At 36.3% G+C, this 70,133-nt stretch overlaps 10 protein-coding genes and 2 long non-coding RNA genes across 16 annotated transcripts in view; 6 read left to right on the top strand and 6 right to left on the bottom strand.

Moving 5' to 3' along the window:
* Positions 1–1,458, bottom strand: part of LOC103940690 (zinc finger CCCH domain-containing protein 28-like) — a 2,163-nt gene extending 705 nt beyond the window's left edge. The window contains 2 exon segments of the mRNA XM_009350848.3: positions 475–684; positions 687–1,458. Coding sequence (XP_009349123.2) covers positions 475–684; positions 687–1,023 — 547 coding nt within the window. The 5' untranslated portion in view covers positions 1,024–1,458.
* Positions 1,459–2,527: 1,069 nt separating this feature from the next.
* Positions 2,528–6,877, bottom strand: LOC103940691 (biotin carboxyl carrier protein of acetyl-CoA carboxylase). 2 transcript variants are annotated; one of them, XM_048584124.1, is made up of 9 exons: positions 6,687–6,877; positions 5,930–6,118; positions 4,901–4,980; positions 3,803–3,862; positions 3,379–3,597; positions 3,247–3,309; positions 3,001–3,069; positions 2,849–2,894; positions 2,528–2,755 (listed from the first exon to the last, which is right to left on the bottom strand). In XM_048584124.1, the coding sequence occupies exons 1-9, from the start codon at positions 6,694–6,696 to the stop codon at positions 2,685–2,687; spliced, it is 807 nt and encodes a 268-aa protein (XP_048440081.1). In that variant the 5' UTR covers positions 6,697–6,877; the 3' UTR covers positions 2,528–2,684. The 2 variants fall into 2 exon arrangements, with proteins under 2 accessions (XP_048440081.1, XP_009349124.2); XM_009350849.3 differs by having other exon boundaries at positions 3,379–3,612; positions 6,687–6,873.
* A 4,012-nt stretch (positions 6,878–10,889) lies between these two features.
* Positions 10,890–13,284, bottom strand: LOC103940689 (RNA-binding protein cabeza). Its single transcript, XM_009350846.2, is given in 5 exon segments — positions 10,890–11,145; positions 11,244–11,349; positions 12,156–12,299; positions 12,301–12,571; positions 13,131–13,284. Coding segments are annotated over 3 exon segments (483 nt in total). The 5' UTR covers positions 12,564–12,571; positions 13,131–13,284; the 3' UTR covers positions 10,890–11,145; positions 11,244–11,273.
* Positions 13,285–17,892: 4,608 nt separating this feature from the next.
* LOC103926561 lies at positions 17,893–25,632 on the bottom strand. Of its 4 annotated transcripts, XM_048584104.1 has the most exons (11): positions 25,387–25,512; positions 23,806–23,878; positions 23,253–23,378; positions 22,409–22,496; positions 21,408–21,493; positions 21,121–21,336; positions 20,275–20,453; positions 19,027–19,185; positions 18,872–18,952; positions 18,728–18,782; positions 17,893–18,377 (listed from the first exon to the last, which is right to left on the bottom strand). In XM_048584104.1, exons 2-11 carry the CDS (start codon positions 23,818–23,820, stop codon positions 18,171–18,173), a joined length of 1,212 nt encoding a protein of 403 aa, XP_048440061.1. In that variant the 5' UTR covers positions 23,821–23,878; positions 25,387–25,512; the 3' UTR covers positions 17,893–18,170. The 4 variants fall into 4 exon arrangements, with proteins under 4 accessions (XP_048440061.1, XP_048440060.1, XP_048440062.1 ...); XM_048584103.1 differs by lacking the exon at positions 23,806–23,878 and having other exon boundaries at positions 25,387–25,632; XM_048584105.1 differs by lacking the exons at positions 23,806–23,878; positions 25,387–25,512 and adding an exon at positions 23,481–23,498 and having other exon boundaries at positions 22,409–22,494.
* A 5,259-nt stretch (positions 25,633–30,891) lies between these two features.
* Positions 30,892–32,216, bottom strand: LOC103926572 (late embryogenesis abundant protein 7-like). The gene is made up of 3 exons (XM_018642365.2): positions 32,094–32,216; positions 31,674–31,856; positions 30,892–31,257 (listed from the first exon to the last, which is right to left on the bottom strand). The coding sequence occupies exons 1-3, from the start codon at positions 32,154–32,156 to the stop codon at positions 31,129–31,131; spliced, it is 375 nt and encodes a 124-aa protein (XP_018497881.2). The 5' UTR covers positions 32,157–32,216; the 3' UTR covers positions 30,892–31,128.
* A 3,261-nt stretch (positions 32,217–35,477) lies between these two features.
* On the top strand, positions 35,478–37,449 carry LOC125477046 (late embryogenesis abundant protein 2). The gene is given in 3 exon segments (XM_048583798.1): positions 35,478–35,537; positions 36,987–37,322; positions 37,324–37,449. Coding segments are annotated over 3 exon segments (522 nt in total).
* Positions 37,450–42,153: 4,704 nt separating this feature from the next.
* Positions 42,154–44,357, top strand: LOC125477034 (late embryogenesis abundant protein 76-like). The gene is made up of 3 exons (XM_048583781.1): positions 42,154–42,332; positions 43,423–43,512; positions 43,962–44,357. Exons 1-3 carry the CDS (start codon positions 42,261–42,263, stop codon positions 44,151–44,153), a joined length of 354 nt encoding a protein of 117 aa, XP_048439738.1. The 5' UTR covers positions 42,154–42,260; the 3' UTR covers positions 44,154–44,357.
* A 1,723-nt stretch (positions 44,358–46,080) lies between these two features.
* LOC125477084 lies at positions 46,081–47,529 on the top strand. Its single transcript, XR_007258297.1, has 2 exons — positions 46,081–46,228; positions 47,329–47,529. It is a non-coding gene; the product is annotated as an uncharacterized LOC125477084 (long non-coding RNA).
* Positions 47,530–47,667: 138 nt separating this feature from the next.
* On the top strand, positions 47,668–48,566 carry LOC125477008. The gene is made up of 2 exons (XM_048583742.1): positions 47,668–48,397; positions 48,547–48,566. The coding sequence occupies exons 1-2, from the start codon at positions 47,668–47,670 to the stop codon at positions 48,564–48,566; spliced, it is 750 nt and encodes a 249-aa protein (XP_048439699.1).
* Positions 48,567–48,595: 29 nt separating this feature from the next.
* LOC125477083 lies at positions 48,596–49,370 on the top strand. Its single transcript, XR_007258296.1, has 2 exons — positions 48,596–48,812; positions 48,992–49,370. It is a non-coding gene; the product is annotated as an uncharacterized LOC125477083 (long non-coding RNA).
* Positions 49,371–51,096: 1,726 nt separating this feature from the next.
* LOC125477031 (monothiol glutaredoxin-S15, mitochondrial) lies at positions 51,097–53,952 on the top strand. Its single transcript, XM_048583779.1, has 7 exons — positions 51,097–51,258; positions 51,406–51,490; positions 52,179–52,313; positions 52,427–52,526; positions 53,090–53,156; positions 53,558–53,636; positions 53,730–53,952. Exons 2-7 carry the CDS (start codon positions 51,416–51,418, stop codon positions 53,790–53,792), a joined length of 519 nt encoding a protein of 172 aa, XP_048439736.1. The 5' UTR covers positions 51,097–51,258; positions 51,406–51,415; the 3' UTR covers positions 53,793–53,952.
* Positions 53,953–54,903: 951 nt separating this feature from the next.
* On the bottom strand, positions 54,904–61,919 carry LOC125477077 (periodic tryptophan protein 2). The gene is given in 8 exon segments (XM_048583850.1): positions 54,904–55,606; positions 55,720–55,947; positions 56,457–56,543; positions 56,545–56,802; positions 58,208–58,579; positions 58,834–58,926; positions 59,015–59,266; positions 60,583–61,919. Coding segments are annotated over 8 exon segments (2,682 nt in total). The 5' UTR covers positions 61,804–61,919; the 3' UTR covers positions 54,904–55,435.
* Positions 61,920–70,133: the final 8,214 nt, after the last annotated feature.

The following is a 70,133-nucleotide window of genomic DNA, read 5'->3' as shown; positions in this document are numbered from 1 at the left end:
TTTTTGCTTTCTTTCATACTTGGAGAAGCCTGGCCCCTTTCAAAATAGTAACTGAGGAAATTGCAATCAGTGATTTAGCATTATGCAATCTAAATACCTAGTTCAGTAGATGAATGTCCCGGGTGCCTCTTCTAACGTTCAAGTCCTTCACCAGTCCAACCTATTGGCATGATTCAATACCTTCCTAACAGAAAAAGCTCTAAAGGTCGAGTGTGGTTTCTGAATTTCTGATACTGAACCATTGGGTTTTACTTATGACAACTTTTACGAGTCTAGAGCACATGAGAAATCAACCGATACTCTAACAAAGAGTAGACCATCTAAACATTCATACGATCAACACACACATACACGCAAAAGGAAAAATTAGCAAAGCTATGCAATGCAGGTATCCTATCGAAAATTGTAATCTACATTGAACCCGACAAAATCATCATTTGAACATATTAAACTAAGTATTGTCAAAATCCATACCCATAGACTTCTTGCAGTCAAATTGAGCAGAACCACCAGCAGTTGAAATGCTTATGAACGAACTATCTCTGATATTTTCAGGACTGACATGACGAAAGCGGCATTTGTCTCCGTAACTGCATGTTCCCCATCTAAAGAACGACCTGCATATTCTCACTCCATTAGAACTTCCATGATCACCATTCCAAGTCCTCCTGACCAAGTTTCCTTCTCAGGTTCCATTCCTTGCGCATCACGCAAAGTCCTGCGGAGATCACTGGTGCCATGAGCAAAGGAACATCTCTGCCCAGAAAAGCAACAGCCCATTTGGAATTTACGGCACAGTTGGGTCTTGTAATAGCTAGGCAACATTTTGTTCTGTCCTGAGGCCGCATTCGAGTTCGATACAGCTTCAGATGTTCTGGGTTTCTTGAAAGCTTGGGACTTGATGTCAGATTGAGCTTTGATTTCTTTCTCCTCAGTAGGAACTTGATGTTTCATGTGATGCCCGCTGTCACCGGATTCAAGATATTGAGCAAAAAATTGGGGAGTAGGTAATGGAGTACTCATGTTGGTATGCAACTTGACCAAGCTGCACTCCAACTGTTTGATGAAACGCCAAAGAACTCAGAAGAAAATTATGATGGGGAAATGGTTGGAGCTGAAATTTACGAAAAACCCAGATGCTGTATCAGAAGAAATTTGTGAGTGTCGGCGAAGAAATGAGACGCATTGTGATTGAACATTGAAAAAAAATTGCAATGAATGCATCAGAATCCAGACGAACAAGAAAACCCAGATGTAAATTTGAGAATTTAGTGAGATGGGGAGGTGCCAGATTGAATATTTTAAGTAAAATCTCGGATTATGATTCGAGTGAGGAACATTTCGCGCATCAGCTCAGGCTAGTTTCTACACTCTGAAGAGTAGGTGGGTGGTTGGTTACAGTTTTTACGTTACTATGGTAACCATTAGAGAGAGATTTTTTAACTCCAAGTGAGTACCATTAATTAAGCCTTCTATACTTTACTTCTTGTAATGAATGAGAATATTTTTAATTCCCACTAATTTCAGTGTTTATATATGGTGCTTGAAATGATTAGAATGTTGGAGACTTAAAAATTAGAATAGTGGTTTTATTATTGTTTCGTAAGAGCTTTAAAGAGTTAAGATCGTTAAGTGAATGATATTTTAACCAAATTTAGTAAAATAAGGACTGGCTATAACATTTATATGTATTTAATATAATTATTATTTTGACGGTTTGATCCAATAAGATAATATGATAATATGATCATAAATAATTGATAAATTTGTTTAACGACTATAAGATTGTTGTGATGACTTAATATTTTTTGTGTTTCATTTCATGACTTAAATGATTTGAAAAATGTGTTTGAGCATGTTCCCATTTTTCAAATTACTAACATAACATACAAGGTGTGCAAATCTCGAGATGGTGGGCACCTAGTACGATGCTAGTTAAAGACACTATGACCCTCAAGTTAGTAATATTAAGGAGATAGAGCGATGTACAAGGCTATCATGCGTAGCTTAGGCTTTCTTACTAATCATTTTTTTTTTTTAACATTTAGATAGAGAAATGATCAAGTATTGTTATGTCATCATTATGTTGTTGCTATATATAAATATGTCGTCGTTATTAAAACTTTATTATTTCTAAAACCAAATGTAGATTATTCCAGCTAATTGCCAAAAAAATTTGTTGCAATTTTGCTTCCTTCAAGTGTGCATCGCAAAACTCAACCTAGTAGTCCACCCATACTAAGCCTAGTAGTACCAAGTCACATATATTACTCTACTAAAAGACTCTAAGCCAAAATCTAGTAGAAGAAAAGAAATGAATTTCACAATAAGTCTTTGATAACGTTACAATTTAGAGAAATATGAACTCAAAACGTTTGAAAAATATCCTCTCGCCTTTGAGAAAATTCTGGCAGAGAGGGGACTTGATCGGTCACGGTGGAATAAATGGTAGGTAAAGCTGCACCACGTCACCAATACCTAAGCCCTTACTTGGGACCTACGGCACGAATCAGTTGCACGTTAAAAATACTAAGCTGATTGTTTCATGTATAGCTTGGATAAATATGTTACGAAAGGCTAACTCTGTAACAACCATTCTCTAAAAGAAAATCAGAATTTTACCAACAAAGAAAAAGAGAACAAATTTACTCTATTTTTCAGTACACTGGTAATCAACCAATCGTCTACTGAAGTTTCTCAATCCCAGGAAACGAGGGGAGAACCGCAACGAGAGCATCACCATATCCAACGGGATCTGTTAAGAAAAAGAGATGATTACATGATAACGTGATACCAGTAGCATCAACAGAACCCGGCATGAAAAGAACTGAAGTGTATACAAACTTACCACCATCTTCTCGTAGTATCCTGATGACCTCCCCAGCTACATCAGACTTCAAAAGAAAAAACGAATAACTCAAAACTACGTTAGAGATAAAGGACAACAGCTGGGAGGGGAAGAGAAGATCGAACACCCTGCGTCTCTCATCTGACACATACCTCAATTGGGAGCTCCCCGCCAAGCTGTTCTATGTAGCAAATCACTTGTCCCTCCTTCACTATTTGCTTCTGTTGTGTAAAAATGAAAGATAAGTCGCTTAAAATACGACGCATTTTGTCAATGATATGATAAAGTAAGCATATCGGTTGTAGCCAAGTATTGCCATTACTGCCTTTAAGCAAGCAGGAAATCAAAATTCCACCATTATTTCCATCAAAATTAACAAATCATTGTGAAAAGATTACCTCTTTACATGATGGCGGAGCACGCTTGCCCTTTATGGTTCGAGATCTCCTAAACAACCCCACCTGCACCATTGGTTATTTTAGTATCCAGAATTAATAAAATGATAAAGTGCGTGTAGTTTGGCTTCTTACTCGTGGAGAATGAATTAACACCAAGCCATCATCTGCAGCTCTATCTAGCAATGTCTGGATACTCCTTGAAGACGATTCTTGTCTAGTGATAGCTACAGATTGCGTAGGAACAGCACCATTCAAATCAAGTGCTTTAGCATTTTCACTCGCACTAACAGGAGCAGGACTTGGGGGAGGTGGTGTGCTAATTTTTTCAGTCAACTTCCTCACCACATTTAACTGAAATCCACCGATCTGATTATGTGGTTAGAATGTGTGAATTAATAATAAACTGGATGGAAGATCAACAGCAACATCCCATACTAGTAGGAAGGATAAAGAAAAAAGGAGAGTGGTTCGGAATGGAAAACTTATTCTTAAGTTGCAAGATTATCTCCAATTCATATAAATTATGAAGTTGGAATAGAGAAAAGGTCTTGCTTACTTTTAATTTGACCTCTGCAACTGTAGTTGTATCACATAATGCTGTGAGCAAAGATTGTACCTACAAACAAGATTAACCAAAGTACAGGTTTAAAACGCAAAAAAGTGGTGACGACATACATGCTTTTTTGTGAGTAAATGTTAAGAGAAATTCTGTAATTTCATTATAAAGAAAATGAAAGCCACGAATTTTCTTCCATGATTTAGGAGATGAAAAGTTTGTTGGCCTAGTGATAGTTAGAAAATTGTATGGTGGCTCACGAAAGTAAAATTTCAACAGAAGAGAATTTTATGACGAAACTTCACAAAACATAGTAGAAACTAGAGAATCAATATTTCCACAAATATGAAGTTGAAAGAACAGAGGGTTCACGTGTTAAGATAGTCATTAGGAAACAAAAAGTAGAGAGGTTTCATGAAAATATAGGGATATGCAATACAATCCAGACCCATAAAAATCCGACCTAGAACTACGTACTTTTAAAGTCTACGAATGAAACTTGTCTTTTCTTTCTCATATTTAAGTACTAGAAAGCATTATTTGCCGATATACCAATAACCTATTTTCTCCCCTTTTTCCCAAAATCAGTGATGAAGATTAAATGCATGCAACTGGTGGGTTATAGTACCAATAACCTATTTTCTCCCCTTTTTTCAACACAAACTAAAAAAGTAAACTAGTCCATCAAAATGCAACTGTTGGAGAAATCTAACATGCAAAAAAACCTTCAGAGGCTGTATGAGATACAAAGTAAATTTGAAGTGTAGGGATGTGATCTTCACGTAGGTGATTATAACAATTTCAGGACAACCTAGAAACAGAGAACTCGGAGGTTTACGCGGTGGATCAAAAGGTTCAAGTTTAAAACCGAGATGATACCCAGAGAAGAAGGATTTTACATTTGCTCTTCCTGTTTGTCTTACCATTTGAGACATGGAAAGAATAACAATGAAATAATAGTTCATGGATCATTATTCCTCCCAAGATAAAAATCTAAGAAACAACCATGCCTACATTCAAAACTGCACTATCTATAAAGATCTGTCAATGGGAGATATGGGAAATAGAATAAGTGTCGCAAATTATTTGTGAACTGACCTCATCAAAATTTTGAATGAGCTGGTTTGTTGGACCAGAATCTCCACTCTCTTCAGAAACCTCTTCTAAACTTTTAGCAGCTATTACACCATCAACAAAAGCATGGTGTTATGAATAGATTGTACGTCACAGGAACAGATATTATCATGTCGATACAATACAGTGTAAATATTCTTTGAGTTTCTACAGGCTCATACTTCAAAAATGTCATATTCAGTTAGATATTCATTCCATAAACTTATCTGTACTAAGAAAATGGCATACTCAGTGACTATGCTAATGGACAAAATCTAAAGTTTCACAGCTCAAGATCAGAGGGAAAAATAAAGAATGAGAGGGAAATTATGACAGAGCAAAAAATAGAAAGAAAAGATTAAAATGTCCAACATTTACAAATCAATCAAACTTACAATATTTGTCAAATGATACACAATACTAAACAAAAACTGCATAAGTTTTGGCCGTGCAAATCCCAAGATAATGTCTACCCAAAGTTTTGGTCATAGATTACTGGATATATAAAAATGACCAATATGACTTAATCACATCAACATTGAATTGAAGAAGATAATAGGAATACAAGATCGTAAAATCCCATACCGTACCTATACAACGTAACTTAAGAACAATGGATTATATATCTTTAAAAACTGTTTGGTAAAGTGGATAGAATTGCACTTGTAAATCTATCCAGACTCTCAAATACTCAATTTCCATGTCATTTTCACTTCAGTATGAGCTACCAACACAAATTTTATTAAGCTTAAAAGAAACAGGGATTCTCATGTAATGGCTGTAGACATCGAAATTTCGGTGAAACAAATGTTCACCAACGTATTAAAGTTTTCCGTGTTCACAATGGCATGTATATATTTATGCACATGCATCGGTTATTGAGAAGTAATTTGTGATTGAATAAACATCAAACAAACTTGATGTTTCAAGTACTGCTGCTAAGCAAATTCCAGATTTGAAGTATAATTAATGAGGGACGAAAAGAAACAATTTACATCAACAAAATGAACTTACACAGGATTTCTAACGATCGAACGCTGCGCGCATGTAATACTTTCTCTGACTGTCTTGATATCGATAAACATGAGTATAATTGTGGTTTTCTCCCTGTCCAAGTTATTATGCCATATGACTGTAAGACCCCAACTCGTGCCCTACTGAAGTTCAAGTTTGTAATTTTAGCATTCAATGTCCCTAGGCTACCTGCCACACAAATGATATCACAATTTACTAAAACTATACCCCAACAATAAGAAAATCCTTCACCTTTAATTCATTTTCATTCGGAATGTAAACAAATCATGCAAGGAACACACAATCTTGATATGAGGAATGACAAAATCCACCACAAATGAAGTATCCAATAAAGACCCTCAAGTTAAATTTGAAACAGAATCTGTTCATACACTACACTTGAAACATATATGACACAAGTAAGCAGCTCTTCACCTTCTCTATCGTCCTATATCATTTACCAATCACCACAAGAAACCAGACCCAATTGAATTCGGAATTAGATTCACAGGAAAAGTGATTACAATGCACCAAACAAGCACTAATCACTGTTTCATTAACATGGTTAACCATTTCCATGGATATAACCAGAAAAATCCCAATCCCCCCAATTTCTAATAGCATCCATAGATTATATCACCAAAAACCCACATCCCCAAAAGCAAAAACAACCAATATAAACATTGAAATCATAAATTTTTCAAGGGTTCTGTGTGCGTGTGTGGAAGAGAGAGAAAGGGAAGAGACAGAGACTCACTGGAAGCCATGAAGATGGAGGAGCCTGAAGGGAGGGCAGAAAATGGTTAGAAGGTTTCAGAAGCTTCACAGGAAAAAAAAACCCAAATGAAATGTCAGTGAAAACTCAGCAGAAATCAGAGAGAAGGATGCAGAAAGGGAGAGTTCAGACTTTGAGATGAAAGCGAGACACAGTGACACACGGCCGTTAAGTTCCAAGAAATGACAAATGAGTAGGAGGGACCAATTGAACCGCTACCAAACATACAGCTGGAAACTTGGACTAGTAGCAGCTGTGTCCAACCGGCCCAAGCCCAAACCTTGTTTTCACTCAACATATTTTGCCATTTTATTTTTAAAATTTTATTCAAATGTATGGATATGTTTTTCAACAAAAAAAAAAAAATACATATATATATATATATGGATATGTTTGGTCTGCCAACAAAATGAGTTTTTTTTAGTGTTGGTGGTTATTAGTTTAAATTGGACTCTTTATTCTTCTTTAATCTTCATTTTGATGGACATGTTTACGAGATGTGATTTGTCTAAGTGAGAATTTAAGGTTTAATTGTTAGAGATAATTTTCTGACATTTTGATTTATGTTTCTTGATAATCATTTGATTTATTCAATCAAAATGTCCGAATTAAATAGAGTGTGCATAAATTGATTTATCATATGTTTTTTATTTTCAATTGCGTTACAAGTTTTGGAAGCCTTAACAAACTTCCAACTACTTCTAATTGGAAAGGTCGTTTACCAATCCAAGGGGCATGACCACTCTCTCTTTAATTTGGTTAGTTCTTTTTAAGATCTAAAGAAATAAACAAAAATTTTATGGACTAGATTGAATAATTTTGTTCAATATTAATAGGTATGGATTCCTCTTCATTTGTCATTTGTAAGTGGCTCAAATTCAACTCACATGAATGTCAAGTTCAATAGCTAATTATTATGATTGGGTCATTGTATGGATTAACTGATATCCAACCCTGCTTCTCTTTAAATTAGAATATCATTCTATATGAAATAAAAAACTTTAAAAGAAATGTAGTGTGAAATTTTTACAAATTGTCTTTTTCACTAAAGACTTCTAAACATAGTGAGGATTTGAGATCAAAGCTGGGTACTGACCAGTTACTATCTAAATCATTGATCATCCAATGTGAGCCACTAAATTTACAACACTTGTCAAATGAAACTCTCATCCCAAACTCCTATGATTTTGCTAACCAAACACACCAATTCTTTTCTTTACTAGTATCCAAAGATCCATTTTCTCTCTCATTAAGAACACATATGTCATACTTTACCTCCAGTCCTTCTCCTTCATTCCGAAGTCATGGTAGCTCCATCCCTTCCCCCTCATCCCTGAATCTATGATAGTTCTATAACCTTCCCTTACTCCCCAAAGCCATCACAACTTCGCTGCCTCCAAATGCAAAGTGCATTTGGCGGCCAAAATAGTTGAGTAATACTTGGGTATTAATTGGTGGTACTCAATTTGTTGGCCATCCCAAGTCACCCACGAAATTGATAACACTTGTCAAATGAAACTCTCATCCCAAACTCATGTGATGTTGCTAACTAAACACACAAATTCTTCTCTTTACTATTATCCAAACATCCATCTTCCCTCAAATGCAGAAGAGAGTAATTCAACCATTATATAATCTCTTTTACAATTCTATTCCTTCCGAAGTCTCTGCGAACACTTCTTCTTTTTAATTTAGCTTGCTTTAAACCCTCCTAGATTGATGCCTTAGGAAGAAGGGGATGAAGGTTGTTGGTGAAAGTTACCAATGTCTCATGTCTGTTTGTGTTCCTGGTGAGCAAAAAGGTGGATGTTTGGATGTTGATTGAACACCACGAGATTTGGTGGGTTTGGTTAACAAGATACTAGGAGCTTGGGTGAGAGTTTCATATGACAAGCATTATAAATTTAGTGGGCTACGTATATAGGATGGCCAATGTTGGGCGACTTTTAGGTCGAGGTGGACTTGGGCTTTGAGAACGTCTTCTTGTCTCCTTTGGTGCGGATTCGTACCAAGTCCCGGAACATCTCGAAAAAGTTAGCTTGTCTTAGTAAATACCCCGATAACATCAATGTCTCAAAGATAGAATGATTGGTCAAGATAATGACTTGCTCAAGTGAAACTTGGTGTGGAAGCTAGAAGATTATCAGTTTAACATAAGAGAGAATAGATTTGCATGGTTGCATGGAAATCTTGGCTGGATAAGCTGGGTTTTCCTAGGGTGATAGTAAGACTTCTAATGGTTGGGATGATTAATGGAAGGCTGTGGGAATTACTAAGGTTGCATGGATGGTGATGCTTGAGGCTTGAAGTATGCTTCTGGACTAAATGGAACTCTCTGGCTTATTTCCTTGGTGGTTCTCTCTCCCTCTATTCTTTTTATCTCTCTATGTTACCTCCAATCATCTGTTCCCCCTTCTCTAATGGCTTCTCCCTCCTTATGTAAGTGAATGGCTAATCTTTAGGCTTCAAATGAATCTCCCTTTATGGTTTGGTCTTCCTGTTCCTTTCTCCGTAGCCCTCCTATTATTCCCTTTTTGGTGTAAGGTAGTTGCAATGTTAAGACCTGCAGTCTGCTTTTTCCCGAGGCACAGCTTTCCCAGGGCGACATTTTGCATACGCTACTTTTGGTAGCGTGCCTCATGGTTTTCATTCGTTGGTTGTTTGTGCAAGCTGGGATGGGAAAATCAACCTTAAAAGCCTGACTTGCTGGGCTTAGCATGCATTTAATGTATGAATCTAGTTTAGTACTAACTACTAGGGTTGGTTTGCTAGGGAAATGGGTAAACTGGGCTAATTCTCTCTCAATGTTGCCTGCATGAAATGCAAATGGTATGAGCTAGGATCCTGGGCCCCCAAGCAGCCCAAAGTCTTCCATGACCTCGATTCCACCTAGGCCCAATAACCTTCCATGAACATCCACACCATAATCCACCCTGACAAGCCCTGAATATGTGACTTAGGCTTAGCATGAATAGTGACTAGCATGAGGAAGCATGGCATGATGAATAGGCATGAGCATGGCATGAATATCTGGCTTAATCACCGTGACATGCCATGTTTGTAAATATATTCCTCATCGATCCTGCGCCTTGGCATGTGTTTGGGCTTGAATGTAGACTTTGCATGACAATTGGACCTTGAGACTTGGTTGGATTGGTATGTGACATTTTTGTGCCCCAACCACCAACAAACTAAGTACTCAACAATCAAGTAATACAACGATTTGGGCCGCCAAATGCTCTTAGGTCTCTTCTACATTTGAAGAGATTATAGAATGCTTTAGCTACTCTCTACTGCATGCAATTAACTACAAGTTAGTAAACAGTCAGCAACAAATTAAAACTTAGCTAGATTGAGACTTGACTAGCTAAAGTAGTAAACAATTTGAAGTAACATAAAGCTTAACCTAAAGGGAAGACAAGAATCTTGCTGCTTTAAGCATTGATAGTGTCCGGAGCATGAATGTATATATTAATCCACTTTTGAATCCACCATATACATATACTTTTAAAAGATACACATGCATCAGGTCAATGATGGGAATCCAATGTGACCATTTAAGCAAAAGAGTAAGCAGAAATTAAATTAAATAGTTATTCACATTATCCAAACTTTAAATTAGTATGCAGTTTATCTACGACCCCCTTGCTAATTGATACTCTAATCATGGTTTTCATTCATTAATATTTGGTCTAAGTTACGCACAACCTACATTTTGTTAAAACTCTTGAATTCAAATCTCATGAATTACAATTATGTACTTAATAAAACATTTACATCCCGTTTTAACTTCCAAATAAGAATATGCACGGTTAACAAATACTAAAATAATATATTATTTTTGGCTTCAGTGTATGTAACTTGACATTGCACCTTTTAGTTTCAGTTCAAGGCAATATCCGTTCCTTCTATCGTACTTATCAGTTATCAATACATGGTTACTTTAATTCTTTGGGATATCATGAACGTTTAGTGGAATTCATCACTGTTGCCTCAAGTTCCTTTTGTATATATGTGACCATTTTTTCTTTTTGCTTCGTTATCTAATTTGAAAATCAAGAGTTCCTAAAGTACTTCATGAAAGGCTGAAAGCAGCCTTATTGATATATCGCAGTATTGATTGGAGAGAAAGCATCCTAAATGAAGTTTGTGCGCATCGTTTCTAGTTAAGAAAAAGAACAAGGAATCATATCATTCATTCATTCATTTCAAAAACCAGGAACAGTACAGTAGTTAAAATAAACATTTAAAACAAATGACAGCACTAGATAAATCAAAGAGAAGCACCAAAATTACATTGATATAATTTTTGTGGGAAACCCTAGATAACAGAATGCTAGGCATATATGTAAAACCCTAGAACTAGCTAGAACCTCAGAAACAATGACAGAAAAACTTGTGACAATCATATATCATCTCTCTTGCTCATTAGAAACTATGCCTGCAAAAACACATAATTAACATCATGAATTAATTAAGTTATAAATGATAATTACTGTTAATTGTGAAGTATCAATGAGAGCGTAAATGAAACCTTACCCAAAATTGCATAAGACATGTGTAGCTAGGCTAGTACGAGTCTCTTGGGGCATTGCATCTAAAGCATTCCATTCTGCTAGCAAAGTTGTGCTCGTTGCACCCCAACCTGTGTCCAAATAAATAAATAAATAAAATCAGCAGTTAATTAAATATTTAAATTTTAGTAAACCCCAAATACATATACTGATTAATAACTAGATGTGGATCACCAAAATTGAACTCATTTGTTAATTTACTATTGTGCCAATTTCAGTTTTGAACTACCTGCGGACTTATTTTATAATTTTTAATTGAGCAACAGACCCATCGCATTAGAAAACAATATTACAATTTTATGTTGTATTAAAAAAAAGACGAGGGTTTGAAATTAAGAGAGAACATAGTCCACTTACAACAAAACTTAAACTCTTAACTTCGGGTGTGTGTGAAGCCTTAATGAACGCTTAGTTGTTAAATTAGGCAAGGAGGGAGAGATTCCTAATGTATCTAACTTTAAAAAGCAGTCAAGGAAAGAGGAATATTTACCAAGTGCTTTTCTGGTCAGATTTGCAGTATTAGGTAGGGACAATGCTTGTGTTATTCAAGAGAGAAATTTACTAATCTTTATTTACGATCCACGTATTTTTATCGTCCCACCATCATCTAAAGATCATTCATGTAAAAAATTCATTTAATTTGAAAATCGTTTAGTTATTTATACGTATTAAATCAGTAAACTATTTTGACAACAAATAATTTTACTTTGTTTTATGGATATGATCACCTAAACTACCTGAATATTTATATATATCTTGACAATGAACCCTGCCCAAAACAAAAGAAAAAAATCGACCTAACAAGGACCCATTTTTGTTATTGAATATAACAAATAAACGAACGGAATTATATTATACTATTAACCAATTGTATCACCTGGTACAAATCCAATCTCCAGATTTCCATCCAGGTCGACCACCACCTGCTCCGCCTCCTCCGCCACCACCGCCAAGTCCTGACCCGAAACCCCGGGAGCGTGGCAGGTCAGAGTCAAAGCCACCGCCTGCCGCTAATGCCAGAATCATCCTTGAAAGCCCCACATTTGAAGCAGCTGGAACGGCTTGCAAAATTGTGGGCTCCACAGTTGCCAGCAGCGCAGTACCAGTCACCAGGCCGAACATCTGAGCCGGTAGTCATGAACCCAAACGAGGATCCTCCTCCTCTTCCGCCGAAGCCCCCGAAGTCTACGCCGGACTTGGCATCTCCACAACGTTGGCATGAGTCACGCCTCTGGAAGTTGAGGTGCTGGCATGACCTGCAGTTCCAGTCTCCTGGTCGGCTCATCTTTTGGTCTGCATTAATTTAAACAAAATGTGTTAGTGCGTGGATGACCTGCAGTTCCGACATATTTATAAAATATGATCTAAAAAATGTTCTCCCTAGGTTATATGAAACTAATTTCAGACAAGCCATTAGGTTAGCCCAATGATAAGAGTGGATAGTGTGAAAGAGTATCAAAAGTAAACTAGTCATACTAAACTGCGTGCTCTAAACTTCCCGTAATTATTGAAAATGTATAAATTAAGGAAAATGATTTATGCATTCTTTTTTTTGTCTTTCTGCACATTCCCGTTTGTTTTTATACTTTGATTCAATTCAAATATCAGAAATAAACAAGAGCGTGCATGAAAAAGATAGTGTGGAAATCACTTCCTAAATGAAAACTGAAAAATCAAAAGCCAAGAAAAATGATTCAGAAGTTATAGAGAGCTTGTGTTGGGGTTTTGTACCCTAAGCTAGATAGGTGAAAAGGAACTAGAAAGCTAGCATTCATATGAAGGTGCCATGAAGGGAAATGCATACGTAAAAGATAAAGAAGAAAGAGAGGAGAAAAACTAGAAGAGAAGTAACCTCAAGAAAAATACAATGTTATTCACTATCGGATATTTTGGAGGCAAAGTATGGAATGGTGAAGTAATGAGCCATGCAGGGAGTGTGCTTATATACAAGTTTAGGCCACAGAAAAAGGGAATAAATAGAGGGCCGTGTACCACTTTTTCGTATTTTTCAATTAGCAACCTTGATAAATGGAATCAGAGAAATATCTAAAGGAAGGAAAAGAGAATGAAAACTCGATATTCCATGATTCCAAAGAGAGGATATTTTGAATTTTGAATACTTTGGTTACTGGCTTTCCTTTTAGGGTTTTTTAACGTGAGAAATAATGCATGTATGTACACACTATCAAGTATCAATTATCAAACGGAAATACTTTTCGTGAGAAATTCTGTCAAAGTAAGCTTGTGACATGCACAACGCAGCGGATGCATATTGGGACTTAGGTGGTCTCACGATCATTTGGAGTCTAAAAATATACATGTAAAGGTCTTACAATGACCTTTAGAATGTTTTGTGCTCACAAAGTGTTTGTCAAAATGCCTCTCGCATGTTGCATTGACAACACTCTTCAATTTCTCTCAATAGCACTCATCAGATTGCTTCGGCATATTGTCAATTTGTGTTGACATGTGAGCAGCTTGGTTCTGTTGATGACAACAAACTTTTTAAGTGTTAAATGATGTCTCAGTGAATAAACTGATTTTTTTTTTTTTGCGTGCTTGATGTTTCGTTTCTATTTAAAAACTTTGATTCTAATCTTATAATTCACCACGGGACATGCATGTATGTAAAAGAAGCACTTGCGCAGTTCTCTAATTTACCCTTAAGCTCACGTGCTTAAATTCAGTGAAAATTCTCACGAAGTTTGTTTGAAAGACCAATGCTCCACAATCGGTCAAATTCAGACACCAACGTTAATGGAGTTTTAACAATAAAGATAGGTAGTATAAAAATGATATGAACTTGCTATACGAGTTTATTTTAACTCGTTATAAAGACTTGGTAAAGTGATATCTATATATGAAAATTAGGATTAATAATATAACTGAAAGGTTGGTGGTAATTCAATTGGAAGTTATGAGAACATGCAATGCCATGAGCTGCTCCAAATCTATGTGTGAATTTGAATACTTATTGTGAAAGAATCTTAGGGCTCACCATTTGAAAATACTTTTAAAATTATTGAAAACACTTTTGATAAAAAATGTTTTTGAGTTTCAAAAACACTTGAAGTGCATTTAGGAGAAACACCAGTTCAATTGCTTTTTCATGATTCACTTGTATTTTATTAAAGATTGATTCTAAAAAAACTTTCATCAAAAGTATTTCCAGTCACTTTAAAATACACTTCCAAATACACCCTTAATTGTTACTTCCAGTTCACTAAGATACGACATATATATCAACACATGCAATGATCATATCCTCACATAGGTATACCAGCTTGAAAAACAAGCGTATGTTAATGAAAATGAAGCCAGCAAATTAAAAGTCACTAGTTTTCACACAACCGATGATAGTTAGCTAGGTAGCCCGCCATCTAAAACATGTGTTGAACTAATTAGGTTGACTGAAGGGGACAATTTGACTCAGGCTTATAGGCATAGCATGTTAGCTCCAACAATTCAAGATCCACAAAAAGAAAACACAGATTCTGTAGTCAATTTAGCACAACAAATCAACCAATCAAGCAACCAATGAACCTAGAAAATCCCTTTGACCATGGCATTAATCGGGACCCCTTAGTTCATTAACATGGGAGCTCCAATTGAATGTCATAACAAGTTATTTTTTTTTGTTTTAAAGATTTATGATTATCAACATTTGCATTTGATATCAGACGTGGAGAATAAAGAGATATGTTTTTTATGTTTACTCAATCTTTAATATCAAATTTAAAAGTAAGTAATCAAGTTATTTAGCGAACAAGAGAACATTTCCATTCATATGGACAGCTAAAAAAAAAAAGTTGACAGTCACAGATGGCCTGAATGTAAATGGATATTGTGGGATCGTAATTAGCATCTCCTACCATGATGTAGATATTCCCTAAACATAAAGGTCATAGCAGGGCCACTTCTTATCTTAACTGTATCCAACAAGGCCCAAGGGGCCTAGTCTCTTTCAATTTTACTTTAAGAATCAGCAGATTGACAGTCAATTTACTGGAAAAATTGCACTTGCTTTACAAATTTGAATATTCCTTTATTCCTATATTAAGTTTCATAATTACTTACAGACAAATCAAGTGGAGTTAAACAATGCATAACTTTCTTTCGACCAAAAAAAAAATACGAATACCTAACTTTCCAAATGTGGCAAGAAATCAACACCCATTGTAATATCAAAAAGAGCAAACAAACTACTGATGTATGTAAGGCATGTTTACTTAGTAGAAGTGGGATAAAAAAAATTAAAAAACTTAGAATTAGGTGAAGAAAAAAAAAGAATCAGAATTAGTTGATATGATTCATGATTTTTAGATATTTGATAAAAGATTTCAAGGGGAAACTTCATTTTTTTTTCGATTTCATATATGTTAGTAAAAGCATGAAAAAGTTAAAAAGTAAAGTGATTCTCGCATGCATATTTTAGACAAGGTATGGAACTTAGAGTCAAGAGTTTTGTATATCTTATGAGTAAACATGCTTTAATTGGAAATTTTACGACAATAGAAGTTCTCGTATATGGCATGAATCCTCCTAGTGAATCCTAAGTAGTCGTCCACGTATGCATATATATATATCAATATAATTATAAACTGTTAATGAATATGATTAATTCTTGAGGTAGTTTCATACACATATCAATAACAATTTTTCACCTTGGCCTCTAATTTTTTTTTTTTTTCCCTTGATTATATGGATGGGAATAGTATCTTGAAGAGTGAAACTGAAAAGGGGAAAAATGATAAAACCAAAAACAGAAAAAGAAGCAAATGGTGAGTTTCAATAAAGGAAGTTGAAGCTGATGATGGAATAACAAGTCTTCGAGGTGTTCATTAATTTTGACCATCTTTTTTTTTTTCTTTTTCTTTTTTCTTTGCTGCGGCTGCTAATCCAATATGCATGCCTCTCGCTCTCTCTCTCTCTCTCTCTCTCTCTCTCTCTCTCTCTAAAAAGAACATGCACATAGGGAGAGATCTGGCCTCCATTCTCTTGGAGAAGGGTAAAGGGGAAGGGAGGCAAACTGTAAAGAAGAGCAAAGAGAAGTGGGCAGCTGATGCTCGATTCGATTCTCTCCTCGGGAATCGCTTCCATGCATGAATGACTACGACTAACTTATTCATATTATTCCTCAGCCTCAGAGTGTATTTGTTGAATTCTTCCTCAAAAAATCCTAAAAGGAGATGTTAATAACTCCTACCTTACTTTTTCTTTTTGCTGCAATTCTTACTTAGCACTATTTTTTTTAAATTATATAGCAAATGTTCAAGATATGTTTACCAAAAGAAAATGCTCAACGAACAACCAAAGCTTCTTTAAAATCCTTTGTATTAACATTGAAAATTGAATAGTCAGTCAAATGTATCGGGCTAATCCAAGGTTTTGAGAACAGCTAAAGTTGTTCTTTGTTAGACCTCAAATGAAATTAAGCCTTAAAATCCAATACCTATTAATCACATGAGAAACGCTATAGAAACGTGTCTAAAAGTATGACTCTCCATGAACTCTCTACTGCCACATGTTTTTGGTACAATTCTCGTGCCAACATATAAAATATTGTGTCAAAAGTATGAGAGTAGCGGAAAGTTTATAGAGCGTCCATGGATAGTCTCACTTTAATAGCCTCCTTAGCATTTCTCTAATCACATATTCAACTTAGATGTAAGCTAAAAAATACAAAGAGAAGAGGAAATTACAACACCCCAATGAAACAAATACAAAGCTAACCAAATCGTACATCATCATCGTTTTCACTGTTCAGTTGAGGGAATAATATTTACTACAGCATTGGCATAAGAAATCTAGAAATCCCACTTCTTTTGCAATTTTAAGTAGGAACGCCAATATCCCCATAGACATGAAAAAGTGTGGGAATCCGCACCTTTTAAATCTGATGGATCAGATATACTAATTGCATCTCCCGCCTTATAACTAGCTAATAACTCCATCTGAGTACAACATAAACCTGAATAAGAAATTTTATTGCTAATTTACATAAAATTGTCATTTTTAGGTGTTTCTACGCCTTATTTAATTATAAATTATAGTTTTGAAGTCATTATTATCTTATACTAATATATAAAACAATACAAACAAGTATTCGAAAGGAAACTCACAATTTAGAAAAAGGAAAACAAGGACCTTATAAAGCAAAACCCAAGTCCTACGCTAGGACAAAATTCTTCAGTCCGAACACACACATATTGGGCACCAGACACAAAGGGGTATGACCGGTAGGGGATGAGACTAAAATAATGGGAAGTAGGGCATTTTATGTGCGCGATCGGACAAGTACATATACGAACACCAGACACAAGGGGTGGAACCGAGGAAAGGGGGTAGGTGAAACCAAAACACACGAGTGGATGGTTTTGTATGCCATCAGATGGGCATGTGATTAAATCATCCGCATACAAGAATTTCTCCTACTCCAGGCTTCCCTTTTGCGGGAGGCTCTTATTGTTTTACTTTGTTGTGATAAAAGGATGAAATAGAAAAAGAAACTTCGTGCCATGGAGGAATTGGAAAAGGAGTGATAAGAATGTAACTCTAATCGCCATGCAATACAATCACTCTAAACAAATTTGTTTAAATCCCAAAAACCCAAAAAAGACAATTGATTTCCATTGAAATTTTTCATTACATCTACATACATACATGTAGAATTTGCACGATAATTTTCCCCTATTTACTCAAAAGTGCAACATTTGTTTCAAAAAAAAAAAATGTTTGCGCCTACACCAGCAGCAATTTCCAACACATTTCATTGCATATAAGGCGCAATCATTTTAGCATAACTGTATTTTGCAAAACCACACTCTGCATATCAAGCTAATCCAAACGCTACACGGTATGCATTCGGCAGAAGATTTTCTCTGAGATTGCATTATGAACCTTTTCGGCTCCGACTGCCAGAACCAGCCAGACTCCTTGCACTGACAGATTCAGTTGGATTAAACAAGTCCCTGTGACCCAACAGACCACTTCCACGGAGTACAGGCGATGAAATTGGACGAGGAGATCCTGAGTTTGACTCACTTGTTCTATGCATCTCGGTTTCCAAATTCTTCACTTCATCGGTGAGCACTGCTAACTGTTTCAGCAAAGGCGATTCATTTATAAATATAGTTTGCACGAGAAAGACAACTATGTCATAATGTCACAAACTACAGACCAAAAAAATTGAAATTTGAGCATGGCCAAGGACCATAGAGATGGCACCATTAGGTAAGTCATCATGTATGTCCAGTGTTAAAGGAAATGCACTTTGAGTCGTAAATGAGTTTGTAACACGAAATAGAAGTTTCAGGTTTAAATTATTAAATGTCTCAAGCTCAAGATGGAAATTCAAATCAATCAACCTCCGTTGAAACTCCATCAAACTTGAACACTTTTGAGATTAACAAAACATCCTTACTATCTACAAATTGCATGGTATTATACCCGAGTTTCATTCTCACTTAACCGACATTGCAGTGCACTTATGGCAGGACTCAAACTGCATAGGATTAAAAAAAAAGTAAGTACAAAAAAAGATAAAAGACCAGGCATAAACAGCTAATACAGAGATGAGAGTATAATTCTGACCAATATTCGATTAATTTGCACATGGAAGACTGGTACATTGATGTATGGTGTATGAAAGTAAGTGGATGCACTTTCCCATCCCTAAGCAAAACCAAAGCGCATTAGAATCAACAATGGGTTGATTAATATAAAGTGAAGGAATATCAATGTATCACCTCATATTTTGCAAGATTGCTTGGTTATAAGCTGCTTGCTCCTCTTCATACAGTACTCGTTGCAATTCTGTGAATGACATTAAAGGTGAATCGAGCTTAACAAGAGACGAGGTCGGTAAAACATGAAGAGGAACTTCTTTCCTGACATACTCGGCACCACTGCAAGCAAAAACATGAAGGAAAAAGAAAATAAGGATTAGAAATTCAAAATTCTCTTTTATGACAGCATAATGGAATTAGACATTGTTCATTAATTGGCTAAGCGTCGGCGTAACCAGGAGCATGTTGTGGTTCATATATAATTGTGGATGGTCTTGTTCTTTCTTTTCTTTGACATCAGGGGCTCAGAAATATGGATCTTAAAATCAAAGAATATAGCCAACTAAATGACTCCTCCAAGATACACCAATATCTATTAATCAAACTATTCACATTTAGGGTAACAAGCCCATAGGCTCCCAATAAACATGAAGAAGATTATGGTGCTTTAATGAATCACGATCGATGCATTTTATAAAAGCAACATAAATACACCCAAAATTTGTACACCATCATTTATCATATCCAAACCAAAATCTCAACTTCAAATTGATGCAAGAAAACATGCAGATACTAGAAACTAGTCATTTATTCTTCATGCGTGGTGAAGAGAGATGTAAGCTGAATACATAGAGAGAACAAGTCATCAAGTAAACAATCAAAAGAGATAGGGAAGAATCAGGATAAAGAGGAACAACACTATTCTCGCAGGGACCCAAAATAAATTCAAACATTGGACCATTCCTCCGGTCAATTGGTTTTTAATAAGACAATGGATTTATAGCAAGAAGTCAGAGACTTGAGAACCACTAAATTCTGGAAATTTACTCGGTTCTTTTCAACGAATTTTAGGCAGCTATAGCAATGCTGCTAAGTCTGCTGCCAGACAAAATGTCTATTCTTGGAACCTATTCTACAATTAGCAAAGCTAAATACTCTTGTTAAAACATTGATAACATTCTAGGGAATTATACTAAAATTATGAATCTTTATATTGTGTAATAAGGACAGACTTAATCTTACTCCATTTGAATTTGTTTGGGAAGTTTTATGGCAAAAGATCTGAATTTCTGTCATGGTATAACATTTAAGGGAGCGAATGCATGAGTAGAAGTTTGCCCACAGGTTGAACTAAAGGCAAATCACAAGCATTCCCAGCACCAATCACACAGTATTACGCAATGACAATAATAAGGATAACAGGTAAACCTCATATCCAAGTTAGAACGGTGCATTGCTTCTTGCATACTCTCTGACATATCCATGGGATCTATATCGCCAATGATGTTGCTTGATGTGTCAGTCTGGTAGTTTCCTCCAACTCTTCCTAGATGACTTGCATCTGCATTAGCAAAGAGAAGCCCTAGGTCTGAGGACCTTCCCCCACCCTAAAAAAATCAAATAATTTAGGGATAGTACAAAATGGACCGGCATGAAAACGGGATCTCTAGACAAGCAAGTATGCAACAAGAACTATCACAAGTAGAATAGAGGAAGCTCATTTGATTGGAGCTCCTATCGCATTCTCTGACTCAAGGCACCAACAATAGCAATCAGGGAAAAAAGCTAAACTGACTACTTATTTTCTTTCTTAATGAACTATAATACACTGGGTCACATGCCTTCCATGATTCATATATGAGATGGCCACTGAGTTTGTTGGAAATAATAGCTGGAAATATGAAGTAATTTAACTGTTACAGGCCAAAATGCACTCCTTCTATTAACAATAACCTATTAATCAAATTGAACGGAATTTTGACACTTAGTCTCATTATTCATATTTCCAGTGCCATGGTAATATGAATAATGACCACAAAGATGCATAGGCTATCAGGTATCTGCAAAAAACTTAAGTTTTAAATTTAATGTGAAAGGACAGAAACTAGCTTCATCATTCATGACACTTCAAGACATCAATACAGTACATACTTGAAGAACTATAATCATGCATTTATTCAGTGAAACAAGGGGTGAGCCTGCAGCTATCATCCATCATCAACTAATATGTTTTTTTCCATCCTTTTCTCATTTTTAATAAAATAGATATAACACCTTTATAGTTCCAGAAGTTCTTGAATCAGCTGTGTCTTCTTCAGGACTCCCTGCTCTAGTTAAGGTGGATCTCGCTGGTACATTTTCTGAGGTACTTAAAGACGATTCAACTTCTATAACTGGACTTTTATATATAGGAGATAAAGATATGGGTCTTGACATGTGATGCTGCTTCCCATCTGAGGACTGAAAAGCAATGACTTGGATTCGCCCAACCTGAAAATACCGAGTATGACTAAAGAATCTAGAAGTTGATACCATTTACAAATACCATTTATAATGCGAACCTTGTTTATATCTTCACTAAAACAGGAAAATATGAGCCCAATAAACCCAGAATCTAGAAGTTGATACATTGCCTGCGTCCGCACGTCTGCACAAAGTAGAACACAGCTGTAATATCGGTCTCCAGCAATTGACTATGATAGCATGTCTAACAAATAACCACATCTGATCCAAATGTCAGAAAGAGTGCAACACTATTCAAGAGATTAATGTTGAGTAACAGCATGACATATACAGACACACACATATATATATATATGGGTGTCACGTCACGAGCCACAGATTAAACCATATTTTGACATATCTAATGGTAGCCATATGGCAAAAAGAAGGACGCAATCCTTTATTGATTTATTAGAAAAATTAGCTTGCTGCATTATGGACAAGGTTAGCCTTTTAATCTCTCTACTTATCTGTAAAGTTTCCTCTATCAACTTATGTCTCTCCCTTGGACCATTATCATTCTCTCTGCATCTTCTTCCACCTTGAAACACAACAGAAAAAGCAACTGCACTGATGGTAGACTATAACCATCCCAGCAATCACAATATCACATCAAGGCCCAAAAAAATTACAAAGAATAATTTCAAACTGTTGGTTTACAGTTATTCAAAAAGTAAACTCTGATGCGACACTGTGATCCAATATCACAGCATGGCTTCTAACTTCATGCTCCATCCATCTGTGCCAGTATTCTTGGTTAAAACAGGCAAAATTTCCCTGATCCAAAAACCAACCCATGATTTCCAGCCACCTCAAAGTATTGAATAGAACATACATATCTGGCAGAGATTGTGTAGATTCATCATATTTCATACCACTCCCAGAAATGTGATTGGTTATCCACGAACATACTGAGATTTCTACTATTCAGTAGCTTTTGATACTTTCCCAAGTTGTCTTATAAGTTATAACTAAGCTCTACTATTGTTAGCCCAACCTCATGAACGAATGTGCTAATGAATACACTGACACAAAGCATGCGTATTTAGATAACACTCACCAACATGAGATGGGAGAACTGTAATATGAGGATGTGAATGGTACCACCCAATCACTCTAGTTGTTCTTCCAGTTGACAGTGTCATTCTGTGGTATAGAGTTAAGTACACAAAATCATGAATAACCCTTAAAAGTAAAGATAATAAAAAGAAGTAATAAAAAGAAGTGCTACATGCAAATACCATGAACACTACAATAAGAACACTACAATCATGAGTAGCCATAATGCTAAAGGATGTAAATGTTGAACCAACTGCACATATCTCTAAGAGCTCATGCATCTTACAGTTTTTTCTAATTGCCTGATTTAGATTGTTGAGCCCCCATTTTTTTGTGGATAAAAAATTATATCACCAGCAAAACAGTGAAAACTACGATACAAAAAACCCTAATACATGAAATAAGTACAGCACAAATCTAACGCGACAGTTTATGGTGACTGACCACACCATGTAGTTTTAGGAAGCTAGGGTTACTTGTCAAGGAGTCCTAGTAATAAATGTTAAGCATGTCTCTGAATATCTTCCTTCTTCAGCTTATCATTAATTTAGGGGACTGGACTGAAGTTCATTGAGGATAAGTTCACCAAACAAGAAAACTATGCTCATTGTAAAAAGACTATAGTGCTCCCCTTAAACCAGAGCACTTTTATACTTGGAGATCACCAACTGTAATGTTTAATCATGAGGGAAACGGCAGCTGTTTTTTCTCTTTGTGGTCATAATGATAACTAACTTAGAGATCTGAAGGATCTTTTGTTGTTTTCACGTGGTAAGTATGCAAATATCAAAAGATACGAATATAAAAAAGACAAGGAAAAAACACTTTAAACACATAAAGGATATTTCGGCCTGGGCTGATGCAGCAGCCAACTGCTCAGGATTAGTCTCCACACGATCCTTCCTCCGATCAGATCGTGTCTGAGGTGATGCTCCCCAAATTAGTGCTGTCACGCTGCCATTTACAGAGTTCTGAAATTTCCACCATCATGGGGAGAGAAACGTTATAACCATAAGACAATAGATAAAGCTATGATATAAAGGGAAAACAAGACAAAGAGGACAAATACATACATGAAATTTGTTCTATATATCACAACTACATTGACGTGTCCATCTATGTATCACCTTCAGAATTGGATTCACCAGAAAAAAAAATGATAAGAACTTCTCATCTGGAGTAGACTATAAAACATGCAATTATTTTTCAGGGTATTCGAGACAGAGTAAAATAAATTTCAAGTCGCACAGATCATTAGGCTAAATACTGGGAGCATTCCACTTAAATTGGCACACCTGAAGGACCCAAAAAACAACAGAACAGATGAAACCAGAAACTGCCTAAGCTGCATATCTAGAATCCAAGTATGGAACATAAGACACAAGCCTTGAGTCTGACCAGAGTGAAAGGCATTACAAAAGAATTTCAATGGAAGGGATCTTCGAGCGCACAGCATCAAAGTTCTTGTGGACTGCAGAAACATATTGACAGAACCATTGAATCAGAACTCTATGTCAATCAAATATTAGCAATCGGCAACCATATACAGTGGTGGCGGTGAAATCTGTACTGGATGACTGACTCAACTAACCTAAACAAAAGAGGCTTATAGTCAAAATGCCCCCTGAAACTGCCATTGAGTCTCAGTTTACCCCCTGAAATTGGTTTTGTCTCACTTTACCCTCTGAAATTGACATTTTCAACTCCTTTGTCTCACTTTACCCACTTCTGTTAATGGACTGTTAGATTTAAGGGTATTTTAGACATTTCAGTTTTTACACATTTATTTACCTCTAGCCTACACACTAAACAAGTCTCAATTTTATTTTTGACAACTCTAATTCAAACACATAAATTTTGAGCATTTTTAAAAATAAATTATTCAATCAATAGAAAAATACTAAGCAACAAAAAATCATTGTATCAACCAAACTAAGGGTTACATTTGTTCATAGTGTCATTTCAGTTGCAAAACATCCATGTATTGGCTCGAAACTTTACAATTGAAAAATATTCATTACAACAAAATCATTATACCATTAAGCTATCCTATCCAAAATACTTCCCAAACCAAAAAAAAAGTCATTTAAAGCAAATGTGCACAGTTTGAACAAGCTCATGCCTAGTGATCATGCACAACAATGTGAATTTTTTTTGTTTCAAACTGTGCACATTTGCTTTAAATGATTTTTTTGGTTTGGGAAGTACTTTGGATAGAAATAGATGAGTTAACCTGCTGATTTGGTAGAAAATCAGGCTGAAGCTTCCTTTATTTTCTCTATGAATATTCTAATGTTAGTCCTATGGCCTGAAGAAGCTTTCCCATTTAATTTTATAATGCATCTAAGATTTCAAAATTTATCTGGACTTAGCAAGCTGGTAACTGAAAGGGAATAAACGAACAACCAAATGAATAGCAGTCACTCAAAGCAAACATAACAACTCCGAGAAACCATAGTAGTTTAAAACCAATTTGAAGTAACTATCTCAAACAAATTGCATTCAGCACAAATTCTGTACTCAGTTCCCAGAATAAACTCATTGAATTACAATCAAATGGGTGAAATCCCCGAAAACTCATCTAGTTAAAAGAAACAGAAAGCAATGAGTACTATGATTTGATATAACCCAAGTCAGCAATCGAAATGGACCCAGAATTCCATAAACTCAAAAGAACTAATCTTTCTAAACAACATTGTAACCAATTCCTAGTACCCCAATTTCACACTCCTCCAAAAAAAATCAATAAATCACTAATATTTGAAGAAACCCCATTTCAGAAAACAACCCAAAACCCACAAATTTGCAAACAATACCAGCTCTAAATTCATTCCAAGCGTCAAACCCATGAAGCAATTTCAATTTTCAACACCCAAAGAAATGAAGAATTCAGCAAACAATAAGAAAACCTAACATGCGCATAACAGAAATGGAAGAAGCTGAATAAATTGGAAGATGGCAAATGGCAGAGAGTGTAACCTCAATATCACCAAGCAGGAGGCCCATGATCTCCTCCGTCTCGGTGGACAATGCGTGAGTGAGGCACGTCAGCCACACGTCCTCCGACATTTTCACAGACGCCAAAGACATTCTCTCTCTCACTAAAAATTCTACTTGCAGGCTCGGAAGAGGAAGAAGAAGAAGAGCGAGAAGGCTGCAAAAAGGCAAAGGGAATTGACGACTTGTACCCTTTTGTCTGCTCTCCTCCCCCCCTTTTAAAGGGCTTTCTTACTAAAACAGTAGAAGATCTCTGGCTTTTTCTTGGGCCCTGGTCATGTACGAAAAGTTGTAGAGTGTTTATCATGGTACTCATTCAATCATTTGAGGGAAATATTTTTCGAAAATTTTATTTGAACCCATATAACTTATTTATACATCAAATTTATCATTTACATCCATATTATTTTTAATTAAACTATCAATATCTCTTTAAACCTAAATTTACTACCTAAACTATCCTCGCAAACCCAATTCAATATGCAAATTTATCTTCACACCCATTATTTTTACATTAGAAGCTACCCGGATCAGTCTCATGAAGATCCATGTTAATTAAATCTATTAATATAATTAAACACAGTGCCATGAGACTATGAGAGTCAAACTAAATTAACTAAACCCTAGCTACTTTAACAAATGCACGCATATTTTGCAGGCTGGCTTATAGTACTGGGAATAATATCGAATTATCAGACCAACATGCTTGATTCCCCTTGAGCCACCCTTTGTCAGAGAAACCCTACTCTTACAATAAGTAGGGTTTTGATCTCATATATAAGAGGGAGCAGTACTAGTGAAAGCATATGCCAACTCTCTTATCCTCCTCCTCCACCTTTTATTGTTGTTGACCTTGATAAGTTGTTGCTTGTTGTTTTGGCAATAGTAGTAGTAGTAGAAGTAGGTTTTCTACAGGTGACGAGTACTGTTGAAGATATGGTAGTGGTGGGGTTAGTGGGTGGTGGTGGTGGTAGCCATAATGACGATAAACAAAGTTGAAGGATCCAAAACTTTAAAATCACCATTCATACGTAAAAGAAAATAATTTTTATTTCTATGAATGCGTCTCAGGATTTTCGCCACAATAGAACATCAAAGAAAGATTAGTGATGGTTAGCGTTTGATTATTGGGGGTAGGTATATTGATAAATTTTACTTTTATAATTAATTTCATCTTGTACATGATTGTAATTATGCAATAGGATAATAAAGACATTTCATATTTAAAATTTAAGTTGAGTGTAAAGAGAGGTTAAATGGGTTCAAGAGGGATACGGCCGAAGAGGGATACGGTTGAGATAACTTTGAAATGATATCGTAAATGCTGAAGATCTTCAAGGGAGAAAGGGAGTTTGGTGATATATATGTCTATGTATAGGTCGACCTCAGGCCATCTCTAACCGATGGCTGGCCAGATGGCACATTTTAGCCCTCTGACTCTCCAAGATTCTCCAAGATATTAATATTTTAATGAACAGTACAGGGCCATATTTGCCTCCGTCTCCAACTGAGGGCCAGAGGGCTCGTTTTAGCCCTACCACAAAAAACCGTCTCCAACCGAGGGCCAAAGGGCCAAACATAATTTATTATTTAAATTTAAAAACTACAACAACTTAAATTTAAAAACTACAACTTATATTTAAAAATTACAACAAAAATTTAAAAGCGACAAATTAAATTTAAAAACTACAAATTAAATTCGAAAACAACATTAACTTAAATTTAAAAACTAAAACAACTTAAATTTAATATTCATAATCAACATCATCTTCATCATTCGCCATCGTAGGAGTATAGTCAGAGGTAAACAATTGTCGTCAACTTATAATTTCTTTTTTTTTTCCTATCAAAATAGGCCTTACTCATTGTAGTGTAATTCGAAGTGTTCCTTTCCATATTCTTGTCATCCATCTCTTCTTGTATTTGTTTTGCCTGTTCTTCATGGCTACACTTCATTTCTTCGACCTCAAGGGCATTTTGCTCTGCCAATAATCTCAATGAGGCAGCCACTTCATCTTGAGCGGTGTAATTATCATTTGCCTTGCCCTTTTCCTTCAACCTTCGCGCCTTGTTTCGTCCCATAGCCCTAGGTATGGAACCTTCACCCGAAGATGGATTTTCTACCCTTTTTTGTTGAATGGTTGGAGATGGTTTTCAGGTTATTTTCGGCCCTCTAGCCCTTTGGACCCTTTGGTTGGAGATGGCCTCAAAGCCGAGGACTCGAGCCTTACGTATATGTTGGAACCTAGCTTTTATTACCGGGTTAGTAGTTTTTTGGATAATCTGTTCAACATCGGGACAAGTTAATGCCAGGTCGAGGGCTTCTTAACATGTCTTGGGCAGGCTGTACAAGTCATTGGTGGAATGTTTCTTGTGAAATTCTTGCATGTACTCTAAGTATTCGTTGAGGAATGGATGGTGTAGATTCCGCTAGACTTTTATTAATGGCTCTCGCAGGGGTAAGGGGGGAAGCTTGTTTTTGGCTTCTTGCCTGAAATTCTTGAGACGAGCTTTCATCTCCCAGGCCGAAGAAAGAGTTTGATGCATTTTTCAGACTCTTCAATGGTGGTTTAAAGTCGCAAGCAACTGACTTTTTCTCTTGAAGTAATTCGACCATGATGGTCGGGGTTGGTCAGTCATCGCTGCTTCCTGTTGTCTCTTTTGGCTACCACCTAGTAGTCGAATTGGCTTATGCTGCCTGTCGCAGGGCCATGCAGTCTATCCGCTAGCGGTGACGTTTTTAAGATTTGGATAACGTCGTATACATGCTGGTAGGAGAATTGCAACTATACCAACGTTGGTCGCATGGCTTAGGCAGCTTGAAGGTTTTTTGACTCACCGATGAACTCGAACTACTGGAGTTACATGAGTAGTAAACCTCATTATAAAGCAGTGTGTCAAAGTCAATGCCCCGTCTGACTGAGGTTGGACCATTTGGTCGTACCTGAGGGCCGAGTCTCTCAAACACCATCTGGCGTTGGTCGGTGTCGAGTTCCTTTAGAGGTGTTGCTACGGCCGTGGACGATTGCCGTGAAGTTAGAGCCTAAGGTGTTTTCTCTTTACGTTTGGTTAAGACAATGTATGTTTTACAATGGGCGCACAAAACCATTGGTCCATCAGCTTCTTCGGAATTATAGCCTAACATAGATTCAATTATGGCCAGTCCTGAAAACTCCATGGGTGGTTCATTTAAAAATAAATCAATCTTGAGTCGCAGCTGAGAGTTTTGCTTAAGGACATGTTGTGCTGGGATAAACTCGGCCTTCCCTTTCCCCTTGTTTTTAGGCAAATGAGCATCCACCATGCCAATTGTTGTCAAGGGAAAGGGATTAACGTCGACAGCCATCTGTTTCTCAAGAAATTTTAACTTGCCTTTATCAATCTAGCTTTGAATGGCATCATGAACACAACGCAATTGTTGGTGGTATGCTTGTTCGAGTTATGGTACTTGCAATATGTTTTGCCTTTCAACTCTTTGGCCTTAAGAATGTTATGTCCTGGTCGAAGTTTTATGATCTTTGCTAACAACAACTAGTCGAAGATTGCATCAGCTTTAGTGATATCAAAAATGTAGACTTTCAATGTTTTAATCGTTTCTTCAGAGGCCGAGCGAGTTTTGGCATCCTTGGAATTAGTTTGAGCCAATGCCTTGCAAACGTATGGTTTGTCTATTACTATCTCAGCTGCGTCCACACTGGCGTATTGGGAATCCTCGCTTTCGGCCAATGCGTAACTAACTGTGGGATTCTTCTATATCGTTCCCCGGGATTCTTTTATATCGTAACCTATGTATTTGTTCAAACATCCACACAAAACTCACTTTTCTTCTACAATTCTTCCAATTTTTCTTTCTACCATTCTTCTCATTTCCAATTTTTCAAGATGGCTAAAGAGCATGTTAGAGGTTGTAATTGGACCTTTGACGAAGATATTGCTTTATGCTTGGCATGGATTTCTGTTAGCGAAGATGGTGCCGTCGGCACGAATCAAAATAGAAAGGTATTGTGGGGTAAAATCATTGATAAGTTCCATGAAAACTCCAATGCCGGTCAAAGGGAAGTTGGTGGTGTTTATGATCGGTGGAAGATTATCAACTAAGCGTGCACTTTGTGGAAGGGAAGCTTGGAGAGAGCCATGGTTGACATGCCTAGTGGAAGGGGCGCCTCAGAAATTGTGAGTGTTCTTTTTTGATATTTTAGTTGTTATGAACATAATAGTATTTTGCAACTAATTATTTTTATGTATTTGTTGCATACGGTGACAAAGCAATGACAATTTACAAGACAAGAACTATACCAAAAAAATCAAGCTTTTAGTTGCATCATGCTTGGAACATCCTCAAGGATTGTCCAAGGTGGGGAACTGATGTGAACCAACAATGTGGAAGATTATTTCATAGTGAAGCCCCACCCCCAAATGATGTTAATGAAGGTGAGAATTTTGCCAACAATGAAGGTGTCGAATAAATGACCCCAACTTCTTCTTTTGCAAGACCCCTGGGTGGAGATAAGCAAAAGGAAGCAAAGAGAAAAGGGAAGTCCCAAGATCCGATAAGGTGCACAATTTGCTAGCGAAATTGCAAGAATGAACGAAAACCATATCTCTCAGCAAGAAGAATCGACCCAAATGCGTTTGGCCATGAAGTAAGAAGGGGATAGGGAGCAAGAAAGGTTCGAAATTAATTTGATGATGGAGGCTAGACAAATACACTCCAGAGAGGAAGAAATACTTACGTAGTAAGCAAAAGAACATTTTACGAAGGAATGCCACAATGAGTATATTTCAAGATGATGATTCATCTCAAGATTATCACCCAAGTCTATCACCAAGTCAAGATGGTGGATATCATTATTAAGTTTCTGTAGTTTATGAGTATTCAATTATATTAAGTTTTTATGGTTTATTAATTGTTTTTTTATATAAAGTTTATGTGGTTTATTAATTGTTATTTGTATTAAGTTTATATGGTTTATTAAATGTCGTTTGTATTAAGTTTATGTGGTTTATCATGATTTTCATGTATTGATTTAGTGATTTTCAAAATTTATCAGAATTTAATATTTTTATGTTAAAATGTTCATAAAATTAATTTAGGATAGTCTACATAATTTTTTTATTTTAAAAAGTTAATTTAAAAAAATAGCTTTAATTCATGCTTTGATAATCTTGGGCTAAAAATTTAAGCCAAAACGGTTGGAATAGAAAAACTGTTTCTGGGCTAAATATTTTTAGGTTTTAGGTCAGGGTTGGAGATGGTCTAAGTCATATTGTTAACCACAAAACCTACATAAAATGAGCCTCATTTTTTCAGATCTGATGTAAGCAATTAACATATGGTATGTATATATGGTGTGAGTCGTGAATCTCTTAGACAGAATCTTTTTTCGGTCGAACTCTTAGACAGTTTAAAGAGTGAACTTAGAGGTTATGGAGATGATGCAAATTAGAGAGAATAAAAAGGTTTTGAGACAAAACACTCTTTTTTAAGTATTAATTCATTTGCACGACACTGTTAATTAACAAGGGCACATAAGGATTTCTTCTTTTATTTACCAAAAAGAAAAAACAAGGGAATAAAAATACAATCTTTTGCATCTGACAGAAAACAAAACATATAGCCATTTCCACAGAGATAGGATGGCTAGCTAATCGCCATGACCGCAGGTCATAGGAACTTTAGTTGAAACTGAAGGCAAAGCAAGCGTTGAAGAAAGAGGACTATCTTCAAATCCTAGTGCTTGGGTTGCTTGGGGTATTGTTTTGGTTGCTTGGGTCGTTAGGGTTATTCATTCCCAAAGTATTCTTGACTGCATCAGCTGCTCCTTGAGCCATGTTTCTCACTTGCTCACTTGTCTGCAATCAAATACATGTAGTACATGCACTGTAAAATATGTATATAGTACAAGAGAAAGACCATTGCTATTCACGTTCCCATGTCGTTATTCTACACACATTCCATGAATATTTTAAAATAAAAATAAAAATATTTAATTTGGAGTGCAGAAAACCAATAACGAGTGCGAATAGCATTTGCCTAAGAAAAAAGGTGGAAAGGACTGGCTTTTACTAGATATCTAATAAGAATCTGAGTAATTTTTATTGACTTATGTTTCTAGTTAACATAAATGGATGATGAATTGATGCTAATTTATATTGACTTATGTTTGGTGAAATCTGAATAATTTTTTACTAGATATCTAATAAGAAATATATTATATATAAAAATGCAAATAAATAAGGAGATGGCAGGAAGTGGTTGCATTGCATGCCTGTTGAAGGAGGTGGGTGGCTTGGTCCTTGATGTCAGTAGGAGATTCATCAGATGCCTTGTTCTGGACAGACTGAGATGCATCAGATGCCTTGTTTTGGGCAGATTGAGATAAATTTGATACCTTGTTTTGGGCGGACTGAGCTGCACCCGATGCCTGGTTTAGAAGCTCATCCTTCTTAACCTGTGGCGTGGATCAGAAAAGAAAAATAGGTTATTAACTTGATGAATGCAACTTGATTACATTATAACCAAATCAAATGTAACATTAATTACATTATAATCAACAGTTAAACCAGTAGCTGCAAACATGGGCATCGCTAAATTGCTAGATCTAATGTGCTCACTCCTATACACCCGAGTTTGAATCCCCTCGCTAGGTTAAAAGTATAATATAAAGAATTCAAACAACCATATATACCTGAGCTTGACCAGTCAACTCGCCAGCCTTGTGACTCAAATTCTGGTTTTGGTTGCTTGCCATTTTTGTGCTTGCTTAGTTTTTTCTTCTATGAAAATCAATCACAGATGAAGAACGCAGGATGCAAAAGCTGTTCCATTTGAAAACTATATATATAGGTTGAGGAAAGTCTTCTATTCTCAGTACTTCCTTGTTCCTACCCCATTTTTTGCGTGCATTCACCAGCATAGTTGTGGCATGTGTTGATGTAGGAATGTTTCAAACAAGTTTTGGCTTGTCTTAATTAGTCAAGAAAGAGAGTCCGTTGGCATAGGCTCCGGTAAAATTAAAGCTTTAATTACCTTAAGAACAAGGGTACACGATTAGGAATTAGTATATCCGAAGTAAATTAGGAGTAGCCGAAATTGAAAATAAGATGCGAAAGAATCGGTTAATGTGGTTTGGACATGTGAAATGAGGTGTAAATCAACTTTAGAATTTGTGCACCTCATCATTTTACACCAGTAACATCATCACTTAATGTTGGTAAGTTGGTAACGTCATCGGTTAATTAACGCTGATGACCTAACAGATGTCTAATTTTTAAAACGTTAGATTATTAGGAATGATTTAAAAGGTTGATACTAATTTGGAATTGTCCCAAAAGATTGGTTAGTTATCTGTACTTACACTTATGATATACAATTATCACATTGGCTCCATTATTTTTTGTGAGATGTAACACTGAGACGATAAGTGATAGCTAGCTTAATTATAAACCTAGCTGAACAAACATTTTGGCTGATATAAGATTAAACAAACTATGTATCACTAATTAGTTCTTCTCTAACATTTTGGCTGATACCAGCTTTACTAACTATAAATCTCGCACATGTGTACGTAACATATGAAACATTACACAAGGAAGCATTCTCGTCAGTGTAAGGAAACAAGACTAAAGAAATAGAGAGGACCTAGAGAATGAAAAACTACATATTAATTGTAACCTAATTGACATGTATTATACGTGGCTCCTTTCATAATCATAGCATTAATTTTACAATTTTTTTAATTCATAAATTGGACAATACTTGTGTTGTCCAATGTAATTTTATTTAGGACTAAGGTGCATTAGCATCTAGTTGTTTCATTCACTTGGAATTGTTCAAGAATATAATCCTACATTGAGCATTTAAGAACATAATCTGTAATCACTGTTATAAAAAATGGTTTAGATGGTGCCTAGGCACTAGACGGTAGAGGAACGATGCGATTGTAGGCCAAAACGTGGAGTAAAATTGGATAAGGGCTAGGCAGGCTAAGTGATGGTGTGTTTTTCTGGTTTACCTACCCAAAAAGAATCCAGATTATTTCTTCCACCGTTTCTATTTCTCTTCCCCATGTCTCTTCGCATATATATACGCTCTCTCTCTCTCTCTCCAATTTTAGATAATTGAATTTTCAAATTTGGTTTGGAATTTTGGGTTTTTCTTATTTTTGCTACATTAGTTTATGAGGATGTTAATGTCATGATGGCTTAAGTTTTAATTTTGAATTTTTCTAAATTCTCAGTACAAAAATAATTTTTTTAGAGTATAAATGTAAGTAGGCAGTTATTTATATGTTATATAATAAATTTAATGAAATCCGTCTAGTCCACCTAGGCCCACACCTAGCTGCCTAGCAAGCCTAGGTGCTAGGCTCTAGCCTACTACACAACTAGTGCCTAGCGTCTTTTAGAATCTTATATATAACTAATATATGAGATATTTCACTCCTCTTATCACCGGCACTTTTTTGTAATAAAATCCAACACCTAGTAAAGTAGTAATAGGTGTTTAAGTTAGAACAATATATGTGATGCTGGTGGTGCACGATGTTGTACCTAAAAAGTTTATCATATTAGAGTAGACTATTCTTTCGACAAGTTGCACTAGCTCCAATTTAAGGATATTGATTGTATCACATGCCTTTGAAAAGTTACGTTGACGATTTAGTGAATAAATGATGATCAGCTCTCGAAAAGTTGCATTAGTTCCCAATGTGGGAATTGGTTTTCCATGTGACCATGTATGGGGCCACTGTGTGCCTAAAAAGTTTATCTGGATTAACGTATTTTTACAATACTTTTATTTTCTTTATTTAAAGATTATCTTTATAAAAATTTATTAAAGTTAGTGATCTTTTAATAACTAGCTATCCATTTGTATCGATATGATGGTGTCACTTGTTATCAAGATCGTTCATTTGTTTGATACATACAAATGACTAAATGATTTCTAATTCAATTATTTTAGATATCTTCTAATGACTACAAAGAAATAAACATTTTTTTATTAGAAAGTTTGTACGATAAAAATACATTAATCACAAATTGAACTGAATTTTTTTAGAGATATATAATCTTTTGACATTGATTAAGAAAATAAACATTCAAAACACCTTAATCACAAATGAGTGGACAAGATTGAACATCCATGGGTTTGGGTTTATGCAAGTATTGTCCTCAATCAAATTACAGGGTTCTTTCTTGGCTAGCATTAATTTACTTGCTAGCTATTATGCAGTTTAATTGAAATTAATTTTTTTATTGAAAAAAATGATTTATTCACAACATTATAAGATAGTACAAAATTCAAACGTGAATGTTAAGAACTAAAGTGCACTCATCTTCAGTTCTATAACTACAATTAAAGATCTTCAAAATATTGATACTTCAATCGAAGGGTTGCACATTATTGATGCGGACCTCGGTAAAAAAAATTCATAAAGAAAACTACGTGAGGTAAAACTTCAATTAATAGAAAAAAGGGCACAGCTTATATCTTGGGACAAAGATTAGTCAACTAGAAGCAATAGCTATCCTAATCCAAGTTACAATCCCTCGCCAGTAATGAAAACTTAGTAGATTTAACTCGCCACACCTATTCAAAACAAACAATATCAATTATAACCACTCAGAGCATAAAAACCATAATTCCAAATATCATATAAATAAAAAGAAAGTAAAAAACCAGCCACAGTAAAAAAAAAATTGTCTTACCTCCCATATATACAGCCACAGATTAGCGCAGTAGTTTTCCTGCATTAAACAATCGTGTAAACCCTACCATCCACCACTTGTACGTCGTAACAGAGAATCACGACATGTCAACAGACGATAGGCTTAAGACATATCGATGCAATCTCTTGGAAGTTAAAACCGACGCAGGCAAATAACCTCGCCTCGAAAGGCATACGACGTGTCAACAGAGCAGGACACATGTTGACCAACCAGCCAACGTGAAAACGCTATATATACCATGCATGCACCGTTCCTTCTCATCAATATCAATTCACAGGCTCGAAGATACACATACATTTAACAATTTCATCACTTGTATTCACTCTTTTACAAGGCAAAAAATGGCATCCCAGGATCAGAGACAGAGCTACAGAGCTGGTGAGGCCAAGGGCCAAGCTCAGGTATATAGATTTAATACACACAGATAACTTATATGTATAATTTTGAGATTTAATTTAAATAGTTAATTTGTAGATTAATAAAAGGGAAAAATTAGGTTCACTATTCTTCTTTTTATTACTCCATTGATTAAAATCCTATTCATTTTGAATTTTTGATCAAGGTCTTGGGTATTAATAACATTATTAATTATTTGAATAATAAAATATTTTTATTTTTAAATATATTCCTTTAGTGTTAAAAATAGTATATTTATATTTATGGCTAAATTTTTTATCATATATTTTTATTTTTAGTTTGTACCTATTTTTAATTTGCAAATATTTTTTTATTTTGTACCAATTTTCTTTTTATTTTTAATTTGTACCCATATTAGTTTCTTTTTGTGCCCATATTTTTTAAAGTTTTATTTGTGTTTATTCCCATGTGTACATCGTTACGTGACATTGTATATTTAATCAATGACAGAAAAATTACATATGGTATATTTATGTTTTATGCCTAAATTTTGTATCATATATTTATATTTTTAGTTTGTACCCACTTTTAATTTGCAACATTTTTTTTTAATTTGTAGTATTTTCTTTTTAGTTTTATTTTGTACTCATGTATTAATTTCTTTTAGCGCCTATATTTTTAAAAAATCATTTGTACTCATATTTTTTAATCTTTTATTTGTACCTTAATTTATTTATGATGTACCCATTCTTCTTTATTAATGTACCAATTTTTTTTAACACTATGGATACATTCTTTGGCCATTTATTATTTTTTATTTTTACATAGTTTTTATCCATTTATTCAATCAAAATGTTTGGATTTTTTTTATTGTAACTGTTTTTAATAGTATTATAATGAGGGGATTTTAAATTTATAGGATTATAAATCTCATAAAATATCAAATAATTAATGTGAAAACTATAAAAATATAAATATTAATAGTAATATAATGAGGTGTACAAAGTCAAGGGATCTTGATCAAACTTTGAATATTATTAAGGTTTTAATCAAAGAATGTTAAGGATTAAGGACTGCATCCAAAGTATCCCTTAATAAAATATATTAGTGCATTTTTTGTATGGTTTAGCAACTGGTATTAGTGTTGCATGTCCATATACTTAATACATAATATTCACAAATCTATAAGTTTTTGTTTTATATTATGCCATTAATCTGAATCCTGAAATTTTTTTAACTAATTTAGTTGACGGTGATACATCTTACCTCAATTATCTGATAGAATAATTTTTTTAGGGGCAGTTAGAATATATATCTACAATGACCTAATGGAAGGGTTTATAGTATACATATTGTATTTATTATACTTACAATTTTAATTGTAGTATCTGGTGGTTTAGCTCTGCGTGTATTTGTGGTTGAAATTATTTATTTTATTGTAGCAAATTAATGTTTTAATCTAATCTAAACGAGTTTTTGTCTTGATCTTTCAGGAGAAAACTAACCAGGTGATGGGCACAGTGGGGAACAAGGCACAAGAAGAACGGAACAAGGCCTATGACACAACCCAAGCAACAAGGGACAAGACATACGAGACAGCCCAGTCAGCCAAGGACAGAACACAGGCCTCTATGAACCAGGTGAAAGACAAGACCGCTGAGAAGGCGGAGCAAGCAAAAGAGAAGGCCTGGGATACCAAGGAGACGGCCAAGCAGAAAGCAGAAGAGGCAGCCCAGAAGACCAAAGAGACCTCCCAGTACGGCAATGAGAAAGCCTCAGGGATCATGCAGCAGACTGGAGAGCAGATGAAGCACATGGCGCAAGGTGCCTGCTGATGCTGTGAAAGGCACTTTTGGGTTGGGCAAGAATGATGATAAGGAAGAGGACACTGGTGTTTATTATAACAAGGACTCCACCACCGGCACTACCGGTGGCACCACCAAAAGATCTTATTAGTTTAAAGTATTTAAACATTGTCGTCTATTTATATTTAGTGTCTGTTTTACTAATTTCAGGCGTTGGTTTGTTGTTTTGGTTCAATAAGTTTATGTTGGCATGTTTTAGAAGTCCTGTGGCTTCTCCATCTAACTGAGTTGGGCGAATAATATTCTAGCTACCTTGTATTTGGTGTTTTCAGTCGTCTGGCATGGAGGAATAGGATATGTAATTTCCAGTCGTAATGAAAAACGATATAATACTGTTCGTGTTTATAGTACAAGCAGTGCAATATTCTCTTCCTTAAGCAGAATTCATCTAGGTTACATGCATGTTGGAAGGATAGTAGATGAAGTGTAAAAGAAGTGTGTATGGAACACACGAAATTAAACCAAACTAAAAGTTAAAGACAAAATTTTAAGTTAATTGGCATTCAAGTTTTTGTTTTTATATAATCTTCTTCAATTTCCCTCGTTTGTCCCACATCTCCTTTCTTCAGTACTCAACTGATCCCTAGGTTTAGGTTTTGTCTCAGAAATTGAGGCTTCGCCTTTTCCCTTCGTTTCTGTGATGACCGGAGGTTCCAAATCACAGCGTAATTTGTGTTTGTTGTACCGCCTAATGGTTTGTGTGGCCGCGCTTTTTAGCAATTTTTGCTTTGTGTTCCTTGGTTTCAAATCTGTCACCATTGATCTGTTGTGGCAGATCCACACCACTGGTTCTTGTGTCGTGTTTTTGTGTTTTGTTGTGGTGGCCAAGTAGGAAATTTATTAGTGTGGGTTCTACATAATTTATTATCTCTAGATCAAGGATTTGGTCATTAGTAAATATGCATCCAGTTGGCACCTCTCTTGCAAATGTGTTGTAATTGCGTTCTCTATCAATGGAATATCTTTTATACTTTTATTAAAAAAAAACTAGACACACATACTAACTAACAACTTTGTTTATACGTTGTCTTCAACCTTCAAGTGGAAGTGGCATGGTACTAACACAATCATCAATCACCTTTTTTTCGAACTTTTGCTACAGACTAACGTGACCATGCAGAATAATGTATGAAATGAAATGATTTTTGAAAATCATAAGACACATTTTCATAATTAATTTTAATTAAAAGACATAAAATACATCGATCAAAAACTAAATTTTTTCTCTTTAAAAACACTCGACAATAAAACTGATTTTTCTGGAATGAAAATAGCGCTCTGTGCAGTCGGGCTACTGAAAAAAAACGTTTGCACTCATATGATATTTCACGCAGCAGAAAATAACCAAAACCACTCTAATGCATTCGGCACATGGGCAACAAAAACAATGAAGACAACTATGGTCTCTCTCTTTCTAATGCATTGCTGCTAGTGGTACCGACTAAACTCTCTTAAGCTCGAATATTTGTCGGTGCATGCAAGTGTGATATGCAGCAGCAACCCCAAAAACATCTAATATGCATGGAACAAAACCAACATGTGCAGATAAAGAAATATCAACCTAGGGCTAGGGTATGCGGCTGATTAAAATAATATATTCTTTTAATTAAGATTAATAAAGTCATAAGTAATAAACTAATTAACATGCGAAGCCCATGAACCCAAATCTAAACAGCCCGTTGAACACAAAACTAGATTATATGAACGTACATGCATGCCGAACTTATTTGAGTGGATGTTTTTGAAACACTTAATATTTTAGTGATCGAGAACATGAGAAATAAACATAAAATTAGATTATTATAATAAAAAACATGCACCGAATTAAACATTACAAACTCATGCATTTTATTATGAATTGCCAACTTTATTCTATGATGAGAATTCCAACTTTTATTCTCTTATGAAATGAACTTGAATTAAAAGATATTTTTGAAGTTTTATGTTATTTAAAAGAGAATAATAATGGCTTATGAATTCCGTAATATAGACGGTACACCATAAAGTTGAGAAAGTTTTTAAGTGTCTCCTTCCTTTTATAATAACATATTCCGAACACATTAAACAATATCAAATTTTACAGAGATGCGGTCCAACAGGTGCCGTGTAGACTATGGAAAGGAGCTTGGGTTGTCCATGTTTACCCAAACATTGCCACTAAACCCCAAACGGTTGCCTTTTTGCTTTGTAATCCCTACAATCATGGCTACCCTTACTGAAAGCACTAGAATCCTGACGAATGTCACAATTTTGAAATTTGATTGAAAGACTTGCACCAATTTGAAATGTAAAAACACAAAGAGTCTCCACCCATTCCCACCACCGTTTGTCAATCTCGAGCCACTGTTTTTTTTCTTTTTTTCCCCGGATTTTTGGGACTTGGCGGTTGTCATGCATGAAAAGGATTTGATATGCTTGCGAAATATTCACTAGGCTTTGGCAAATTATGTTCTAATCCATGATATATAGACATCCTTTTGTATATCACTGTTATTAGTGAAACCCTATTTTTCTTAACAAACATTACTATTTATAATAAAAATGTGAGATAGTAGACTAAGCCTCACAATGGATTAGTCATAGTAATGTTGTTCAGATTCGCATTTGGCGATAATCGAATCTAAGATCTTTCATTTACAAGTAAAGAGTAATACATCTAGACCGTAGTACTAAGTGACACACTTACTTTTTATGTTACAATATAAATTTCATAATTGAAACAGTCCAATTTCTAAATTTTCATTTGAAGATCATTTTAAAAAGGGAAATACCCCAAAATGGGACAATTTCTTAATCTTGGGACAAAAATAAGACAAACTGATCATGTTCATCATGCAAAAAACCAAAATTACTAAAATACCCACATATAAATGGGTTATTTACTCTCATTTTCTGATTTATCTTTCTCTACTCTCTACTCTCCCTCCCTCTCTCTTCTTTCACTTTCTCCGTCACGCACTCTCTCTCCCCTTCTCACTGTGCACACATAGTGCACTGTCATTCCGACCAACACCGTCCAAATCGAAGTCACCACCAATTTCATCTCATCCTCATGAGTCCAAAACATCCTAGCCTTGTCACGAATCTCATCCCTGATCATTGGGATCGAAATTCAAGCAGGCATTTTCTTACAACATGGCAAACAATCGAGGCTTGAGATCACCATCACTGGACTCGCATCAAGAGTGAGAACAAAGCCCAATCATTAAATGTTGGTGTTTTGTTGGATGAATTTTTCAGGATTTGCCCACTGTATATACATGACATGCACATGATATGCTCATAGATTTAAGCCAACCCACAAACACAAATGAATTAATACTTAGAAGTTAAATTAGGGTTTGTGTTTCATGTCGGGGCCTATGGGTTGTGAAATAAATTTCAAGTTTTGACATGCTAAAAAACTTGGATGGAACAATTTCTATTCAAGTGTCCATTTGTAGAAATTTGTGAAATTTTTTCCGTAATGTGCATATGGTGTGCATGGCTAACTTCATAATAATATTCCAACTCCAAAAATCTAAAGCTCACAGCTCACTTTTTGAAATCAGAAAAATGATGTCATCACATGCGATGTCACCACCATATACACTATATGCACACCTCATGCACATCATATATACATTACATGCACATAATATGCACATAACTGGAGATCGAGCAACATACGTGCATCATAACTACTGAACATTCTCGTTTCTCATATTAAGATGTATCCATGCACATCACGAAAAAAATTTCATAAATTTTTGCAATTGGATACACTCGAACCAGAAATTGTTCCATCCCAGCTTTGTAGCACGTCAAAACTTGAAATTTTTATTCCACAACCCATAGGCACCAACATGAAACACAAACCCTAATTTAACTTCTAAGTATTAATTCGTCTAGGTTTTTGGGTTGGCTTAAATATGTTAGCATATCATGTGCATATTGTGTAATACAATGGGCAAATCCTAAAAAATTCATCAAACAAAACACCAACATTTAATGACTAGGCTTTGTTCCCACCCTCGATGCGAGTCCAATGGTGATGGTCTTGAGCCTCGATTGTTTGTCATGTTGCCAAAAAATGACCGGAAAACTCGCGGGTTGCTTGAGTTTCGACCCCAACGATTATGAATGAGATTTGTGAGAAGGCTAGGTGTTTTGGACTCATGAGGACAAGATGAAATTTGTGGTGGCTTCGATTTGGACAATGTTGGTCAGGATGACAGTGCATTGTGTGTGCACAGTGAGAAAGGGAGAGAGAGAAATCAAGAAATGGGAGCACATAACTCATTTATATACAAGGGCAATTAAGTCATTTTAAGGTATATAAAAATTTTCTATTTGTCCGATTTTTATGCATAACATGTGCATATTTAAAATATCTTATTTATGTCCCAATATTAAGATTCAGTCATATTTATGAGTATTTCTCTTTAAAAAAATTATTCGTGCATTAAATACAATTGTGACCGATCTTTTCATTTTTTTTCTTTTTCAAGTATTGAAGAAACAATTGTGATATATGAAATGTCTGTATAATTTAAAGAACCAATTATATTAATACAACGAAGTTAGGAAGGAGTTCCTTGATCAAGTTTGATATGGACTGAGACGTCACATATCAATGTAAACTAGGTAGGATTGCTACCCTACAAAACAAGGCACGTACCAGACGACGTGTCAAGAAATCAGAACATGTGATGACCACCCAGCCCCAGTTGAAACGTAGTCATGTGGTATATATGCCACATGCCCCATGGCACACCGCAAACTAGCAAGAAGAATTCTCAGGACTCTCTCTCTCTCTCTCTCTCTCTCTCTCACACACACACACGCACACGCACACACACACTATATATATGTGTGTGTGTATATGTATATATATCACTCACTGTTTTACGAGGAGAGAATATGGAGTTCCATGATCAAAGACAGAGCAACGGAGCCGGTGAATGTGGTGATCAAGGCAAGGGCCAAGCTCAGGTATGTATAGTTTTTCAACTTCCCCATGGATTCTTTCATGAACGCATATATATAGAGACCCTTCAAGGAAAGGGATCCTTATTTTTTTTTTAATAAAAATAAGAATTAATTATAGGATCTACACAACAACAAATTTTAACGATCTGAATCTTCTATTTCTTAAAATGCATCTTATAAATCATTCTTACAAAATATTAATCAAATCAAAAATATTTAAGACATCTAATTGGGTTAAAAAAAATTAACGTATACTTTGTTATATATGAAACAATAAAAATTTTTCTTGATAATAAAATAGGCAAATGATTTTGGATAAAATTGAATTTTTGCAAGGATAATTTATGAATTGAGATTAAGCCGTTCGGATCATTGAACTTCAATACGGAGTAAGTCTCACATCTACTTCCAGTTTTTGGAAAAAATTAGAATCTTTTTGCATAAAGGGTCTGTGCATGCATGTGTGTGTGTGTGTGTGTGTGTGTGATGTACCGATCAATATGGAATCTTTTTGCATAAAAGGTTTGTTTATATATGTGAGTGTGTGTGTGTGAGATGTACCGACCAATATGACAACATATGATAAAGTATATGTCGGCGGTGGATTTGATAACATGATTAAGATCCATATCCTTTTGTTCAATGGGCGTAATGATTCTAATTTAAGATTACTTTTCGATATTGTGAAGAAAAAAAAAAAAAATCCCCCCTAGAGCATGAACTTATTTTTCATGCTATATTTTCACGTTATATTATGTTTGATGGTTACACTTATGGAGAGTGAAAAAATTAAGGGATTATGTTCTTATAAGGGGTATTGTCTCATATTACTAATTAGTTTTATATAGAATTTTCTTCAATTTTTCATATGTTAATCTAAGTGTCCAACTGTCTATTGATCTCGCGTCATCAAACATGTATTGTTCCCATATTAAACTTACAGTAGGCTTAAATAACTCTTCAAGTAAGGTGGCGTGGCGAGAGTAATCCCATCTCCAAAAAAATTAAGAGATGTTCTGCAAAATGGTTATTTAACTTTACGGTGATACTATATTTTTCCTTCATAGTCGAACTTGTATCTTTCATGTCTCAGGAAAGAACTGGCCAAATGATGGGCTCTTTAGAAAAAAAAGCTCATGAAGGAGGGGACCCGATCTACGACGCGATCAGGGAGGCAAAGGAGGTAGGGAAGCATAAGAAGTTTCACAAATCACAATTGATCATAACACAAAACCATAATCCATAAGCTAACAAAGAAGACTAGCTTGAAGAACTCCCATTTGATAAAGCAATGGATCAATAAAATTGCGGAACCAAACACAGTAGTGCTTCTCTTCTCTGTCGGAATCCCAATCTTCAAACTAAGAGTATGTTTTAGTTTAGAAAAGAGCGTATTTTGTGAGAGCTGAGACCACTATATATACTATCTTTGCCAAAACTAATACGGATTCTCTCTTAAAATTATGGGAAAATGTTTTCGACAATATATCAGTTTAATGCTTTGAAATAATCCTTCACCAATAAGGATTAGCATTATAAGACATTAAAATTGGACTGAAACAGCCGACCACCTGATCTCATAAGCTCATACTCTAAGCATATATAGCCGGACTTATATTTCCCATGTCTCAGGAAAGAACTGGCCAGGTGGTGAGCTCATTAGAAAATAAGAGCCAAGGAGGAGGGGACCCGATCTACGACGCGATCCAAGAGGCAAAGGAGGTGATGAAGCTGAAGGCTCAAAAGGAGAAGACTGGGGAGCATATGAATCCGATGGATCAGACCGATAAGGGTGTTCTTACCATTGACAAGAAGGATGATTAGAGATGGAGAGAGGAAGCAGTGGTGGAAAAATATTGGATATTTTTGGACTTTGATTAGTTTTCCCTAACTTCTTTCTATGTAAGATTGCTGCGTGATATATGCTTAAAGAGAGAAAAGTCCTATGTGGTATTAGATGGGAGTGTTTATATTTTGGTGTTACTAGTCGCCTTACTATAATAAAATTTTCGTAATTTTCAGTTGACACATATATGTATTTTTTAATACAGGTGATATTTATTATTTAACTCTTATTAATGAGGGGTTTTGAATTCGATGAAGTGAGAGTTTGAAATTAGGACGAAGTGAATTGAAAAGGAAAGCTTTAGCTCTAGTTTGATGCTGAGGTGATTCTGAAAAAAAATTGGTTATAAAAAAAAAACTGGGAGCTTTTTATGTTTCGTAAAAATTTCGCTTTAGCTTTTTTTCACAGTTTTAGATGAAAAAAAAAACTAAAAACATAAAGCTGCAAAATTCAGCTTTGAAAAATCAGTTTTTTTTCACACCTGTTTTATATAAAAATTTATCAAACACTATAATACTGTTTTTTTTTTTTTTCAAAAGTATTTTTACAAAAAAGTTTATCAAACATCATGCTGTTTTATTTCATAGCTGCTTATTTTCACCGCACAACAGAAACAGTTTTTTTTTTCAAGGCACAACAATACCAAACCAGTCCTTAATCATATGAACAATTTACTGCTTACTTTAATCAATGAATAAAAAGGAAAGTTCTAACCATTTGAACAATTTACTACTTTAGTCAATGAAGATCATCCACTCCATCTACTACTTAATGAACAATCTATTCAGAAAGCATGTTGTCTGCATGAACTAAAAAAAATCAAAGACTTATAAGAAACAAAAGTCACAGTACTTCTGCTTTGTTTTTTATTTTTAAATTAACACTTAAAATTATGAAGTTATGCATGTGTTAACTTGAAAGCTGCATCAAATTACAACAATGAGAATAAAATAGAAAATAGGTGAATGCCAAATTACCCCTTCAGCTTTAGATTTATATTAAATTTGTGTCAATATAAACTGAAGAACATTGACATGTGCCTATGTGATTAAAAATGATGCAGGTTAGCTTAATATAAAGTATATACTAAAGATTATGAGCTGATAGTTTTTATTTGATACTAGATTGGAAAGGAAAAAAAAACCAAAAAAAGGGACAACGAGTTAAATAAATAAAAAAAAGGGTTTACGAGTGTATCTAATTGATTCTTAATTGAAGAAGAGCTCAAGTGAAGAAAACTTTATGTCTAATCATTATTTTGTTTTTTGTTTTTAATTTTTTTGTGCTAGTGATAGAGAAGAAATATCAGTGTTACAGGAATGTTTATTCTCATTTACCCTTCTCGAGTTTCACCTCTCTATCACATTCCTTACGGATTAAGGAATGTCACACTCGATTTCGTGTAGAATTCATAGGTAATTTTCAGTTTCTTGATGAAATTAAACAAGGGGAGAAATTTGGAATATGAATTAATTTCATTCCGCTTCTCATTCCAAATTAATAAACATGCATTTAACTCAGGGTTGATAGAGTCACTTAGTATTATGGTCTCGTGGTATTCCTCTTTGCTGAGAAATGAGAGGTCTTAGGTTCGAATATTGTGGATGGTTAATTTGATACCAAATTAGGCTGATTGTTGTATGACTTAGCTGAACTCTCCCTCCTCTTTATGTAAAAATATCGATATACTAAAAAAATAAATAAATAAAGAAACTCAGGTTTGATAAAAGAAACTCGGGTCGGGTATTTGGGAACCCGATGGTCCAGGTCCAATACATTTGAACTCAACACATAACTCCTGTGCTGCCCACCACTGGACTGAACTTTTGGGATTTTGAGACGTAACCGTTTGGACTCGTCCAATTACGATAAAGTCCAGACCAGAACAAGAACGACTGAGGGCAGTGTCGTCTTTTAACACCTGGTAGACGCCACCCGTGTCTCTCTTGCGTATATATAGAGCTAGCACGCCTCCTACGTTTCAATTTTGCTTAGAAACGCTCGCTCTCTTCTGCGGAAGTTTCCCCAGAGTCTCCAGCGACAGCAACCTCCGGTAAATTCCGAACCCTAAAATCCTTTACAGTTCGATACGATCTATTTCTTCGATTTATTTTCGCAGATCGTGAAATTATTTCTGGGTTTTGATTGATTTCGTTATTTTGGGTTCGAAAACTATGAAAATTTTGAATTTTTAGCGCAAAGATTGTCAATTTTTGTGGATAATTTTAGCTTTCTTAAACTTTGTGGTTTTGGGTGCTTTTGATTTGGGTTGATGGCTTCTCTGAACATGTTATGATCGTTTGTTCATGCTGAAATGTCGAATGGGTCAACGGTGAATATTGAATATGAGCAAAGGGATTTCGGTGAGGCTTCTGGGTGTAATTTTATGATTTGGGTGGTGTTGAGTGGCTGCGATTTGGGTAATGATGTTGCGTTTTATGTATTGATGTCGAAGATATAAGGAAAAATTGGTAATTTAATTGGAAGGCTAGGAATTGAACTAGAACTAGAAGCTAGGTTGAGTTTCTTTGGAATCTAATTATTTATGTATTTTGGCCGAGTGTGTCTATTTTCATAAATCACTAGTGGCTAAGTGGTATGGGTCGTGTGGTGGGTGGTGAGCTTCGTTGAATTGTATGTGTATATAGGTACTTAGTTTGTAGTTAAACCTGGATAAGTACAAGAAATTTATTTTCAACTGACTCTGCAATGGCAGTAGCCCCGTGCACTGGGCTGCACATTTGTGCAGGTTTCTTGGAGTTTGCTAGTAATTATTTATTGGTGTTCATGATTAAGGTGTCGCTTTCTATTGTGGCGTCAAATTACAGAAAAGGAGTTGATATATTTTCTAATATTCTTTTTACCTGACTAGTGAGTAGTAATGGTTCAGTTGTTTTGTTTGGATCAAATGGTTCCATTAGTATACTTGTGACATATCAATGATTATGATCTCTGCAATTTAAGATTGAAAATACAATCATGCACATAAGCACGCACAGATTATATCACACAAAAAAGGGCCTGTTTAGTTAAGATCTGTTAAAGTCTGGTTTTCCGAATCTGCTATGCATTTTTTTCAGTCTTTTGTAATATTTGTGATATATTTCTTTCCTACATTTAATGCTTCCTAATGTTGCGTGTTGGAAAAAGTAGGTTTTAGTATTCTGTGGTGGCTTCTTAACTTCAAAAATGCCTAAAGTTAGAAGAGATAGTTCCTTGTCTCTTGATCGATCTAGGGCATCTCCTTATCCGTGCACCTCTGATGATTCTGATGCTTACAATCTGAAAAATCCTTTGGAAAGCGAAGATAACGCAAAAGAGTGGGAAGAAGCTAGGTGCCCCATCTGCATGGAACATGCACACAATGCGGTTCTTTTAAAATGTTCATCTCATGAGAAGGGCTGCAGGCCTTTCATGTGCAATACAAGCTATCGGCACTCAAATTGCTTTGACCAGTTTTGTAAATCATCTTCGCCTTGCTGCTCAACAGTTATGTTGCAGGAACTTCCTCTCACACACACCTCTCACATTGCTAGCGAGGAACAGTCATCGCCTGGGCAAAGCAGCCCCTGTGGCAGTCAATTGGATTCGAAGCCAGTTTGCCCTCTTTGTCGTGGAGAGATCTATGGGTATGTTGTTGTAGAGGCTGCTCGCCACTTCATGAATGCCAAAGTGAGGAATTGCTCTTCTGAGACATGTGACTTTAGTGGGACTTATTCAGAACTGAGGAAGCATGCTAGGTCTGAACATCCTACTGTCCGTCCATCCGAGGTGGATCCAACTCGGCATAGTGATTGGGTAAGGTTGGAGCGTGAAAGGGACTTGGAAGATGTTCTTAGCTTGGTCCAACAAGGACCCGGAGATGAACTTCTTGATGATTCATCAGGGGATCTTAATTCCTGGATGTCGACCGTGTTCGCTGCAATGTTCCGTTCTCTTGAGGTCATGCTTGTGACTCGTTTGATGGATTCTTCAAGTGGCTCTTCAAGTGGCAGAGAGCAGCAGACGCATAACCGCAGATCAGGAAGGATATCCAGGGTTCGTTATGACAATGATACCATTCCTTCCACTAGACGGAGCAACAATGTATCAGATATTACATCTCGTCCCAGACGTCTGCGATGGCGGGCACTGAATGATGATGTGGGGACTAGCCGTTCCAGATGGGGTCGCAATTCCATGTCTGGGGAGGCTGGTGGTCATGCGCCTAGATGGGGCAACAGTTTGTTGTCAGAGCAAAATAGCCGTACCCCAAGATGGGGCAACAACTCCTTGTCAGAGGAAGCTAACCATGCCGCCAGATGGGGCAACAATCCCTTATCAGAGGAGACCAGTCGCACCTCTAGAATGGGCAACAACTCCTTAACGGAGGAGACCAGTCGTTGGCCTAGATGGAGCAACAACACCTTACCAGAAGAAACCAGTCGTGCTTCTATATGGGGCAACAACTCCTTACGTGAAGAAACCAATCGTCCTCCTAGATGGGGCAACAACTCCTTAACTGAAGAGACCAGTCGTGCTCCTAGATGGGGCAATGCTTCAGCACCTGAAAATACCCCTCGTACTGGAAGGCTGCGCTGGAGAAATCAAAGATGGCCAACAAATAACAGGCGGTGACTGCGGCAGACTATTCTGAGGTCAATTTTCTCGCGCTAAAAGTTAGTGTCAAGATTTTTTATGAAACTACGCTAAAACTTAGTGTCAAGATTCTGTATGTAAGTTTCATATTTCGCAGAAGTATAGTCATTTTCCAATGTTTCACGTATTTCTCATCACTCTTTCCTTTTTTTTCCCCTTTTTCTTTTGGCGTTCTCAGATCGAACAGCCGCAGTAGCATCTTCAGATTACGTCTCTGCTCAGTTGCAGATCGAACTGCCGCAGTAGCATCTTCAGATTACGTCTCTGCTCAGTTGCGGATCGTGTCGGACTGTTTAAGAAGAAGAAGCATTGAATGAACTGCGAAGGCATGAAGTTTCATTTTGCCTGACAATGTTAAAGGGCCTCGAGAACTCTCTTTTTTTTTTTCCCCTCTTGTTTGATTCATTGTTAGATTGTGTTAGCACGGTTGAGTACTATGTTAGTTATGGTTTCGGTTTATGAGGATGTTTCTGTACACAGGGTCGCTTTATATTTCTGGTTTTCTACTTTTTCGCCAAACTTTTTTCAAATAATTTATGAAAAGAATTATTGAATCAGTTGAAGCTACTGGCAACTTTATTTTTCCTGATGGAAAGGACGACCTCTATCATGTGTCAAATTAGCTGATTAGTTGACCTTTATCCTGTGTCAAATTTGAAACAAAAAGACTTAAACGTGACACGGTGTTAACAGTTTAGATGACTTAGGTGGTTCAATTCAAAATCTGGATACATAACAAGAAAATCTCATTAATCTAGTCGTCAAAATTTCTTAGCAAACTCGATATATCCTCTCAAAAGTCCTTGTAGAATTTTAAATCCTATCAAATCTAACACTTTATGTGTCTTTTAAATCTTTCAAAACTTTAATTGACTACACCTGTTGTTGATTCTAAAAAGTACAAAGCCTACGTGGCCGGCAGTGCGAGTAATTATGAGCTAACTACATCATTTTTGTGAAAGCGGAGTTCTAACTCGCAACCGAGCTTGGTCAAGCAGTAGAATAGATGTGGTGGTGGTAGTGGTGTTGACTGCACTGCTGACTTCCGTGCTCAAGCGATTATAGTCGAGAAAGGAACACGTCTTGGCTTTGGATTCTAGAACTTGAAGACAAGGTTGCCTAGATCAGTGTGAAGTTCAGGATCTCCTTTCCTACACCGGGTTTGGTTGCCTCGACTATATTCATTAGAATATAGGTGCGCTGAATTGGTATCAGATTGTACATGTACTCAAAAGAGATAAGCGTTTTAATGGCAAATGTGGTTCGGCCTGTCTAAGTGCCAAACTGCAAAATGCACTTGGGAGTAACCAATCATTGAACACTCTACTTCGCTAGAAAGCTAATGAAGTGACCTCTTTCAGTAATAAGTTAAAAACTTCTTCACCGGTCAAGACTTAGATAGATAACCAACCAACTGGAAGCAGTTTTGTTAGTCTAAACTGAAGATGCTCCCTGACCGCTTGATTTTATGGCTCCAGTGTTGTTAGTCCATGAAGATGTCGCCAGTTCTCAACATAGTATTGTTAGTTTAGACTGAAGATGTGTTGACAGGAAAGTTAGGAAGTTAGTGTTTTTCTCAGGGTTGTGCATCAGTTTTACGTGGGCGAAGGGTTTTCGCGCAGTGCGTTTTAAGTTGTTTGTTGAGTTGAAGTGACTTTAATATTGCATACCATTTTCTATTTATAGGTGAGGTATGTGCGATAAACAAGCCTGCCAAGGCAGAGTCCTGATGGGACTGTATTTGCTCGACATCTGCTTCAATATTCCCCTTATCCTTTAATGGCCCAAATTTCATCTTCATCCAGTCTCAACCTCTTTCATTCCAACTAGGACTCATGAATCTAGTCTCATTATGAGATTCATTCATCTTTATCCAGTTGAGCAAGCATTCTAATCCTTGGGATAATTCGTATTTATCTAAGTTCCAATATGATCTCTTGCATTCTCATTTCGTATAGGACATGACCGAGCCAGCCACACTTGGTTTCTTCACAGTCCTTCTTTCATAAGGACTCGGTCGAACTGATCCTCTTCATGGGGCTAAAAGCCCATTGGGTTGAAGGATACACAATAGCCCGAGATCTGTGGTCCTTCGGTTAGCCCATCTTTGCCCAAACTGTTGTTTCATGCCCGAAAGCACTCGCTAAGTGAATTTTACAAAATTTTGAGTCATAAGGAAAATTCAATTTGACATTCATCATAAATTTCAAGGGTAAATTGAAATAAGTAAAATTCAAGGCCGGAATTAGAATGTGTAACAAAATGGACCAAAGATATACCAATAAAAAAGAAGGAAACTGGATTCATTTAAACCGACACACGTTGCAGAAACCTTCACTACACTCGAGAAAAACGCATCGTTTCACCTGGTTCCCTCTTCCTTCTCAGCTCAGCGCCTCAGCCTCCTTCCACGGCGGTTCCACCTCTCTCCTTCTCTTCTTCCAGGTAAATCGATCAAGTTCCCGACTTTCCTTCGTTTTCCGACTAACCAAACAGGATTTTGACATCGGTTTTTATGAATGAATGTTATTGTAAAAAGCTTTCAACTTTCCTTCGTTTTCCGACTAACCAAACACAATTTCATGTTTTTAGGGTTCGCAGCATGGCTAAGTCGCTTTCGAATTTGCTCTTCAAGGGGCTTTCGTTTTCCGGCTCGGCTGCTCGTCCTGCCACAATTGTAAGACTTTTCCGGGTTTTCCACATTTGGGTACTAGTAGTTATTGCGGGGGGAAGTGATTTCCGCACACCCATTTCTCCTCATCCACGTTCCGGTTTACATCTGTTTGTTGTTTCTCATTCGATTTCTTCAATTCGAAGGCGAGAAATAAGAGTGTGTACAAGGAGAAAAAGGAGGTGTAGAAATCACTAGTAGTAGTAGTAGTGAAACGAAATTGCGTAACTCAAAGAGTGTTGAGACTGAGAGTTTTGTTCAAATCAAACTAAACCCAGTTACAATATGGGTTTGTTTTGGATTAAATACTGTTTTATATATGATTTTAAGAAAAAAAAAAATACTGTTGTATTTTGATATTACCTGTCTGTGATTGGAAATATGTTTCGGTACAGAGTTAATTGGATTATCTATGTTCGAACATACCATGAACCCTAAACCCTGAACCCTGTTTGTCATATGGATTGAGATTTTGATCACATGATATATATTATATAGTCTGGCAAGAAACATTAATCTTTATTCCGCATGCTTTATGTTTGTGTTTTCAACCTCACCATGTATAGGAGTGTGCATGCAACTACGTGCAGTGTATATGTTACAACAACACGTTAATCCACGCCATGTTTTCAATTTGGATTCATTATACTTCATACTTAATAATGATAACTTTGAATGGTTTTTTTGGTGTTAGGCTCCTGCATCCTTTTATCTTAGTGGCTTGAGATACAACACCAGTGTGCCAAATGAGGCCGACACACACGATGATTTTAAACCAACTAATAAGCTTGAGAGTTCTGACCTTAGCTTGAAGGACCTTGTTGAAAAGGTAGACATATGCCAAACAAATCTTCTTAATATAATCTTTTTCTTTCCCTTTGTCATCTGGATGAAGGTTTATTGTTTGTTACGTTCAATGATTCTGATATGTTTCTGGCGTAGGATGTCAAGGACAACCCTGTAATGCTTTACATGAAAGGAGTGCCTGAAGTTCCTCAATGTGGATTCAGCTCACTTGCTGTTAGAGTATTGAAACTATATGGTAAGTGCCAAGTCGTTCAACACTCCAACTTTCATTCATGACTTTCTAAAGTTCATTTAGCAACCAAATCTATCTGCATATGAACGGAAATAACTGAAATGAAAGCAAAGTGGTGCTCACTATGTTCATGATTGTTCATAAGTTCCATCAAAGTGAGACGCCTCTAGCTAAAGATGGATATAAATATTTCGCTAATGTTGAACAAATACATAGAGGTGCATTTAATACTTCCTGCATAAAGAGTCAGTTTCTTACAAATACGTGATGCACCTAATCAACTAGAAATTTCAACAATGGCTAAAACATAGTCAGGCATTTATTGTTCATAAAGTAATCCAGAATGAAGTAGAGTACTGTTTCGGTGCAGTGATTGACTGATTGAATTAATTTTCTTTTCAAGTTCACTTATTGCATGAAGTATGTTGAGTGAAGCGAAATAACTGGTTCTATGTTAACGAGTGTAGCTTGAGGTTATGAACAAACATGACTATAACAAAGTCACTTTCGCGTGTTTTAATGTATTGCTGCTAAATATTTTTTTATGATAATTGTGAACTTTGCAGAAGTTCCTTTGGCTTCTAGAAATATCGTGGAAGACCCTGAACTGAAAAGTGCTGTAAAAGCCTTTAGGTGAGTTGATTCTTTGTCGTTAGTTTTTAAAGGTTTCCCACTCTGGTTTTAGTTTATATAATTTTGCCTTTCCAAATTTGCTAGCACAGCTTATTAACGAAAGTGGTAAGCAAATCTTTCTTTTTTCTTTGGTGAAGTACATAGTACTATTTATTAAGAAATTGTCGTTGCATGAAGAATTATGATTGTCACGAATTGTGATTGAATTATAGAACTCATTGTTTTTGTTGGAAGTTAAAACCTGTCACCCTTTTCACTAATGATCGTGCAAACCTGAAACGAAAACTACTTCAAATTTTGTTCATTATACAGAGGCAGGACCGTCGATTATGCTAAACTTAGGCATTTTGGCCTTTTTGATTTGGAGTTGATTTCTTAACTTCCTTTTTTTCCCTATGAAGCCACTGGCCGACGTTTCCTCAGATATTCATCAAGGGGGAGTTTGTCGGAGGGTCAGATATTATTCTCAATATGCATCAGGTTAGTCCTTATAAATTCGACTAGTTACTGTATTTTTTGTTATATATTCAGGGCAACGCATTTGCTGTAAGAATGTTGTCTTTTCGTTTGTAGAGTGGTGAACTGAAGGAAAAGCTTAAGGACATCTCAGGCAGTCAGGAGAAGAAATCTGAATAAGTTGTTGAATTTGGGCTGTGGAGTGCAGAGTAGTACATTTCTTCCATGTTTTTCTTTTGTTGCTGAAAGATGACAAATATGTGGGATTATGTATCACTGGAGTTAATAAACTAATTTTATCATATCAAGAGTAATAAATGTCGCTTATTTATTTATCTCATTTCGTTCTTGTGCAATATATCTAGTTTTCATGTGAGATTGGGTTTGAGTTAGTTGTGGTGCGATGGGATTGGATCGGATAACTCGTATTTAAGGAACGTTGATGGAAGAAATTTTGTCTGACTTGAAGGAAGAATTTTTTAAATCCATAAAAAAATATATATTACGTCGGATTTCTTATAATTCCCGAAATATGAAAAATCATTCACCCTTACCTTTACACGGCTCTTGAATTGTATGAGTTAATCAATCCATCCAATCCTAGAAAGTAGAAACTGAACTGAGTCCTAAGATATGTAGATTTGAATTTGAAGTGAGGAAAACCGGAATTTAACTATAGAACAAAACAATTCAATTAAAAATGGGTTGCTTAAAAAAATGATTGATAGCCCCAGCAACATTTGAAGGTGTGATTTGCTGGTCTTCAGACATCTCCAATTTACCACCCCTGTGTGATACCCAAGTAAAAATGATTTCTTTACACCAATTTTCTACAGTAGGCGGGTTCAGGATTGTAATTTTAACGGATTCTAATGTAAAATATTCAAGTTTTATTTAGATGAAAACTGTGCTTAGTGAGCAAATTTTTTTTAGTGGGGAAATTTGTCAAGCACTTGGTGCGCCTATCGTCTCCATTTCTGTTTATGTCTACCAATCTAAAGCAATTTGCTGAGTGATGTCGAGATCTCATGCCTAGCGTTGTCGACACATCCTGCCAAATATTACTGAGACTACTATAAGACATTTCATCAAACACTTGATGGGCGCAAAACGATCCCGTATTAGACATTTAGAAAGTCCTCGAAGAACCTTTACATGTATTTTTCCGGGCCTTCAAAGGGTCCCCAGACCGCCTCATGTGGATCTGCCCATACCTAGACACCTTTGTTTATTTCCCTCCCTTGCAATAAGATGCAAGTCAACGACTTGCAACCAAAGAAATGCTTTGCAATAAGCATCAAGAAAAAAATAAATTGAAATATTCATGTTCCAACTGCTTTTTCTGATCCAATCCATCAAGACCAATCATCATTCCAAACTCCACACAGACAAAAGCAGACCAAAAGCAGACTGGGGAAAAAGGAAAACTTCAAGACGTACATTTCCCGAGGACCAATTCTCTTTGTCAATATAGTACAGAAAAACTGCAGATCGGCATCAGATCATACGATGAATGCCAATTAGCGACGGACAATGTTTCAAGACAAATCTACTTTTTAACTACCACAGAGACAACATTAACTGATGCTGCAAATACATACGCCTGCAATGACTGCAAGACTTTACTGCACGGATGATGTTTTAAGCAACAAACTGCAGTTCTTGTCACGAGCCTCAATTTCACAGCTCAAGTATTTTCCAACATGTCAATAGAGCGACGAGGGTTCCCAAAACCAAGCAAGTTGATTTCACACATTGCAATGAAAACAGTAATCTTTTACCTGAAAATTTTGTTGAGGTGTGCAGCAGCGTTGCCATACTTTTCATTTCCCTGAGCTTGCTGAACATAAATATCGAAGCATATATTCGTTGGAAGAACATGTCTCCTTCAAATCCTGATGTGTTCTTGTTATTGCCTTCTGTAGGGATTTTAAAGCAGGAAGCAGCTTTCGGAAGTTTTGTTGAATAGAGTTACCATGAACCTTGCAGAGCTCCTGCAAGACAAAACAAACACAAACCCTCAGTGCGGTCCTGATATGAAAACAATCCTGCTGTAAGAGGTATACAGCATCTGGACTGAGCAGAAACGAAATTCAATAGAAGTTACCTGACACCACTGAAGAATGAACTCCACATGCGGGCAACTTTCCAAAAGATCTGCTAATGCCTCGATTAACCTTTGCAAATATCTGTAAGGAATTGATGAGACGACAGCAGGGATGTCTATCGGACTAACTTTGAAAATACACTTTTTAATCAGACTGTCTTCATTTAATCTGAGACTGAGGATTAAAGCCTTGCTCAATTTATCTTCATTGAGTGCAGCATCAACAGCCTGCAGAACAATGTGATCAGAAAACAAAATTGAAGGTAGAAATCTACAATAACTAAGAAAATTAGTGCAATTTTAAAGAAGGGTCTCACTATTTAAAATAAAATTCTCGCAAGCCTTCCAATATGAATTCTTTAATCTCCATTATAAACCTTCGATAAAATAACATTCAAGGACTGGTTAAAACACAAATCTCTCTCCCCTCCCCATCCACTCTCCCTGCCACCATCATCCAGCTGCTCTCCTCCCACCTTTGGAACGGAGGTACCTTTGTTCCAGGTGCCCATGGTACCTCCTCTAGGTTTCAAAGGTGGACAGTCTACCTAGTTTTTCTTTAATTAAGTTTATGTTTTTATCAGACAAATATTGATGTTCATAGAAAATTGAATTTAATTAGAGCAATTGTAGTATTATGGTGGCATACTGAGTTTTAAAGAAACAACATTTTGAAAATGTTTAATGGTAATCTAAGTAGAGGGATGTTCAGAATATTTCAAAGTTTCACCACGTACCTCAGGTGTGACATCCATGTCAAGATCAGTTGGGTCAAAGATAAAAGAATCATCAATAGAATAAACTAGAACTCCCTCTGTTGTTGCAGGCTGAGAAGCTCCGACCAGTGGGGGCAATTCTCAAGCATTTTGTTCTAACAACCGGCCTTCCACGGTTAGGCATGGATCCTGGTAAATCATAACCCAACTTTCCCCGGGTTTGTTTGTCAACACCTTCTTCTATATCACTGTTATCATCGTCAATTAAATCCAGTGGTCCAGCATCTGTCATATTCTTTGAGTTTAAGAAGTCAAGAACTCCATCCAAAGATAGATTGTGAGTTATTTGAAACCTCCGCAGCAACACCTGTGAAAATAAATCCACTAAATCAATAGACCTAAGAACTTTGAAGTTTAAACATAATGAAGAAGTGGAGTTCCTCTATAAGCTAGATTCAGAGAAATACCATGGTACTGAGTGAGGCAGAAGGAGATATACCCAATCACCTATACATGTACAATATAGACAAGGACAATTCTATACATCCTAACTTATCTTTTCCCAACTTATAGAGCATTCTCACACTGGATTAAAATACATTGTTGTATTGCCAATCCAATGATTTATTTCTCACACAGGAAGGCAACAAAAAAGCATTAGGACAAAAAAGTTGGGGTATTTTCTAAAGAATAGGTTTAGATAATTGATGTAGAAACAAGCGGATTGTAACAGGTTTAAGGCCAAAAACATTCTACCCAAGAGCATATGCATACAAGACGGCAAGAGAAAGAATCAATATAAAAGTTACACAAGCTGCTTTTTTATATCAAAATATACAACAAGCTGCTTAAAGTTCATTCAAAACTCGAAGGCATTGGGTATTCAGATAACCATGGAAGTTGCACAGCCCCAATCAAAGTCCTCGTTAAATGTTTTATGTTCTGAATATGCGGCGACTTGGAGAAATCTTAATTCATTGGGACCTGGCCAAGAGGTGGAAAGTTGTACAGCTCTTATAAAAAACCTCATCACATATTTGACTTTATCTTCTGAATATGCAACTCGTACATATTCAACAGATCTGTTCCAAATTTGGAGAATATGTATGTTACCTCACTTTTCACTACTTTTCCTGTATATTAAGCATGTGGTTCAAAGCCTTAAAAGCTGCCTACGAACACTCTCTAGATCTATCCCTCTAACTATCTGAAGTTCGAAATATTGGTGTTTGCAACAGGCCTAATAAACTCTAGAGTGTATTTTCCATTAAGCCACTTCAGACACCAATTTTTAATCTATTAACCAATAACCAATGGGACCCAAAGATGGAATGAAAGAAGATTAGGAAGAAAGCATAGATCAAAGGTAATTAGAAACAGACACATTTGAAACCCTGCCAGAAATCATGGGAAGTCTTACATCTGTGTGGCTGAAAAGGTAAATGATGGGGGCAAAAGAAAAAGGATAACAAATGACTATATATCGCAGTGGTTGGCTAAAGTTGCAATAAATCAAAGTACAGAACATGTCTCATGTAAGAATGTGTAAAAGCTTGTGACCCAATGGTTAATGAAAATATAGCTCATGTGTTTCTGAGCAGTTTCTTCAAAGCATGAAAGAGATGCAAGAGATGTATGTGCATAACTGCATATAGTTCAATGTTTAAGGTCTTGATGTTCCAGCCAGAAAACAAAACAGTAACAAGAATGTGAAAAAATTGAAGTTTGAGAAACATCATTGAGTGTGGATCATGCTGTGGTAAGAAACTAACCTGATCAGAAACATCATACATGCAGATGTATTTGCTACTTCCTCCAGCTAATATGTAACTCCCATCAGCTGAATAACATAAGGTTGTGAAGAACTTTCCTGAACTTGAGTTGGCAGCTGATCTACGATCTGTCATAAGACGACCTCCAGAAATATCCCTACGGCCCTCAATGGTATACATTAATAAACCATCAATCGGGTCCCAGAAATGAATTTGACCGTCTAATGTGCTGCTCGCCAACTGCTTTCCATCTGGACGGTAAACCAATGTAAGAACATCATGTGTATGAGTGAATGTTTCAACGGCACCTTTTCCATCAAAAACATCCCACAACCGAACTGTTCTGTCCCATGATGATGAAGCTAAAATTGCCTGCATGTGGGAGAAAAAAGCATCTCATCAAGCTCCAAAAGTTATCAACGTTAAACCTTGTAAATAAACTCTTGGTTGCATGAGAATATAAAAACAACATACATAAAGAAAACAACTTAAATCAGAACCACCTCTATAAAAGTAAATGCATCTGCAACAGCCAGAATGAGCATTATAGAAGCATATGCATTTATAATAAACCAACAGAACAATTATACCAGCAGAACAATCAAATATAATATAAGTAAACTCACATTTGTAGGAGAAAACATCAAACCGTGAACAGGACCTTCATGGCCGCTTAGAATATCCAACAGACGGCCTGTCTTCATTGACCAAACAAAGATCTATTGTACATAACATTAAGAAAAGTCAGGAAACAGGAACTAAAATGAAGCATCAAGTCAAAAAGCTATGATCAAAGGGGCAAAATACCTCAAAGGAATCAAGGGTTCCAGCACAAATCACTTCACCACTCTGATCTGCTGCCAGTGAAACAAATTGCCTAGTTTCAGGGGTGGTAAATGTTCTAAAATTTCGATAACGGTACAAATCCCATGCACGAACAGTCCCGTCCAGAGAGGCACTTAGGAGACTATGGCTGTTAGCCATAAAGTGGAGTGCGGTGATTGCATTAGTGTGCTCAGAGAATGTTATAAAGCAGAAACCTGATGAAACAGTCCAGACCTGCACAAGAAGAAGAGTAAACTCTCTGGGTATGACAGTCCACAATTGCATTTTGTACGAAATATTAATAATCCGCACATTGGCAAGTTGATGTAATTATGAAAGTGCAAATAGAAAATGGGTGTGGTAATGCAACAATACATCACAAACCCACCAAACTGTCATGCATTATTAAACTCACTAGAAAATTCTATAGTACATATATCACCAATGATCATCTGATCTAGTGGCACCCAATCTCCACTTTCTTGGAGAATACCCTAAGATAAAATCTCATGGACAGCAATTGTTGACTATAAACAAATCATTCGTTATGAGAATCATAAGACAAATCGATAGTACATATATCCAAGGTACTAAAAGATGCTAGGCACTAGTTGGGCGGTGGGCTAGGGCCTAGTGCCTAGGTGATTAGGAGGGGGCCCAAGCAGACTACTCGGATTTAAGTAAATTTATTATATATTGTATAAATAAGAGCCTATTATACTTAAAAAAAAAACATACATAATTAAATTGGGATACGTATATTGAAAAATAAAATGACATAAATTATAAAGTACCAACATATTGAAAACATGGGGAATAAGCATATAATGAGTGTTCATCCAAGTATTCAACAAGTCTCTTACATTTTATTAAAAAATTAAAATACAAAATGAAAGTTATCGATTTTCTGTCTAAGTAGGAGTCACGACCTAGGGTGTCTAGGCGGGCTAGGTGGACGCCTAAGCGGGTTTAGGCGCACTTTCTTAACTTTCAAATGCCTAGGGACTAATTGGGGGGGTAGCCAGCCGCCTAGTGCCTAGGCGGGGATTTTTAGACCAGTGCATATATCACCAATGATCATCTGATCTAGTGGCACCCAATCTCCACTCTCTTGGAGAATTTCCTGAGATAAAATCTCATGGATAACAATTGTTGACTATAAAAAAACCATTCTTTTGGGAATCATAAGACAAGAATAAGGTAATGCAAAGTCATCGTAACATACAAGTACAATGGACCTACAGTACAAAAGATTTCTAAGTCGCACCTTTCAGTCAGTTATGAAACGAGTCATCATTTATTAAAGGCAACCCATGCCACAACCGAAACAAATGGATTAAATAAAAAAGGTTAGTATTACACTGAAGAAAAACCCACAAAGTAGAGACAATATATGAATCTGCAGATAACAGCTAACAAGTTACTAATCCTCATTCTTCAATCATAACAGCTTAAACATAGAGCTAAGATGCTTGAACGAAAATGCTGCATGGAACTACACAAGCAAAGTCCTCTAAATAAAAAGCTTCCCATTCTAAAAACTACTTTACCTTGACTTTGTTATCATCTGCTCCAGTGGCTAACAGTTGCGAATCTGGTGAATAAGCAAGACAATTCACATCGAAGTAATGCCCCTGCTGCTTCAATATATAACTCTCTGACTTCCACTCCCACACAAGCAACTGTCCAAGTTTCGCACACCCAAATGTCAGCCAATTTCCAAGTTCATTAAAAACTGCGGTGGTAATTTTCTCTCTTGATATTGACAACAAGTGCAAGCACACAAAATCAGGCATTTGATATAACCCAAATACACCATTTGAGAACCCAACAACCAACATATTAAGGCCCCTATGATAATCACATGCTGTCAACTTCGCCTGGGACTGCAAAAAATTGTTCTTCCCCAACAACTCCCATTTCCTGTTTCGCAAATACCCACCTTCTTCATCCAAGTCACCTTCTCTGCCCTCATAACCCTTTCTCTTCTTCAAATCACCACTTCCAAAACCTTCAACTTCACCGTCACCATCCCTATCCGGTGTACCTGGTGAGTGTGGCTCTTTAACATCCATTCCATCAGATTCACCTTCATTGTCACTCAAACCCCAACTAAACACATAACAATCGCGGGTAACTGTATAAACATTGCATACCTTATTCGTGTTCTTATCAATTCCAAAAAACACACCCACAACTGTATCTCTATGACCCAAAAACATAAATGGCTTCCTTTTAACCCCGCCTGATTTCAATTTTTTCATACAAAACAACCTAGCAGTCAAATCTTTCGACCCGATAAGCAAATAATTCGAGTCCGGGCTCCAATCCAATGCCACAACCTTATCATCACAATCAGCAAAAGTCCTAACCAATTCAAACGGAAAAAACTCTTTCTTGAAACCAGGAGAGCGCCAAATTTGAACCAACTTACCCGTGGCGACCGCGATAAACGCCCCATTGGGACTGAATTCGATGGCATTGACGGATTTTTTGAAGGACATGCGGTGAAGCACCACGCGCTGGCGGAGGTTGATGAAGAGGCATCGGCGATTGTCGTCGACTGTGAGGAGAAAGACGCCGTCAGGCGAGGCGGCGATTCGGGAGATGTTGGAGGAAGATTGGACGGGTAGGGTTATGGATTGAGATTTGATGAGGTCGGTGACGGAGACTCTGTTACCGACCGGTGAGATTAGCTCGGTGTTGTTGGTGATTACGGCGTTGCCTCCTCGGTACGGAGCTCCAAGGAGGTTCTGGAACCTGTAGTTCATAACTTTTCACAGATTGAGTTGCCAAGAAAAGCGCAGGACTGAAGAAGCAGAATTTTCTCGGCAACCAAACAGAGGACGAAGAACGTTGAGAGATTTTAGTTACCACAGCTAAAGGTTTAGCTAGGGTTTAAGCGAAGATAAATTTACACTTTGGGTCCCGTCTTTCAGGTCATTTGTCATTTTGCCCTCTTAAAATTCAGTTTTAACAAATGGGTCATGATACAAGGTTCTTTTTGGGGACTTTGACAATATGAGGGGGCTTTATTGAATTAACATATTACCAGAGTGTGGGGGAGAGGGGGGACGATCGGCTGACCCGAAAGAAATGGGGTAGTTCGGTTCCTTCAGTTCGATCTTTTGATTGAAATTTGCAATTTGTATTTGGGTCCGGTTTTTATTTTTAAATTTTTTTTTCTTTTTCTTTTTAACATACAAAATGAAGAAAAAAGATAGAGAATAAGGCCTTCAACATATTTAGACATAAAGTTTTTTTTTTTTTGTCAAAATATTTAGACATAAAGTTGGTTTGCCTAGTCTTGGATTAAAATTAGACATATGGTGACATGGAATTGGGCTTGAAATATGAAAACCAAACATAAATAAATAAATAAAATATTAATTCATATCTCATTTGGTGCTGTGTTTGAACCAAACACTGAAACCGAACAATAATTTTTTTGTTTAGTTCAATTTTTTTTTTTTTTTTATTTTATCCAATTCGATTTTCAATCAATTTGATTCTTTTAGTTTTGGTTCAACATTTGATATGATTTTTTCGATTTTTGGAGCCCACCCCTAGAATCAAATAAACGTCTCTCACCCATGCATGGGTACCTCAATCCATTTTAGGGCATGTAATGTAGATGTAGTTTGATAATATTGAGTTTATAAACTTGAAACATACAAAGGATTGATGTGTTACATCAATGGGATGAGGTTTACAAGTTCATGACTAGACTTCTGAGGTAACTGTATTCGGATTAGCCTTATTCCGACGTTGAAAAATCATGGTCCCACAATGGTGACATGGAATTGGGCTTGAAAAATGAACACCAAACATAAATAAAATATTAATTTATATCTCGTTCGGTTCGGTTCGATTTGACTTTTTGAACCACCAAAATCGAAACCGAACCAATAATTGTTTGTTCAATTTGTTTTTTTTTTTTTTTTGTTTTCAGTTCGATTTTCAATTGGTTCGATTTGTTTTCAATTCGGTCCGATTTATTCTATTTCAATTTTTGGAGCCCACCCCTAAAAACAAATAAATACATCTCGCACCCATGCAGGGGCACCTCATCCATTTTAGGGCATTTTGTTTAAAAAAAAAAAACCATAGCTATAAATAACATTTATATTATTGAGTTTGTAAAATTGAAACTTACAAAGGATTGATGTGTTGTGAATTCAGTGTGTCACATCATATGTTGTGATTGCAACCCTCGCAATTTGAGATTACCATTAGACTCTGCGATGCCACTTACAATTGCTCTCCCTACAATAAGTTAGTCTTCAGAATTCCTAATCCGATATTATAATTTTAAGGAAAAATGACATGATGGGGAATTTCAATAAGAATTAGAAAAGAATAGGTGTAAAAGTAGAGCTAATTTCATATTTCATGAGAGATCGATGCCTATCAGCTCAAGTTCAAACTTTCTCTCTGTAAGTGAGAGCCTTCCTCTTCGTGAGTGAGAGTTTTTCTCCCCATGTGTGAGAGTAGCAAAGAACCTCAATTTCCTCCACTAGCCGCTGGCCCTATTTCTGTGTAGGGTCGGTGGTAGCCTCTCTTTTTTGGTTCTTTGGTGGTTGTCCTTGTTTCCTCCTTGTTTTCTTGCCTTTCCACCCCTACTTGCCATTGAGCTTTCCAGCCCTCAGATTTGATTTCTTTTCCCCTTCAACCAATCAACATGTCCCCATCCACCTACCCACCCATCTGCATGTCTCCCATCCATACCTTCCTCTATATGTTCTTTTGTTGTCCCTGGATTCCCTCTCCGCTCCGATCTGCAACCATTTTTAGCCGCAATTTGTTGCGGCCTTTCACCGAGAAGGTGTGTAGAGTTCTGATGTTTTCACCCGCTTGGGTGGTCACACCACCACCTTCTCCTTGTCTGCCTTCTTTGGCAGTGTTGCTTATGGAAATCCCACAAGCTTCTTCGGTTTCTACCACTTGGTGGTTGTGATTTGCGGTATGCTATCTGACGGAGGACGATCTTTGTTTTCTTTCCATCTCTAAGGTGATATTTGGCTGGGTTCCTGGCAGGTGTTGGCTATGGAGGCTCGTGCTAGTTGTGCTGTTACGGCGTTTTCGGCGGCAGCGCATGGAGGAAGTTGTTAGGGTTTGTTTGTGTGCTTCTATTTTGGGCTATTAGGTTACAACAGAGGTCCTTCTTTTGCTTCTGTGGTTTATGTATTTGGGCCTTTGTTATGTAATTTTGTTGTGTTTTAGTAATAAAGTAACCTGTTTTCCAAAAAAAAAAAAAAAATCAGTTCAAGTTCTCATAAACCCAATCACTTGCATCACAACTCAACATGATATTCAGCTTCTCACGGGTTTCTATGCATATTAGGGCAACTCATTCGTTGCTTATTGCCTTAAGGATTAGCAACCCAATCCACTATCCTCTGGCCCCTCCCCAAAACACTCTAGACCACTAAGGCAATTGGACCCAAGGCGAGCCAAATGGAAAAGTCATGCAATAATCGTTTAGCCCAACACTTTGCTTATGTGGCGTTGCCATAACGTTTGTCATAATTTAAATTATTAAAAAATATAAAAATTATAATAAAAAAACTATTTAAAAATATAAAAAATTATAATTTTTTTTTTCCTATAAATACTAACCATGTTCTTCTATTTTACACTACATTTCAATATTTTCAAATACTTATACCAATTTTTTATTATTATGTAAAATTAAAAATAAAGTTATCTTTTATTAGTTTATGAAATAAAAAAAATACTAATATTTTAATACGAATTGCCTTGGCTATTCAGTTTAGGGGTGGAGATACATTTTGGCAGTTACTGTTCATTGCAGGCTTCATTTAATGGATTGAGTTGCCTATTGCTCATGGGCCTTCCTACATTGGAAGTGCTCTTATGGCCCAAAAGTGTGTAGCAACATCAGATACTGCCATGCATGTCCACTGTTGATTACTGAACTCATTAGTGATGGAGCTAGGAATTCACAACATTGCGATCAAAAAGCAGCCTTCAAAAATCGATCAAAATTTCATTTATAATGTCCACGATGTGTTCTCTTATTTTGGAAATGTCATGTCACAATATCATTATCAATGGAATCAAATACATCTTTCACAATGTATACAACCAAGTTATCATTCAACCATTAATCTTCCATCCTATTATGATCCTTGACAATTTTCATAGCCTAAAATGCCCTTTCAACAAAAGCTGCAACGAGTAAAATCAATGCTAAATTGACGAGCAAGCACACTAAGAGATAATGTCTTTTCCTCTTTGCCTCCACCAAATTTTGTGCAAAACTACTAATTGTTTTCAATCTAAAAAATTCATTATGAAAACATACATATAATTCTTAAGTTCATCTTCAAGAAGTGTGAGCTCCCTATCAATTTTGGATAAAATTTAGCAAGATGAACTAACTTTTCAATGTCAAAGGTTGTCTGGGCTTATGCATGCCACACAAAGAAGCAACTATGTACTAGCCTCATTAAAACGATTGTTTAACTCTTGAAGTTGCTTATCACTAACATCAATAAAGAGACCAACATGATAATGTGATGAAGGTTTGTCAAGTTCTCAACTCTACGCCATGATCTCACTCGAGCTACAAAGATATCGTTCATATCAGGAATACCAATATCTCACGTCCAACAATTTTTTCAGCTTCATCAAGTAGAAGAAAATTTGGGAAAATTTCACAAGCACAATTGCCATCAAGTCAGCTTCATCCATCTGATATTGGATGCTTGAACTAGGGTCGTTCACCCGTCATTGTCACACTGCAGTTACCTGAAGGCAATGTTCCCCGATTTTTGAGTTTTTTTGGTGCACGTCATGAAATGACGAATGATGATACACCTGAGATACTCAGGGAAACTTCTAACCCCAACAAGGTTGTAAAGGTTAGCACTGATAGGAATTTCTACCATCTGCAAAAGTAGGGATAAAAACGTTTAAAAATACTTGTAAGAGAACAAGGAAGTTGTAGTATAAATGATTCAAGTAAGATCGTTTCCACATGGATTGATTGAATAATTTGTATTTAAATTAATTCTTAATTAACTATTTAAAAGAAAATGTCGAAAATGTTGATTTTATGACCTAGAATATTTTAAAACGAATTTTAAATCAAAACAATTAAAGAAACCAATTTGAAAGGGAACAATCTTAGAAAATAATGATAAAAGGACACTAGAATTCCGCCGTCCCCTTAACAATCTTATCTAGTTTTTACCAATTACTTATGAATTACACATGCAACTTTGAAGGTTAGGTTTTCCTAAAGTATATCCTACTTGTGACATTCAAGCTAGAATGTATATCAAACATGCAATCTACCTATGGCATTCAGATCAAACATAAACATGCATGACTCATTATGTTTTGTGAAAACCCTTTGAAAAGCCATGTAACCCCTAAGACGTGGCATTCGCCCTAAGTAAACTTACAACTATCAATCACAAGAAGCAATACTTAATCCTCTGGTGGCATTCCAACCGAATTGCATCTGATTACTTATCTAAACATCATAATGGTATCTAAGCATTAAGATATAGAGACAGTTTAAACACAATGATTAATAATTCAAAGTATGCATGCATAATGACACACCTCGACCGAAGTCAAGGTGTGCTGGCCGTCATGTGAGAGTGATATAGCCAAGAGTGCAAAAAATGTAATTAAAAATGTGAACAAATTAAAACCAAAACTAAAAATAAGTGAGTATGCGGAAGTGGTCAAACCCAAGATACAAACATTCAGAGCATAGGTAATTTAAAGGTGCAGTCGAACTAAATACTAAATACACAACTAGAGAGAAGAACCCTACATAATTTAGTGGAATGTCAGAATCCGCCTGGTAATCCTTGTGTGCCACGCAGAAGAACAACTATCTAGTACCTGGAGGGGCGAAAAACAAAAGGGTGAGTGGGCAAAAACAAAGCTTTAGAAATCACATTTATCTTTTCTGAAAGTAATAACCCCTTACTGTAAAACCCACATAGTTTCTAGAAAATAATACTATGTAAGTATGAAAATCAATGCACAAAGCAAAGAAAACAAAAGCATGCCATGCCACGATTTCTTAGCAATAATAAATGTAAATCAGGTGTGAATCAATCTAAATTATCATGCCAGTCGGAGTCACCTAACGTGACCTGTACGACTGGACCTATTGCTCATCAGTCTACGCTTGCACATGAGTCAGAGTTACCTAGTGTAACCTGTACGACAGGGCTGGGTGTATATATGTACGCTTTAGTGCTACGATCACGTGAAGGCTAGCAATAAATTGTAGGTCACCTACGAGTCAGCGTCATCTAATGTGACTTGTACGACAGGGCTGACACCAAACTTAAATCCAAGGCGAGCGTGCGGTGCAGGAAGTGAACATCATGTGAATGACTGACCCTGACCAGGACGGGAGCACTAACACTGGGGTGCAGCAATGATGAGCTCTAAATGAATATATGCATGCCAATATAATGCAATCATTCTAATCACATAACAATTCACTTGAACTTACCTGTAACTCCCGTAGGATCATGTAGCATAATCACAAACTCATAACAATGCAACATTCAAAATATAACACATTTAAATCATGGCATGCTATGCACAATTCAATTTAAAACATTTCTGGAAACCAATAAGTTTACACACACACACACACACACACAAAACAAATGCCCACTCACTGATATGTCGAAGGATTGTAGCCTCTTTAGCCTCGCTTGTCCGCGTTCGTCCTCGGGGTATGTCTCCCCTATATGCAAAACAACTACTTTTAATTAATTAAAATAGCACATAAACCAAAATCTAGGATACACTTCTCATAGTTTGCTCAAATGGAAGGTTTGAATATACGAAAATGATCTACTTGAAGTCACGAACCCGCACATGAAAACCACTCACCAACCAGAGGTCGAACTCGCCTTCACGCGCTGTCCAACCCACGACCATACACAACGCCACGTGCATTGCATGTGCCGACGGAACCCTAATGGATGTTAGGGATATTCCTTTAGAATAGACGGAATATTTCGTTAAATAGTAACGGCATTACCTGACGCCATCAGGATATTCCGTCAACTTTGACGGAAAATTCGCCTTTTTCTCCAGTAAGCTTTGCTGCCCGCTGTATGGTTTGCCTGTTTCTGGAAAATTTCGCCAGATTGTGGGAAAATTTTCAAACCTTTATATCTAAGTCATTTCTCAACCAAAATCCATGAAATTCATACAGATTTGAAGCTTATGACAAGGAGAACAACATTGTACCTCTTGGGGATCCAAAATTGACCAAAAAATGGCATGAAAATCCCTCGAAAGATTTGGCCAAAACTGAAACTTCTCAAACTCGCGTGATCTGATGTCAATTCCCTCCCAAACATAGTCTAGGGTCCATATGGAGTTGAATAGAAGCTTCCCCACATCTAAAACCTTGTAATCTCGCTAGGATCGCGTCGGAGCAAAGTGCACCGAGTCGGAGCTTCCGAGTTAGTGAGTCAAAACTTATTTGTTCGACAATCAGATGGTACGACTGGGTTCGTGAGGTCAAGATGAACAATATGATGGTCTTTACAGGTTCGATTTGTGATGATTTGGTGTGTGTTCAAAGGTAAGGGTGTCTCGGGTGTGAGAAGAAGGAAGAAGAAGGTCTGAGAAGGAGAGAGAGAGTACCTGATTGGGCAGAGAAGAGAGAGATATAATCTGATTGGGCTAGGGAAAATTAGGAGCTAAAATAATTGGTGGATAAGGATAGGTACGGGTCAAACCTTCAAAAGAAAAGAGATGACAAAATTTCGTAAAAATGTAATCTAACATACACTATCCAAAACAATGTTTCCGACACTGATTAATTAATGCACCCGTGAAATAATTCTACCCGTTTGCACACTCTAATTTTTCATAACTTTTTCGTTACGACACCAATTCGGGTTTAACTTGCGCTGACGCACTCGTGACGTCGAGGCTAATTTAATTACTACATCGAGAAAATAATTTAAAACTGAGTAAATACATCCACGTCACTTAGCCAACTAGGGCATAATCGTCACTTTACACACTCGGGGAGAAAATTATATAAAAAATAAGGACGGGTCGTCACACATAATATCATAAAAAATTAAATAAAAACTACATATTCATGCTAAGGTTCAAGGGATCACGCTAGCAAATGACAATTAGTTACAAACAACCATAAAACAAAAGGAATTCTATTGAAATAGAAAAAGATAGAAAACACCTTGAAATACAAATCATCAAAGTCTAGCTAAGTTCTCCAAATTGATGCCTTCCTAAATTTTATGCGTTCCTTTCATCCTAATGGCTATAAAGCCTTATTTATACTACTACAAAACAAAACCCTAAAAGGTCTTAGAATAAAACTAGGAAACAAAATAAAATAAGATAACTAGGAAATACATTCGTATTCTATCTTTGAGAAATCTGCCCAGCCACAAATCAGCGACGTTTTTAGACTTTCACAGGTCCAAAACAAGCCCAAAACAGCTAGAATTAAAGCTTGAGATGTCCCGAACAGAATTGCTGAAGACCTCGAACCCAAAGACATCATCTAGGATGTCAAAAAGCCCAGATAAGTCCAAAACATCACTTTGATAGTACTGTGTGTTGCTCCTTTATTTCATCGCCATAAATAAACCGCTGGGTAGAAAATTATGAAACTTTGACACGAACAAGTTGAGAGACACATGAACGTCCTCCAATTTGAATCACTCCAAAATTCATCAGCTTCACCATGTTTTTTTCCAAATGAAGTCGAATGTCCTACATTGAAAATATATAACAAAGTATCAACGTTCTTCCAAAATAACCAATAAATTAAGGGTAAATTACAAAAAACTATCTCAACTATAGGTCCAACGACAATCTTATCCCTCGCGTTTGAAAAATGACAATGTTATACCTCATATTACAAATTTGTGTCAATGTCAGACATTCGTCAGTTTTTCTGTTAATTTTTATGTTAAATGCTGATGTGACTTAAGATGGGCTCCACTCCTTAGTCCAACTGGATTCAAAAATGAATAAAATATTAAATAATAAAATAATATTTTTATAAAATAAGTGGGACCCACCCTCTACAAATTCATCACCC

Source organism: the organism of the source record quoted next, unplaced genomic scaffold (assembly GCF_019419815.1).
Source record: "Pyrus x bretschneideri cultivar Hongxiangsu unplaced genomic scaffold, Pyrus_bretschneideri_v1 Contig20, whole genome shotgun sequence".
NCBI lineage: Eukaryota > Viridiplantae > Streptophyta > Magnoliopsida > Rosales > Rosaceae > Pyrus > Pyrus x bretschneideri.
The sequence above is the reverse complement of the archived record's forward strand: the minus strand, read 5'-3'. Positions and strand labels throughout refer to the sequence as shown.

Coding starts and splice junctions, on each gene's coding strand:
- LOC103926572 (XM_018642365.2), bottom strand. CDS start 32,156: ATGGCAAGCAACCAAAACCAGAATTTGAGTCACAAGGCTGGCGAGTTG. Junction 31,857..32,093: donor AGTTGACTGGTCAAGCTCAG/GTATATATGGTT, acceptor TCCACGCCACAG/GTTAAGAAGGATGAGCTTCT. Junction 31,258..31,673: donor CCACCCACCTCCTTCAACAG/GCATGCAATGCA, acceptor ATTTGATTGCAG/ACAAGTGAGCAAGTGAGAAA.
- LOC103926561 (XM_048584103.1), bottom strand. CDS start 25,497: ATGTCTTTGGCGTCTGTGAAAATGTCGGAGGACGTGTGGCTGACGTGC. Junction 22,497..23,252: donor CTGCATCAGCCCAGGCCGAA/ATATCCTTTATG, acceptor ACTCTATACCAC/AGAATGACACTGTCAACTGG. Junction 18,783..18,871: donor TGCAAATTAATCGAATATTG/GTCAGAATTATA, acceptor AATCCTATGCAG/TTTGAGTCCTGCCATAAGTG.
- LOC125477031 (XM_048583779.1), top strand. CDS start 51,416: ATGGCTAAGTCGCTTTCGAATTTGCTCTTCAAGGGGCTTTCGTTTTCC. Junction 52,527..53,089: donor TAGAGTATTGAAACTATATG/GTAAGTGCCAAG, acceptor TGAACTTTGCAG/AAGTTCCTTTGGCTTCTAGA. Junction 53,637..53,729: donor TTATTCTCAATATGCATCAG/GTTAGTCCTTAT, acceptor TTTCGTTTGTAG/AGTGGTGAACTGAAGGAAAA.
- LOC125477034 (XM_048583781.1), top strand. CDS start 42,261: ATGGAGTTCCATGATCAAAGACAGAGCAACGGAGCCGGTGAATGTGGT. Junction 42,333..43,422: donor AAGGCAAGGGCCAAGCTCAG/GTATGTATAGTT, acceptor TTCATGTCTCAG/GAAAGAACTGGCCAAATGAT. Junction 43,513..43,961: donor CGATCAGGGAGGCAAAGGAG/GTAGGGAAGCAT, acceptor CCCATGTCTCAG/GAAAGAACTGGCCAGGTGGT.
- LOC103940691 (XM_009350849.3), bottom strand. Junction 2,895..3,000: donor GCGGGGAGCTCCCAATTGAG/GTATGTGTCAGA, acceptor TTTCTTTTGAAG/TCTGATGTAGCTGGGGAGGT. Junction 2,756..2,848: donor GATACTACGAGAAGATGGTG/GTAAGTTTGTAT, acceptor TTTTCTTAACAG/ATCCCGTTGGATATGGTGAT.
- LOC125477008 (XM_048583742.1), top strand. CDS start 47,668: ATGTTGCAGGAACTTCCTCTCACACACACCTCTCACATTGCTAGCGAG. Junction 48,398..48,546: donor TGCGCCTAGATGGGGCAACA/GTTTGTTGTCAG, acceptor TCCTTAACGGAG/GAGACCAGTCGTTGGCCTAG.